This window comes from Pseudophryne corroboree, chromosome 9, assembly GCF_028390025.1.
Source record: "Pseudophryne corroboree isolate aPseCor3 chromosome 9, aPseCor3.hap2, whole genome shotgun sequence".
NCBI classification, from domain to species: Eukaryota; Metazoa; Chordata; class Amphibia; order Anura; family Myobatrachidae; genus Pseudophryne; species Pseudophryne corroboree.
The window spans coordinates 178,299,531-178,371,619 of NC_086452.1; the positions used below are offsets into that span (position 1 = coordinate 178,299,531).

At 44.8% G+C, this 72,089-nt stretch overlaps 1 protein-coding gene across 1 annotated transcript; it reads right to left on the reverse strand.

Moving 5' to 3' along the window:
- Positions 1 to 5,236: 5,236 nt before the first annotated feature.
- LOC134956859 (peroxiredoxin-6-like) lies at positions 5,237 to 34,666 on the reverse strand. The gene is made up of 5 exons (XM_063938753.1): positions 34,493 to 34,666; positions 14,802 to 14,958; positions 6,503 to 6,649; positions 6,256 to 6,402; positions 5,237 to 5,758 (listed from the first exon to the last, which is right to left on the reverse strand). Exons 1-5 carry the CDS (start codon positions 34,582 to 34,584, stop codon positions 5,627 to 5,629), a joined length of 675 nt encoding a protein of 224 aa, XP_063794823.1. The 5' UTR covers positions 34,585 to 34,666; the 3' UTR covers positions 5,237 to 5,626.
- Positions 34,667 to 72,089: the final 37,423 nt, after the last annotated feature.

Below are 72,089 nucleotides of genomic sequence, written 5' to 3' on the forward strand. Positions count from 1 at the left end.
GTGCCCGACCCTGAGGCCGCTGTGGCCTGAGGTGTTCTCTCTCATACGAGAGGTGCTGGGTGTGGAGGTGCCTGTGAATCCCATGTTTGCTTTGTTTCATTACTCCACATATGATCTACTACAATCAGACAGATATGTCCTTATATCCACTAAGGCAGCAATCGGACAGATGTGAAAATCGCAGTCAATTCCCTCTATTCACACTATTGTCAATAATACCCACAAGCATTTCTTATTCGCCTACCTCAGTGCAAAGAAAATGGCTGAAATGGAAGGAATTTCGGGAGCGGTGGGGACTTCCCTTGGTTGTTAATGATTCTACTGCTTTGTCGCAATTATACTCCCCACATTCTGATACTACCTGTTATAACTGACGTTTCACACTTACTTTCCTATACCACTACTTGATTTTGCCATTTCTGGGAACTTAGTTATAGTAGAGCTCTACCTTTGTTTTTCTGTCCCCCTGTGTGTCACGGTCTTGTCTCTCTCCTTCTTTCACTTTCCTGTCTGCACTCTTTGTTCTGTTTCTGTTGTGTATTTTATTTGTATGTTACCAAGGTTCGTAATGCACGTTTGGTGAATTGAGCACTTCGTGCAAATTTCTGCTGTATGCTCATTTTCGCTATCTTTTATTGACATTTCATGTAATGTATACTATTGCTATTGATTTTCTGTTTCTGAAAAATGTACTAAAAAACTATTATATAAATAAAAACGAAAGGCGCTGCACACTAGGAGTGGAAAGAATCTCCTATGGTGGCTAGGCAGGTTGTTCTGTGCTTACCAGCGTTATGGAAAGAGAGCCTTCTCCGCAAAAGCCTGTCAGTGCCCAAAAGAGGTAAGTCCTCATAGAGGGCATGTTATTTTTTAAAGGAGCTTGGTCAGGGTAGGTTTTAAATATTATTTTTATTATTATTATTATTATTATTATTATAATAATAGTGTGTCTCCATCTAAGAAGAGGTTATGTAAGAAGAGGCATAAAGACATGCAGTGTGCAGCCTGTGGTAAGATTTTTTTCTTCTGCTGAAAATGTGAAGTTCTGTGAGGACTGTACACAAAGTGATTCTCAGCATGCAATCTAAGCAGATACAGAATTTGATGGATTTGATGAAAAGGTCTTTCGTTACCAAAGAACAGCTGGCTGAGTTGCAGGGAAATAAAGAGAACTAGATCGCTGGCTAGTATTGACTCTTTGGATGAATCAGTCTCATATGATTGCAGTTATGATAATTAATTATCAGGCCCTCTCTAGTGCGGAGTCATAGGAGATACAAGAAGATGATAGAAAGTTTAATCTGGCACTTATGGACAGGTCTTCTGAAAAATATGTTTAAGACCATGAATTATAAAGAGGCTAAAGTTTTAGATTTTGCTGCAAAGTCTATGGCAGCAGGTGTGATGGCAAAAAGGGCATTGTGGCTTCGGTCATGCACTCCAAAAATAGACTGGTGTCCTTGCCATATGAGGGTTCTCTGTTATTTGGCAATAAATTGGAGGCCATTATACAAAAATGTCAGGAGGTAAGTCAGCAAAGTTACCTCAAGACAAAAGTAATAGATTTCCAATTCTTTCTTCCAAGCAGCAGTTTAAGGAGTCAAGAGGATATCGACCAGACCGGGCTCATACAGGAAGATACTCCTCAGGGATAAATAGACAGTCCTTTCGTCAGTCCAACAGAAGAGGTGGACTAAGACAATGACTATTACAGGGTTCCGGTATCCTTTCCAGTAGGTAGCAGACTTCGGAGGTTCATCAGTCATAGGCAAATTTCAACTCAAGATACATGGGACTAGACGTGATATCTCAGGGATACCAAAGTTTTCAGAAGTCCCAGAATGGGACAAAATTTCTAATTTCAGAGACACCAACTATGTGTCTAGAGTTAAAAGCTCTGGAAGACAATTTAAAGAAACTCGTCAAAGCAAGAGCAGTAGAGGCTGTCCCATTCTCAGAAATGAGGAGCGGATTCTATTCCAGAATATTCCTGGTAAAGAAAGCTTCTGGAGACGTCAGAACTATCTTAGATCTCAGACAGCTCAACAAATATACAAAAACAAGAACATTTTGTATGGAGACTCCGAAATCCATTCTGTCGGGTGTAAGGAAAGAAGATTTTATGGCATCCATAGCCCTAAAGGATGCTTATTCCCATGTACCTGTAGACAGGCGGCACAGAAAGTACCTAAGATTCCGCGTCCTCGGCAAGCATTTTCAGTTTACGTGCCTTCCGTTCAGTCTGAAGACGTCTCCAAGGGTATTTACCAAGGTCCTGACGGCACTTGTAACTCTGATAATAGGACGACAAGTAGCAAATTGGTCATATCTAGACGACCTGCTAGTATGGAAGTGATGCTGCAGATCCTACAGAGTCATGGCTGGTTGATGAACTGGGGGAAGAAAAGAAAAAAAGCCAGTTGGTACCAAGGCAAAACATCCAGTTTCTGGGGGTACAGGTGGGTACCCTCAGTTATGTGATAAGTCTCTCGGAAGGAAGGTGCACAAGAATTCGACACCTAGCTACTCTTGTAAGGGGGTGCAGCAGTGTTAAACTGCGTCAGGGAATGCGTCTTTTAGATGGAGTCCTTTGGGTGAGATAGAGGATGAAAGATCTTCAGTTAGATATCCTGACTTTACTTCTGATGCATCTGATGATCTGTTGCATCAGGGTCCGTTGTTGCACCCGAATCTGCTGCAGCTTCATTTGACGGTGTGTTACTGAGTAGAAAGAGTCTATCTGAACAAGTCATTAATTTGCTGATTTAGGCGAAGAAAAAACAAAAACAAAATATGTATCCTCTAATATTTATTATAGGATCTGGAAAAACTTTAATTTCTTGGTCCGATTCAATATTTGACCCACAGAAAGCAGAGACGTCTCAAGTTTTACAATTTCAGTTTGATGGCTTTGAAAAGGGACTGGCAGTATCCACTATCAAGGTGCAGATAGTAGCTTTGAGTGTCCTGTTGGAGTGAAGATTGTCTGATGAAGACCTAGTGAAGAAGTTCTGTCAGGCAATTAAAAAGGATAAGACCTCAAGTTAGGTCAGTTCTCGCTCCGTGGGACTTGAATTTAGTTTTGAATTCTTTGATGTTGTATCCATTTGAACAGTTACAAGATATTTTGGTGAAATTATTAACTTGGAAAGTAGTGTTTTTAATAGCAATCACCTCAGCCAGAAGAGTTGGTAAATTACAGGCTCTGTGGTCGGAGGAGCCTTATCTTAATTTCTTTCCGGATAGAGTGGTTCTGCGAACCAATCCAGATTTTCTTCCTAAAGTGGTGTCAGAGTTTCAATTGAATCAAGACGTGTTACCTTCTTTCTATCCACAGAATGAGGAGGAGAAGGAAAGGATGCATAATCTAATAAGAGCTATCTCAATCTACTTGGAAAGCGTTAAAGAGTTTCGGAAGACAAAGCATCTTTTATGTGTTACATTCAGGAGCAAAGAAGGGTGAGAAACCTACAAAAAACATTTACAGATGGATTAGGTAACTCTTAACGTTTCTTTACGAAGAAAGTGGTCGTAGAGTTCCAGAAGAACTAAAGGCACACTCTACCAGGGCTGTGGCAGCTTCTTGGGCTGAGAAGGCTCGAGTGTCGGCGAAAGACATATGTGCAGCAGCTACATGGTCATCCATACATACTTTCTCTAGTCATTATGCAGTGGATGGTGTAGACGCCCCCTTTGGGAAGCATGTCCTTGATGTGGCATTAGCATAAATAATTATTACTATTCTGTATTGAAACATTGGGGCAGATGTATCAACCTGTAGACGGCATAAGGAAGTGATAAACCAGTGATATGTTCAAGGTGATAAAGGCACCAGCCAATCAGATCCTTACTGTTAATTTACATATTGGAGCTGATTGGCTGTTGTGTTTGTCACCTTGCACATATCATTGGTTTATCACTTCCTTATGCCTTCTCCAGGTTAACACATCTGCCCCAAGGTCTCTTGTGCGTTTATATTGCCCTCCCTATATTGAGCGTTGGTATATCCCAGAAGTAATGGCTGCCATGAAGTAGCGTAGGAGAAAAGAAAAAAAAGCAAATTATACTTACTGATAATTTTGTTTCTTCAAGTTACTTCATGGAAGCCTACAATATACCCTCCATTAGTAAGTTTTTTCATAGGGACCGGTCGTAGGAGACACTCCAATGACTAATAGGGGGTGGGGGGGGGGGGGGTGAAGCGGAGGAGCGGTGCTATATACCCAGAGTGGGCGGTCCCTATTCATTGGAAAAAAAAACTCCCCATCTAAATTTAGGAATGGGATACAATCCCAGAAGTAATGGCTGCCATGAAGTATCTTGAAGAAACAAAAATTGTCGGGAAGCAGAATTTGCTTTTTTTGTGGCTATTAAAGCCCATTTTTAAATAGGAAGAGCAAAAATAAATAAGTTTATTATTTAAAGTGATAATAGATAATTGTTTGATCTAGAACAGTGACTATTGGGAAGCGGTTCTGGTTTTACTGTTTGTTCCCGTTTAAGTATAATTGCACTAATTATTGTAGAATTGCTGATAAAAATGACTTTGTGTCATGAAGGCCAGCCCTCTGACAAAATGTTAGGTCACAAGGCTCTGCCCTAACTATTCCCTAGTGTCTCCTGTACTACATCGGTGGCTGGCGTGATCCGACCACACTGCAGCTTCTGATAGCAGCTAGTGGCGGGTGTGTTACTATTCTGATAAAGCCACGTGGCACTCAATCCACTCTTACAGATATAGGGTAACAGTTTCTCTACAGACCATTTTTAGTATGAGCTGTAGGTTATGCACTATGGTGTTCCCCCTTGTTATTAATTATATACACACACGGACACACACACACACACACACACACACACACACACACACACACACACACACAAAATATGGTTTTAAGCAACCACTAGGTCATGCAGTATGGTTGTAACTGAGATTGAGGACCTTTATGACCCGCTCTGATGACTCTGTGACCATAAGGAGCTGTGTCCATGAAGTCTTTCTCCTACTCCGCAGTGAAAGAGCTCTGTCAGTCACTCAGTACAGTTCTGCGTGTGGTATTAGGCAACATAGTGCAAGGAGGATTATCCCAAGGAGTACTTCGTTCTTACTAGTTATTTTATACATACCATATATTGGTTTCTTTTTTAGCACAGACTAATGAACACACCTATACAATTTGAATCCACTTGTAAAATTTATTCAGAAATAATCCCACATTATGTCCAATAGTTTCAAAAATTAAAGGTTCATGGAACAAAGCAAAAATAGTAAAGGATGTTTGAGTATCAATGCATTGATTTGTCAGAAAGGCAGTATTGCTACTGTATATTATGGCTACCAGTATCCAGACATCAGGTAATCTTCCAGTCCCAATGCCAGCACAATAACTCAAGATAAACTACAGATCTGATGAGAGAGTTAAAGTCATATTTAAAGCATCAGTAAGGAAGTTAGCTGTAATCTTGAGAAGACCAAAGGTTTCAAGGATCCACTGTTCATATTACATTCTTCTACTTACTCAGTAACAGAACTAGATATGTGACTAATCAGATTTAGCATGCAAAAACCAGGTACTGTAGGATCATTTCTTCCTCGCCATCAAGCAGAAAGAGCTCTGATGTAGCATTATTTTGGCTGTGCGGTATATCGCAGGTATTTTTTACCAGAAGGCAGCTCTATGGTGAAGACGCCGGAAGGAAACATTTTGCTAGCCTCTGCCTCAGGAACAGTCGGTGGGACCATAACTCTGTCACCAAGCTAGATAAAATAAATAAATATAGGAGTATTCAGTACACAGCGGATTACCTTGCACAATATTGAAGCTGTAAACAAGGGAACCCTGTGCCAGAGTTTGGCAAGTGCAATGGTAATGCTTTCAACAAGTCTAGTGAATACTTTGGTACACCAGACCAGTTTAAAATGATGTATATCCAAGTGTCTTCCTCACCTCAAACACACATAGGACTTTATAGATGTAACCAGCAAGTCTATAGATTGGATTCAAACTCCAATAGTGTACACCTGTAATTTCTTGCAGTGAACGTTCCGTAAAACAGCACTCGGCACTTTGTTCCCTTACAGCCTCCCCTCCTTCTCCCAAGTACTCCGCTCAGGAAGCAGAGTTTCGCAGAATGACGCAGTTGTGTTATGAGTTCTGCAAAACTCTGCCACTCGAACGGGGTACTTGGGAACTGAGTAATTACTCCCAACCAGTAATGCCCTCTTCAGTTTAGCCATAATCCCTGGCATCTCACCTTCCAGTCCACAGGAGTTGCAACATTGTGGTTTGAGGTTAATTGAAGCGAGTCCACTACTCTCAAGATCTCATCAAAATTTCTACCAGTGGTTGCTGGATACAGTATTGACAGCTTCATTTTCTTATCTGGGCCAATAATGAACACCTGAGACAATACAGAAGAGAAATCTGTTGGTCATTTAATTCCTTACATTTTTTTTTTTTTTTAAATCAGCTCCTTTAAAATACTCATCTGAGATACCCACACATCGTGCAGTCACTGGCATCCCTTCATTGTCCTTCTCATCAGGATCCAGCATACCTAGTAGCACAGCAAGATCCCGTTTGGGATCTGCAATAATTGGAAAGGGTAGAGTCTCTGTGGGCTCATCGGAGTTGTATGCATTTATGTCCTGCAGGAGAGAAAGCATAAACTTATCTTTAATGGATTACCCCAAATCATACATGCTCTACACCATGAATGGGTGGAAGAAGAGTCATAGAATGTTCCTATACCCAGCACTTACATCATCACTAGCTCTAGTTAATGAGGTCTGCTAATGTCTGGCATTGGAATCATAGGGGGATACTTAGCAAAGTGTATAGCTATGATAAGTTTTATGTAATAACATGCCCTATGAAGTCCAATTTAATAGGATATAGTCAATATCCACAGGGTCATAAGGTTGATAGTCAAAATTTCAACATGAACAAAATAAAATCCAGCCACTGCTGCTAAGAGCAGGCGGCATTTTGAACCTGTTGACATTTTGTGTTGACCTTAGTTTGTTTATAAAGGTTGATATGACAGTCATAAGTGGGTACTCCATTACAAGTGCTACTATTCTGGACAAGAACTAAAAATACCCAACCAAAAAATGGGCTATTATCACAATTTTAACCTGATAGTCATTATCGAGATATGCAATTACAGCCTGTTTATCGGCCAAAAAATTACCAGTTTTTGGGCAGTTACACATGGGATCCTGGACCCATGTGTTATCATGGTTCTGAGGGCTAGTTATTGTGGATTATGCATAATCCCCTATAAATGTCAGGTATCTGGGTTGATTGTATAGTCCCCAGCTAATCCACTAGCTGTGGTAAAAGTACCAAAGCTAATTGGATACTGCCTGAGGCCTGGCTTTCCACTGGCAAAATGTGATGCAAGTGATGCAAGTGAAATCACCCTTAAAATAAACAGGTCTACTGTCTCAAGAAGTAGAGGACAGATAGAACACTTGACAGAATTAAAGATAAACATAACATATATAATATACGTCTCTATTATACAAATCCCAGTATAACAATAATTTTTGCTGGTGTAAGTATGTTATTTGTTTCTTGTATGAATAAAAAAAAAAAATTCTGTACTGTTAATACAGCCAAGTTAAAGGTAACAAAACGCAGAGGTTATTAATGTGTGTGTGATGGACTATTTTAGCTACAATTAAGGCCAGACAATATGAGTGAGTGAGTGAGTGAGTGAGTGCAGCAGTTTTCCAACCAGAAAAGCACTACATCCTGTGACTTAACGATTACGTCACCAAGGCTTAATCATCTTCCTCCATTCGTTACTATGTTGTGCCGTCTGACAGACACTGTTTTTGTGCTGATGAAATTGGAACATTCTGAAATACCCATGTGTCTAAAATAATTACTCCTGAACATTTAAAAATACAGAACCCACAATCAGCATTATTTTGGAATCCTAAAGGGCCCTACACACTGGCCGATCCGCCTCCGAGCTGCCCGATGGCGGATTCGGCCGAGGAGCGACTTGGCGGCGGGGGGGCAGTGATGTGGGGAGTGAAGTTTCTTCACTCCCCCCTACCTGTCACGCGGCTCCATTGAAGTGCAGGCAAATATGGACGATCTCGTCTATATTGGCCTGCATGCACAGCCGACGGGGGACCAGCGATGAACGAGCGCGGGGCCGTGCATCGTTCATCGCTGGAGCCTCCACACTGAAAGATATGAACGAGTTCTCTTCATTTATAAACGAGATCGTTCATATCTTTCAAACAAATCGGCCAGTGTGTAGGGCCTTGTCAAAGTCGAAAAATATCATGATTCACTATTGCCTTGTACTAACCCCAATGCACGTGCCCGCTGCTCGTGCACCGACTCCCCCGTGCGTACGCATCCCCTCAGGTTGCGTAAGGGACGCTCCGACGTCGCCTGCGCACGGAGATGTGTATTTACTAGAGATGAGCGGTTTCAGTTCCTCTGAATCCGAACCCGCCCGAACTTCAGCTTTTTTTCCACGGGTCCGAGCAGGCTCGGATCCTCCCGCCTTGCTCGGTTAACCCGAGCGCGCCCGAACGTCATCATCCCGCTGTCGGATTCTCGCGAGACTCGGATTCTCTATAAGGAGCCGCGCGTCGCCGCCATTTTCACACGTGCATTGAGATTGATAGGGAGAGGACGTGGCTGGCGTCCTCTCCGTTTAGATTAGAGACACTTGAGTTGATTGATTTACTAATTTTGGGGAGCATTAGGAGGAGTACTCAGTACAGTGCAGCAGAGTTTTGCTGATAGTGTGACCACCAGTTTAATTTTAATCCGTTCTCTGCCTGAAAATAAACGATACACAGTCACATACCATATCTGTGCTCAGCCTCAGTGTGCTGCATGATAATATGATATATCATCTATGTATGTATATTTGACTGTGCTGAGTGCTCACTGCCAGTGCTCACACAGCTTAATTGTGGGGGAGACTGGGGAGCAGTTATAGCAGGAGTACAGTGCACACTTTTGCTGCCAGTGTGACCACTGACCACCAGTATATTGTCTGCCTGAAAAAGTTAAACAAACACTCCTGTGGTGTTTTTTTTTTATTCTATAAACGCATTCTGCTGACAGTGTCCAGCAGGTCCGTCATTCATTATATTATATAAATATTTACCTGCAGTAGTGTTATATTTTTTTTGTTCATCTCTATCATCTTTATGATCTCTATATTAGCAGACGCAGTACGGTAGTCCACAGCTGTGGCTATCTCTGTGTCGTCAGTGCTCGTCCATAATTGTATACCTACCTGTGGTGGGGTTTTTTTTCTATCTTCTTCATACTAGTAGTTTAGGAGTTTGCTGACAGTGTCCAGCAGGTCCGTCATTATATTATATATACCTGCAGTAGTGATATATATATATTTTTTATATCATTATCATCTCTATACTAGCAGACACAGTACGGTAGTCCACGGCTGTAGCTACCTCTGTGTCGTCAGTGCTCGTCCATAATTGTATACCTACCTGTGGTGGGTTTTTTTTTTCAATCTTCTTCATAATAGTAGTTCAGCAGTCTGCTGACAGTGTCCAGCAGGTCCGTCATTATATTATATATACCTGCAGTAGTGATATATATATATTTTTTATATCATTATCATCTCTATACTAGCAGACACAGTACGGTAGTCCACGGCTGTAGCTACCTCTGTGTCGTCAGTGCTCGTCCATAATTGTATACCTACCTGTGGTGGGGTTTTTTTTTCTATCTTCTTCATACTAGTAGTTTAGGAGTCTGCTGACAGTGTCCAGCAGGTCCGTCATTATATTATATATACCTGCAGTAGTGATATATATATATTTTTTATATCATTATCATCTCTATACTAGCAGACACAGTACGGTAGTCCACGGCTGTAGCTACCTCTGTGTCGTCAGTGCTCGTCCATAATTGTATACCTACCTGTGGTGGGGTTTTTTTTTCTATCTTCTTCATACTAGTAGTTCAGCTATTGTGCGTGCATTATATCTGGGCAAATTCCAGCACGTCCCATGTTTTGCACATACCTTGAATTTGGTGGTGCAGAATTATTTAAACAACGACAGGGGCGTGCAAGAGATGCTGTCGGTGGCCAGAAGAATTGCGGGACACTTTCGGCGTACAGGCACCACGTACAGAAGACTGGAGCAACACCAAAAACGCCTGAACCTGCCCTGCCATCATCTGAAGCAAGAAGTGTTAACGAGGTGGAATTCAACCCTCTATATGCTTCAGAGGTTGGAGGAGCAGCAAAAGGCCATTCAAGCCTATACATCTGACCACGATATAGGAGGTGGAATGCACCTGTCTCAAGCGCAGTGGAGAATGATTTCAACGTTGTGCAAGGTTCTGCAACCTTTTGAACTTGCCACACGTGAAGTCAGTTCAGACACTGCCAGCCTGAGTCAGGTCATTCCCCTCATCAGGCTTTTGCAGAAGAAGCTGGAGACATTGAAGGAGGAGCTAAGACAGAGCGATTCCGCTAGGCATGTGGGACTTGTGGATGGAGCCCTTCATTCGCTTAACCAGGATTCACGGGTGGTCAATCTGTTGAAATCAGAGCACTACATTTTGGCCACCGTGCTCGATCCTAGATTTAAAACCTACGTTGTATCTCTCTTTCCGGCAGACACAAGTCTGCAGGGGTTGAAAGACCTGCTGGTGAGAAAATTATCAAGTCAAGTGGAACTTGATCGGTCAACAGCTCCTCCTTCACATTTTCCCGCAATTGGGGGTGCGAGGAAAAGGCTCAGAATTCCGAGCCCACCCGCTGGCGTTGATGCAGGGCAGTCTGGAGCGACTGCTGAAGCTGACATCTGGTCCGGACTGAAGGACCTGCCAACGATTACGGACATGTCGTCTACTGTCACTGCATATGATTCTCTCACCATTGAAAGAATGGTGGAGGATTATATGAGTGACCGCATCCAAGTAGGCACGTCAGACAGTCCGTACGTATACTGGCAGGAAAAAGAGGCAATTTGGAGGCCCTTGCACAAACTGGCTTTATTCTACCTAAGTTGCCCTCCCACAAGTGTGTACTCCGAAAGAGTGTTTAGTGCCGCCGCTCACCTTGTCAGCAATCGGTGTACGAGGTTACTTCCAGAAAATGTGGAGAAGATGATGTTCATTAAAATGAATTATAATCAATTCCTCCGTGGAGACATTCACCAGCAGCAATTGCCTCCACAAAGTACACAGGGAGCTAAGATGGTGGATTCCAGTGGGGACGAATTGATAATCTGTGAGGAGGGGGATGTACACGGTGATGAATCGGAGGATGATGATGATGAGGTGGACATCTTGCCTCTGTAGAGCCAGTTTGTGCTTCTTTTTTGGTGGGGGTCCATACCAACCCGTCATTTCAGTCACAGTCGTGTGGCAGACCCTGTCACTGAAATAATGGGTTGGTTAAAGTGTGCATGTCCTGTTTATACAACATAAGGGTGGGTGGGAGGGCCCAAGGACAATTCCATCTTGCACCTCTTTTTTCTTTAATTTTTCTTTGCGTCATGTGCTGTTTGGGGAGTGTTTTTTGGAAGGACCATCCTGCGTGACACTGCAGTGCCACTCCTAGATGGGCCAGGTGTTTGTGTCGGCCACTAGGGTCGCTTAGCTTACTCACACAGCTACCTCATTGCCCCTCTTTTTTTTCTTCTTTGCGTCATGTGCTGTTTGGGGAGTGTTTTTTGGAAGGGCCATCCTGCGTGACACTGCAGTGACACTCCTAGATGGGCCAGGTGTTTGTGTCGGCCACTAGGGTCGCTTAGCTTACTCACACAGCTACCTCATTGCGCCTCTTTTTTTCTTTGCGTCATGTGCTGTTTGGGGAGTAGTTTTTTGAAGGGCCAGCCTGCGTGACACTGCAGTGCCACTCCTAGATGGGCCAGGTGTTTGTGTCGGCCACTTGGGTCGCTTAGCTTAGCCATCCAGCGACCTCGGTGCAAATTTTAGGACTAAAAATAATATTGTGAGGTGTTCAGAATAGACTGAAAATGAGTGGAAATTATGGTTATTGAGGTTAATAATACTTTGGGATCAAAATGACCCCCAAATTCTATGATTGAAGCTGTTTTTTAGGGTTTTTTGAAAAAAAACACCCGAATCCAAAACACACCAGAATCCGACAAAAAAAATTCGGTGAGGTTTTGGCAAAACGCGTTCGAACCCAAAACACGGCCGCGGAACCAAACCCAAACCCAAAACCCGAAAAATTTCCGGTGCACATCTCTAGTATTTACGGCAGTGTTTGTGTGCGACAAGCGAGCGACTCGATTGCTACATATTTAACCAATATAATGTGTTTTATAGGTAATAGTCCCCTTAATAATATCTGTAAGTATGTTTCGTGTAACTGGTTCGTGGACAAAGGAATTCCTCTTTGCATGATACGAAGGGTCAGACAAAGGTTGACCGATGATGTCTAGTATCCAACGGAAGAGTATTTTATTAGAAATATTCCGGTGTTGGTTAGAAAGAGATCGTTCGCTGCTGCGTATAGTTATGCACAAAAGTATATTTGGAACATTAAATGTATTTGCAGTTCATTATCCATGCGGCGGGATTCTTGTGGATACCTCCCACCTGAGCAGTTTGAAATAGTCACAGCCCACCTGTTCAAATCCACCTATGACCTTTTGTTATAATGCAAAGACAGGTTCCTGTGTCCAATGAACAATGAGATTGTAGGGACCATTGTATTGTTACTGTATGTTGTGTGTATATAAGGCAGCCAGCCTGGGCCAGCTCACTCACTTCTCTCTACAAGGTTTTCTCTGTGATGACTGAGAGCTGGTTTCCAGGACTGTGCTTGCGATCATTCCCACATGTGTAAGTTTCTCTGTGACCATTTTGTTCTCCTTCTGTATTAGCCATTTACTCTTTCTCTCTGTTATTATTTGCGATTGTGCCGCTATTGTATATTTATGTCTAGTTACTCTGTTTAGGTATTAATGTTAGTTTTGTAGTGTATAAGCTGTACTGTTTTCTTTTTGCATTGAACGTATCTCTCATAAAGGTGTTGGAACCTCACTAGGTATTGTGTGTTTACCATTATATTACAAAGGGTATTCTGAGCGTCTCAATCGCTCAAACAGCTTTTATATTATCAAGGTCTATAAGCATTATATCATTACAGTACTAAGGTTTACAGTTTAAGCGTATCCTTTCAGTGTGTTGCTAACAAGGTTTACTGTGTGTCATTCTGAGAGCGTCTGCGCCGCTCGTGTTCTTCTCGTGGGCACAGCGTCCGCTACGCTAACAGCGTAGCATTACGGTAGTCGGCCGCCTATAGCGTGCTCGATACCAAGCGTAAACCCGCGAGCGTACGTGTCGCTTGTGCGTCGCGCTCACGGTCTAACGTCTGCTACGCTAAGAGCGTACCATTACAGCACTGCGTACGCCAATTGCGTACTGAGTCTCTTACAAATATATAGTGAATGTTTAAAGGTAAAGAATAGGCTTTATCAGGCTATAAGAAAACTCCTCATAACTGAAGCACCAGGACTACAATTAGCAGATTTTTGCATTCACTCAACAAGAGGCAAAGAATATGGAGGGTGCGAGAATCAGAAAGTGAGAACTTTTGTTAGAGCTCTGTGTTTTTTTTAGAGTGCAAATCATTTAAATGTTAAAATTAATCAGCTTATGCCATGTAAATAACTGCAAGGAAAAAAAAAAAAGAGATTTATTTTTAAAATTTATATTACACACACGTATACATACATACATATCCAACAGGAGCACTCTCACATTCTGATTCTCACATCCTATTAGATTCCCTTTGGGTATTTCACTTTTAAAGCTCACTGTGACCCAAGGAATGCTTCTTGCATATCCCCTACAATGTGAAGTTAAACAGTTTTTTTTTTTATCCCTATGGTCACTACAGGTGTAGATTTATGTTTTTGCTGGTGGGTGCAGGGTGCTCAAGCCTGTTGAATGCCCCACCCCCACGATAAGCATTCTGCAGTAGCTTTCATGACTTGCTGCTAAGTGTGGTTCCCGTCACCCCCATTCCATGGCCCTCACACTACCCTGCACTCCCCTCCTTCCCACATTGCTCCTTATCACCCCCTCCCCCAGCTGCCTTGTCACTACTCCTCCTGAGCCTTTGGCCTCGATCCAGGCAGGGCTGTCTCATAATCCCTGTCCTCACTGATGGGAAGACAGCCATCACATGCGCCGGAGACACTCCGCCTGCTCACCTGCCGGCCCCAGGACACTCACCATCCAGCAGGCTGTGTGTTCCGCTCTCCGCACCTGCCTCCTTGCTGCTGCCCAAGCGTCCTCGCACAGCCCATCCCCAGTTGTTGAGTAGATGTGACTGGCCTGGCCCCTCCCAGTCAGCTTGGGTTCTCCTGCACTGCATCCCTGCCACCCTACCAACAGTATAACTGCTCCTGTTATCTGTGCCGCGGGCGCAGAGAGGAGGCAGCACTACAGTCCACTGTGCTAGCTCTGACAGGCGCTGGCAGACCCTTGACACCTGGTGGACGCTAAGCAGCAGGCGTGGCATGTGTGAGAGGGTGCTGTGCTCACGCCTATGGGTGCTCAGGCCCAGGAGCACCCACGGAATCGGCATCTATGGATCACTTTATATTGCAAGCAGCAAGTTGTAGGCAAATTAGTCCAGAACACTGCTCCACTCTAGAATATTCAGATGTAAAGCCTATTGTCATACATCATGCCAACATTCTAGTGCAAAGACCAGTGAAACCGGTAAGATCTCATAATTCATTGCCTACCATTTTCTGCCAGCTCGTCTTTTCCAATAGCCAATGTAATATTTACCTTGCTCCAGGAAAGATGGTTAGGCACAGAGTCTATGGACAGAGCGATCATGCGAACGTTTCGTTTCTTAAATTCTGGTGCTAGTTTTACTGCCCGTCCCAGCTCTGTGGTGCACACTGGCGTATAATCCCTCGGGTGTGAGAAAAGGATACCCCATCTGAAACAAAAAGGATAAGCAACATGTTAGGGATAATCTGCATCCGAGACAGGTCCTACATGTCAACAAGTGATCAGTGTTTGGTCTTATGGGGAAGAGTGTTCACAATTGCAGGGTTTTTCCCTTCCTCACCAGGCCACAACTTATAAAATGCCGACATGCCCGAGCACTGCAGCTGCTATACACTGTAACCGAGCACTGCATTGAAAGCCAGGAATTTCTATGTTGAGAGTTCAAAGTGTGGCAATACTGAGTCCGCCCCGCATGTCAGGCCCTGTCCTGCTGCACAAGTACAAACGCATCACACAGCGGCGATGCTTTTGTACTGGTAGAGTAGCTTCCCACCAGCGCTGGCAGGGAGCTACTCGTCGCTGCTTGGCCTGCGTTGCACAGACGGTGCTCCATAACCGGCAGCCGGGGACAGGCGATCGCAGGGCTAAGACAGCCGACACATGCGCAGTTCAGATCTGATCGCTGCTGTGGGAACACACACAGCAGCGATCAGGTCTGAATTAGCCCCTATATTTACCCCCATTACAATTTATAGTGTGCACAGCTTGGCAAGGCATGCGTGTGCCATTCTGCAAGGGTCGCTTATTTTTGTACATTAGTTTTGTTGTTGAAAGTTCTCATATCTGCAGGGGCACAAGGTACACTTTTGTATGCAGTACCCACACAAATACAAATATTGGCCCTCATTCCGAGTCGTTCGCTCGGTAAATTTCTTCGCATCGCAGCGTTTTTCTGCTTAGTACGCATGCGCAATGTTCGCACTGCGACTGCGCCAAGTAATTTTGCTATGAAAAAAGTATTTTTACTCACGGCTTTTTCATCGCTCCGGCGATCGTAGTGTGATTGACAGGAAATGGGTGTTACTGGGCGGAAACACAGCGTTTTATGGGCGTGTGGTTAGAAACGCTACCGTTTCCGGAAAAAACGCAGGAGTGGCTGGAGAAACGGGGGAGTGTCTGGGCGAACGCTGGGTGTGTTTGTGACGTCAAACATGGAACGACAAGCACTGAACTGATCGCAGATGCCGAGTAAGTGTGAAGCTACTCTGAAACTGCTAAGAAGTTTGTAATCGCAATATTGCGAATACATCGTTCGCAATTTTAAGATGCTAAGATACACTCCCAGTAGGCGTAGGCTTAGCGTGAGCAACTCTGCTAAAATCGCCTTGCGAGCGATCAACTCGGAATGAGGGCCATTGTTCTGGAAAAAAAAAAAAAAAACTTTTTGGTTCTTGTTTTGCCAATAATCTTTCTTGTAATGCATGGTTATATTCCATCCGCTGGTATGTCACCAGGTGTCAGAATTCCGGAGCCTTTATCCTGACAGCCGGGATCATTACTGCATACCTTTAATCCCAATCAGTCAACATCAATGGGCTCCATAGACATCATAAATAAACATGATATTTGTGGCAAGGTGTTCGGAACAGGCGGCACCCAGATATCAATGAGAGGGAGAAGACCCATTTAGCAGATTCTAGGAATAATAAAATAAAGTCCCGCCTCTGCCTTTATGAGGGGGGGGGGGGGGGGGGTGTTGCTGAGAAAACACCAAATAGCACAAATGTGCCTCTTGAAAAAAGGAGATTTTTTTTTTTTATTGTTTTCTTTTATCAGACACTCAACCCTGGTGCAAGATGCCAGCTGACGGTGATGTCAGCAAGTGGCCATGTGTAATTTGCCTTCTGTCCCTGAAGCTGCGTACACACGGTGTGATATTTCTTTTGATTTTTACTATATAGTCAAAATCGTAAGGATAGTGCATATAGTCCTTGCAATACTAATGCGCAGTCCCGCAGGATCGTCATCGCAAGGAGAAAAAAATAATAATAGGATTTTAATTACCTACTGGTATATCTTTTTCTCGTAGTCCGTAGAGGATGATGGGGTCCACATTAGTAGTGTTCCCTCTAGGCAGGGGCAGGGCGCCAGAGTTTAGGGGCACACTGGCGTGCGCGGTGAAATGGGGGCATGGCCATGCCCCTGTCATTTTAGAAGTGGGCGGCTGTTTTACATTAGTACCATGGGGTATAAACGGGTCCACCAGAGCCATTGGCACTTTAAGAGTTGAGAGTGTGGGCTGGCTCCTCCCTTATGCTCCTCCTACCAGACTCAGTCTAGAAACTGTGCCCGAGGAGACTGACATCTTCGAGAGAAGGATTATACACAGATAGTGGCGCGATTAATACCAGCTCACACATCAAGCTAACAAGCTTGAAAAACTTCAGCAACAGCTGAAACATTACTTGCCTAGTAATAATGCAGTACATAACAACAAAGTTGTAGTGAACCACATAACAACGGCAGGAAAACGAAGCGCTGGGCGGGCACCCAGCATCCTCTACGGACTACGAGAAAAGGATTTACTGGTAGGTAATTAAAATCCTATTTTCTCTTACGTCCTAGAGGATGCTGGGGTCCACATTAGTACCATGGGGATGTACCAAAGCTCCCAGAATGGGAGGGAGAGCGCGGAGGCTCCTGTAAAACAGTTTGGCCTCTAATGATCTGAAGTTCAGTCAAAGTATCGAACTTGTAGAACTTTGGAAGATCAAGTAGGGGCTCTTACAAGACAAAGCCCCCAACTCTGACACACGTCTAGCAGAAGCTAAGGCCAACAAAGTGACAGCCTTCCACGTAAGACACTTGACCTCTACCTCTTGCAGAGGCTCAAACCAGTCAGACTGGAGAAACTTCAACACCACATTAAGATCCCATGGCGCCATGGGCGTACAAAGGGAGGCTGGGTGTGCAGAACTCCCTTCAAAAAGGTCTGAACCTCAGGGAGGGCAGCAAATTGTTTCTGGAAGAAAATGGATAGGGCCGAAATCTGAACCTTCACAGATCTCAACCTCAGGCCCATAACCACTCCTGCCTGCAGGAAGAGGAGAAACCGTCCCAGTTGAAACTCCACCGTAGGAAACCTCTTGGACTCGCACCAAGATACATTTTTTCCAAATACGATGGTAATGTTTAGACGTTACTCCTTTCCTAGCCTGTATCAGGGTAGAAATAACTTTGTTCAGAATGCCCTTCCGAGCTAGCATCAGGCGTTCAACCTCCATGCCATCAAACATAGCCATGGTAAGTCCTGATAGGCGAACGGCCCCTGCTGCAGCAGGTCCTCTCGAAGAGTAAGGGGCCTCGGCTCTTCTTGTAGTAGATCCAGAAGGTCCACGTTCCAAGCCCTTCTCGGCCAGTCTGGAGCAATGAGGATCGCTTGAACCCTTGTTCTCCTTATGAGCTTTACAATTTTGAAACTCCAGCCTGTACCCCTGGGACACAATATCTTGCACCCAGGGATCCTGGCCGGATGACCCAGACGTGACTGAACTGCCCGAGTCTCGCTCCCACCAGCCCCATCTCTGGGACCAGCAGTCCACCGTCATGCGGTGGACTTTGGTGTACCTGAAATAGGTTTCTGTTCTTGGGAACCTGCCGTAGCGGGTCTCTTGGACTTGGGCCTACCTCCCCGAAATAAGGTGTTGGACAGCCTGGACTTTCTGGACTTCGTAGTCCAAAAGGGCTGTGATGTAGGTGAAGAAGACTGTTTCTTTGGAGCAGGAGCAGCTGAGTGAAGAAAGGGAGAGACTTTCCCGATGTAGCCGTGGAAATCCACGCATCTAGCGCTTCCCCAAAGAGAGCCTGACCTGTATACAGTAGGGACTCCATACTTTTCCTGGATTCCGTGTCAGCAGACCACTGACGTAGCCACAGTCCTCGCTGAGACTGACATGGAAGAAATTCCTGCAGCCAGGGAACCCAGATCTTTCATGGATTCCACCAAAAATCCCACTGAATCCTGAATGTTGCGCAAAAAGAAGCCAACATCATCCTTACCCATATTATCCAAGTCTTCAAGGAAGGTGCCAGACCACTTTACTATAGCTATGGCAATCCAAGCACTGGCAATAGTGGGACGCAGTATAACCCCTGAAGCCGTGTACGTGGATTTGAGCGTATTATCAATCTTACGATCATCCGGCTCTTTCAAGGTGGTAGATCCCCGGAACAGGCAACACCACCTTTTTTGAAAGTCTGGATACTGACGCGTCAACAATAGGCGAGTTTTCCCATTTTTTCTATCCTCAACAGGGAAAGGAAATGCCAGCAGAACCCTCTTAGGGATCTGGAATTTTTTCTCAGGTTTTTCCCAAGCCTTTTCAAAAACAGCATTTAATTATTTTGACACAGGGAAGGTTAGCAAGGCTTTCTTATTCTCAGTGAAGTAAGCCTCCTCAACCTGCTCAGGTGGTGTATCATTAATATTCAACACATCCCTAATAGCCTCTATCATCAACTGCACCCCTTTAGCAAGAGATGCTGTCCCCTGTACCCCATCATCACCGTCACAATCTGTATCAGTGTCATCCTGCATAATTTGTGCTAAAGGACGCTTATGGGAGTACACAGCGGGTATCAGAAGTGGGCCAGACTGCCATATTCTGCAGCACCTGGGTAGCAGATTCATTTTGTGCAACCCTCTGTGAAATCATATTTTTGATAGAGGATAACCATTCTGGCTCCCTTGCTGGAATCTGTGCTAAGTCAGTGCAATCCTGATTACATGGAATGGGATCATCTTGAGAGAACAAATCCTCTGCAGCATATGACACAGAGTCCCTGGACATTGCTATTGGTGACTACAAACACTCCACGCACACACGGGATACAGACAGAGTTTCTCCCCAAGAATGGCAAGAGAGACACAGAGATTGGAGCCAACCCACACACAGCGCTTTTTTACATATAAGGGAGACCCCTTATGAGCACTCACTGTGCTGGGTCCACTCTGAGGAGACGCTCCGCCCCCAAAATGGTGCTGTCTTCCCGCTCTTCATAGGATTATACTGGCCTGAGGATTGATGCTGGCTGAGATCCGGGGACCCCGACAGGCTGAGTGACCAGTGTAGGGTGCAGGCGCTGGCTCAGTGCGCCCCACAATGTACTGCTGAGCCTCCCAGAGTGCAGTTAATACTGCGCTCCTACCCTGATGCCACCATATTCACACCGGCCCCCCGCTCTGCAAGGGGGTGGACCCGTCTATACCCCATGGTACTAATGGGGACCCCAGCATCCTCTAGGACGTAAGAGAAATAGACACTGCAGGCAGCCCAACATAAACTATATCGGCGGGGCCAGCAACACTGAATAGTCAATGGCGGGCTGTACGGCGCATCGTGCCGTGTGTACACAGCCTAAGACTCTCCCAGTTATGCAAAAATCTAAGCAACATCAGGCTAAAAGAAAGCAACATATTTGTGGATGGCTTCATGATTAGAACGGAAAGGGAAAGGAGACCTATTGTTTCAGATTTATCAAGAAGGAAAAAGGAAGGTTTTAGCCTGCATCTGTTGACTGGGAATAAACTACAAACAAAGTTTAATCACCACTAAGGGGAACATTTCCCTTATTGGAATACAATATACATCAGTGGACTTTGGATGTTATTATTTAGACCTGATCGCTGCTGTGCGTTTTCGCACAGCGGGCGATCAGGTCTGAACTGCACAGCGCCGGGATGGTGTGAAATAGGCGATCGCACCGGCAAACGCACTGAGTGACAGGAAGAGGGCGTTCATGGGTGGCAACTGACCGTTTCTAGGGAATGTCTGGAAAAACGCAGGAGGGCCCCAGCCTTTTGAGGGAGCATTCCAGACATCAGTTCTAGTCCCGATCATTGCAGTGGGCTGTGCAGAGACTGCATAAACTGTGCAGCTCACCAGCACAAGCGGTCGCACACCTACACACATCTAATAAGCTCCCCTGTAGGCGGCAACTACCTGTTCGCAGGGATGCAAAGAAAAAAAAATCAAAAGATGCACCCTAGCGATCAGGTCTGAATTACCCCCTTTGATAAGGGGGTAATTATTCCCATTTTACCTGTTGTTGGTGTGAAGTGCATTATCCGTGTTTTATTTCACTTCTGTGCATATCAAGTTCACGCAAGACGTGTCATCAAGGAAGGCACTTGCATACATGTGTTTTGGATGAACACTTCTTTAAGCAATTTTAGCTACATTCCTTGATTTTATTGCGCATCTTTCAAAGTACTATTTGCTATACAATAAACATAGGGGGTCATTCCGAGTTGTTCGCTCGTTGCCGATTTTCGTTATTTTGCGATTTACCGCTTACTGCGCATGCGAAATGTCCGCAGTGCGACAGCACCAAGTAAATTTGCTATGCAGTTAGGTAATTTATTCACGGCATTACGAGGTTTTTCCTTCGTTCTGGTGATCGTAATGTGATTGACAGGAAGTGGGTGTTTCTGGGTGGAAACTGGTCGTTTTATGGGTGTGTGCGAAAAAACGCTACCGTTTCTGGGAAAAACGCAGGAGTGGCCGGAGAAACGGGGGAGTGTCTGGGCGAACGCTGGGTGTGTTTGTGACGTCAAACCAGGAACGACAAGCACTGAACTGATCGCAATGGCAGAGTAAGTCTGGAGCTACTCAGAAACTGCTAAGATTGCGAATCCGTCGGTCGCAATTTTAAGAAGCTAAGATTCACTCCCAGTAGGCGGCGGCTTAGCGTGTGCAATGCTGCTAAAAACAGCTTGCGGGCGAACAACTCGGAATGAGGGCCATAGCTCCGTCCAGAAGCAGTTATTAAATGCGAATAAAGAACACTACAAGACAGCAAATTTATTATATGTATAATAATTATTACACTATATAGGCACACAATCTTAACAACTCAGTGTGAGCAAGGCTACATTCGCACAATGCATGTCTACAGAAGCGGGTGCATACACACATGCTCTCGCACATCCACAGGCAAACTATTTGCAGCAAACAAATCTTTTGCTTTGAATAGCCTCACAGATGAGCCAGAACTCATCTCTATGTCACCATCATCAATACTAAACTTGCCTCTTCTGGCATTTTGACATGTGCATTTAAAACAGAATTAAAAGCATTTTGCCTTTAGTAAATAAAAAAAAAGATTTCCAAACCACACCGAAATTGCAAAATAACATTCTGTTTCACAAAAACATAGGTAAGTAAATTTGCCTAGATATTTGACTGGGTCGGATAACAAGGGCTGTGGCACATACAAAGGGCTGCGGGCCAAATCAAGTACCTCTCCCTCATTAGACAGACTGGATTACATTTTTACATTCCATACCCATGCTAGTCTCATGGGCTCCAGATAAATTAGACCAAACCTTTAACAATAAGGGAGTTAAGAGTTTAATTTTTATTTTAACCTTCTCATCTTGCACAACTTAATACCAATGGAACATTTCCACTTATCACACAAGAAGCCATATTCAGGTCCAGTACTGGTGATAGGGCGAAGTACCAATGTTTGAGTCCAGCATCATACTGCACCCTGGATGGGTCCTGTATCGTTGGGATGCATTATGGCTGCAGACGCATATGCTATAGTGCATAGATGAACATTTCTCAGTAGTAAAGCCGTCAATATAACAAGCCGGTCAGTTACTTGTCCAAGTCACAAACAGATTTCAGAACAATGGTGGAGATGTATCGAAGCCTATAAAGACCAGCGAAGCAACCAATCAACCTCTTAAGGTGCATATACAGTGAGATTTTGACTATGTGCCAATTCTGACTTTGCTATTTTCCTTGAACTTCCCGAAGCCCAGACCCACCGATACGGACTATCTTTACTTGAGATTTTGACTATACTATGTACTAGATTGTGCAGGCAAGGCAATTTTGACTATATAGTGTACAGTTTATCTTTTCTTGCAATACCAGCCCCACGGGAGCGCGCACTTCAGTATCGCAAGCTGTGTACATGCAGTGCGATTTGCACTAACTTTCCTTACGATTTTGGTGATATAGTCAAAATCGTACGGTTACATCGCACAGTGTGTATGCATATTGGCCCTCATTCAGAGTTGATCGCTCGCTAGCTGCTTTTAGCAGCAGTGCAAACGCTAAGCCGCTGCCCTCTGGGAGTGTATCTTAGCAGAAGTGCTAATGAAAGGATCGCAGAACTGCTCCAAAAAAAAAAGATTGTGCAGTTTCTGAGTAGCTCCAGACTTACTCCTAGCTAGCGATCACTTCAGACTGTTTGGTTCCTGTTTTGACGTCACAAACACGCCCTCCGTTCGGCCAGCCACGCCTCGGTTTTCCCAGCATGCCAGTTTTAATCTGGCACGCCTGTGTTTTTACACACACTCCCCGAAAACGGTAAGTTACCACCCAGAAACACCCACTTCCTGTCAATCACTCTGCGGCCAGCAGTGCGACTGAAAAGCATCGCTAGACCTTGTGTGAAACTGCATCGGCCATTGTGAAAGTACGTCACGCGTGCGCACTGCACCCCATACGCATGTGCAGAAGTGTTGCTTTTTTTACCTAATCTCCGGGCTGCGACCGAAAGCAGCTAGCGATCAACTCGGAATGAGGGCCATTAACATTTATCAAGTACATTCTATAAAATGATTTATTTCTCCACTTTTTAGACTCTCCACTAGAGATGAGCGGGTTCGCTTCCTCGGAATCCGAACCCCCCCGAACTTCAGCCTTTTTTGCACGGGTCCGAGCAGACTCGGATCCTCCCGCGCCTTGCTCGGTTAACCCGAGCGTGCCCGAACGTCATCATCCCGCTGTCGGATTCTCGCGAGACTCGGATTCTATATAAGGAGCCGCGCGTTGCCGCCATTTTCACACGTGCATTGAGATTGATAGGGAGAGGACGTGGCTGGCGTCCTCTCCGTTTAGTTAGTTAGTTGATTTGATTGCTATTTGCTACTGCTTAGCTTATTGTGGGGAGGATTGGGGAGCAGCTGTTAGGAGGAGTACAGTCAGTGCAGAGTTTTGCTAGTTTTTTTTAATCCGTTCTCTGCCTGAAAAAAACGCTCCATACCATATCTGACTGTGCTCAGCCTCAGTGTGCTGCATGATATATCTATCTATGTATATCTGACTGTGCTGAGTGCTCACTGCTCACACAGCTTAATTGTGGGGGAGACTGGGGAGCAGTTATAGCAGGAGTACAGTGCACACTTTTGCTGCCAGTGTGACCACCAGTATATTGTCTGCCTGAAAAAGTTAAACACTCCTGTGGATTTTTTTTTTTTATATTCTATAAACGCATTCTGCTGACAGTGTCCAGCAGGTCCGTCATTCATTATATTATATAAATATTTACCTACAGTAGTGTTATATATATTTTTTTCATCTCTATCATCTTTATCATCTCTATATTAGCAAACGCAGTACGGTAGTCCACGTCTGTAGCTAGTGCTACCTCTGTGTCGTGACTACTAGTGCTCGGCCAATATTGTAAATAATATACCTCTACCTGTGTGGTGTTTTCTTTTTTCTATCTTCATTCATACTAGTCCAGTACTAGTTAGTTTAGCAGTCTGCTGACAGTGTCCAGCAGGTCCGTCATTATATATATACCTACAGTAGTGATATATATATATTTTTTATATCATTATCATCTCTATACTAGCAGACACAGTACGGTAGTCCACGGCTGTAGCTACTTCTGTGTCATTAGTGCTCGTCCATAATTGTATACCTACCTGTGGTGTTTTTTTTTTTCTATCTTCTTCATACTAGTAGTTTAGCAGTCTGCTGACAGTGTCCACCAGGTCTGTCATTATATTATATACCTACAGTAGTAATATATTTATTATATTATCTATACTAACAGACGCAGTACGGTAGGCCACGGCTGTACCTACCTCTGTGTCGTCACTCGTCCATAATTGTATACCTACCTGTGGTGGGGTTTTTTTTTCTATCTTCTTCATACTAGTAGTTTAGCAGTCTGCTGACAGTGTCCACCAGGTCCGTCATTATATTATATACCTACAGTAGTAATATATTTATTATATTATCTATACTAACAGATGCAGTACGGTAGGCCACGGCTGTACCTACCTCTGTGTCGTCACTCGTCCATAATTGTATACCTACCTGTGGTGGTTTTTTTTTTCTATCTTCTTCATACTAGTAGTTTAGCAGTCTGCTGACAGTGTCCACCAGGTCCGTCATTATATTATATACCTACAGTAGTAATATATTTATTATATTATCTATACTAGCAGACGCAGTACGGTAGTCCACGGCTGTAGCTACCTCTGTGTCGTCACTCGTCCATAATTGTATACCTACCTGTGGTGGTTTTTTTTTTCTATCTTCTTCATACTAGTAGTTTAGCAGTCTGCTGACAGTGTCCACCAGGTCCGTCATTATAGTATATACCAACAGTAGTAATATATTTATTATATTATCTATACTAGCAGACGCAGTACGGTAGTCCACGGCTGTAGCTACCTCTGTGTCATCACTCGTCACTCGTCCATAATTGTATACCTACCTGTGGTGGGGTTTTTTTTTCTATCTTCTTCATACTAGTAGTTTAGCAGTCTGCTGACAGTGTCCACCAGGTCCGTCATTATATTATATACCTACAGTAGTAATATATTTATTATATTATCTATACTAGCAGACGCAGTACGGTAGGCCACGGCTGTACTTACCTCTGTGTCGTCACTCGTCCATAATTGTATACCTACCTGTGGTGGGGTTTTTTTTTCTATCTTCTTCATACTAGTAGTTTAGCAGTCTGCTGACAGTAATACAATATTTGTATACAAATCGCGCTTCAACACTGGATAAAAAGAAATAATGTAGTCCGGTTTTTTCAAAAAGCTGAAAGTCTCTGATCGTTGCCTCCAGGAAATTTTTCTTCAACCAGGTAATACATAGAGGAAGGAAGACAGAAAAAAATTTCCAATGTGTAGTAATTTCTAAAATGTCACAGAAATCATATGAGGGGACTATGGGATGTAGAAATTCCCCTCCTTTGTGTCTTTGTAAGATATTCTGGGACCACCCGAAAAGTGTGTTGGTCGTAAACACAGAATGCTCACTTTCTTGCTTACTTCAACAAACATATGAAAACTCCTATAAAGGTGTCTTTGGGATTTTCAAGCAGGGCTTCACTCCAGAGGGTTCCTAATCTACCAGATTGTTCTCTCCGGTCAGCAGCAGAATGATCTTGTTGATGAGTTTCAGGATCTTCTGGTTACTGTCTCTCATGTATCCGTAAGTGAGGTAGAGTCAGTTTACAAATATGTAATCCGTGAGATATCAGGGAATGAGATGATCATCTCATTCCCTGATATCTCACGGATTACATATTTGTAAACTGACTTTTCATATGTTTGTTGGAGGCAACGATCAGAGACTTTCAGCTTTTTGAAAAAACCGGACTACATTATTTATTTTTATCCAGTGTTGAAGCGCGATTTGTATACAAATATTGTATTATAGTATTATCTGTTTTTTCCGGTTGATAACTCCGGAACGTATATCTAATTGCAGCATCAACACTTCCAGCGCAGGGAAGTATTTGCTTTTTTCTTTTTCTAGTCTGCTGACAGTGTCCACCAGGTCCGTCGTTATATTATATACCTACAGTAGTAATATATTTATTATATTATCTATACTAGCAGACGCAGTACGGTAGTCCACGGCTGTAGCTACCTCTGTGTCGTCAGTGCTCGTCCATAATTGTATACCTACCTGTGGTGGGTTTTTTTTTTCTATCTTCTTCATACTAGTAGTTTAGCAGTCTGCTGACAGTGTCCACCAGGTCCGTCATTATATTATATAAACCTACAGTAGTTATATATATATATTTTTTTTATATCATTAATTATCATCTCTATACTAGCAGACGCAGTACGGTAGTCCACGGCTGTAGCTACCTCTGTGTCGTCAGTCACTCGTCATCCATAAGTATACTAGTATCCATCCATCTCCATTGTTTACCTGAGGTGCCTTTTAGTTGTGCCTATTAAAATATGGAGAACAAAAATGTTGAGGTCCCAAAAATAGGGAAAGATCAAGATCCACTTCCACCTCGTGCTGAAGCTGCTGCCACTAGTCATGGCCGAGACGATGAAATTCCATCAACGTCGTCTGCCAAGGCCGATGCCCAATGTCATAGTACAGAGCATGTAAATCCAAAACACAAAAGATCAGTAAAAAAAGGACTCAAAAATATAAATTAAAATCGTCGGAGGAGAAGCGTAAACTTGCCAATATGCCATTTACCACACGGAGTGGCAAGGAACGGTTGAGGCCCTGGCCTATGTTCATGGCTAGTGGTTCAGCTTCACATGAGGATGGAAGCACTCAGCCTCTCGCTAGAAAAATGAAAAGACTTAAGCTGGCAAAAGCACAGCAAAGAACTGTGCGTTCTTCGAAATCACAAATCCACAAGGAGAGTCCAATTGTGTCGTTTGCGATGCCTGACCTTCCCAACACTGGACGTGAAGAGCATGCACCTTCCACCATTTGCACGCCCCCTGCAAGTGCTGGAAGGAGCACCCGCAGTCCAGTTCCTGATAGTCAGATTGAAGATGTCAGTGTTGAAGTACACCAGGATGAGGAGGATATGGGTGTTGCTGGCGCTGGGGAGGAAATTGACAAGGAGGATTCTGATGGTGAGGTGGTTTGTTTAAGTCAGGCACCCGGGGAGACACCTGTTGTCCGTGGGAGGAATATGGCCATTGACATGCCTGGTGAAAATACCAAAAAAATCAGCTCTTCGGTGTGGAAGTATTTCAACAGAAATGCGGACAACTGGTGTCAAGCCGTGTGTTGCCTTTGTCAAGCTGTAATAAGTAGGGGTAAGGACGTTAACCACCTCGGAACATCCTCCCTTATACGTCACCTGCAGCGCATTCATCATAAGTCAGTGACAAGTTCAAAAACTTTGGGTGACAGCGGAAGCAGTCCACTGACCAGTAAATCCCTTCCTCTTGTAACCAAGCTCACGCAAACCACCCCACCAACTCCCTCAGTGTCAATTTCCTCCTTCCCCAGGAATGCCAATAGTCCTGAAGGCCATGTCACTGGCACTTCTGACGAGTCCTCTCCTGCCTGGGATTCCTCCGATGCATCCTTGAGTGTAACGCCTACTGCTGCTGGCGCTGCTGTTGTTGCTGCTGGGAGTCGATGGTCATCCCAGAGGGGAAGTCATAAGACCACTTTTACTACTTCCACCAAGCAATTGACTGTCCAACAGTCCTTTGCGAGGAAGATGAAATATCACAGCAGTCATCCAGCTGCAAAGCGGATAACTGAGGCCTTGGCATCCTGGGCGGTGAGAAACGTGGTTCTGGTATCCATCATTACTTCAGAGCCAACTGTAGACTTGATTGAGGTACTGTGTCCCCGGTACCCAATACCATCTAGGTTCCATTTCTCTAGGCAGGCGATACCGAAAATGTACACAGACCTCAGAAAAAGACTCACCAGTGTCCTAAAAAATGCAGTTGTACCCAATGTCCACTTAACCACGGACATGTGGACAAGTGGAGCAGGGCAGACTCAGGACTATATGACTGTGACAGCCCACTGGGTAGATGTATTGACTCCCGCCACAAGAACAGCAGCGGCGGCACCAGTAGCAGCATCTCGCAAACGCCAACTCTTTCCTAGGCAGGCTACACTTTGTATCACCGCTTTCCAGAATACGCACACAGCTGAAAACCTCTTACGGCAACTGAGGAAGATCATCGCAAAATGGCTTACCCCAATTGGACTCTCCTGTGGATTTACTTCTTCTACAAGAGTGCGCCCACACAAGAGCCTTCTTTTTTCTTCCCATTTTTCAAAGTTTGCATACTTTCTGGCTCTGGGTGCACCACCAACTAGGACAGCATAACATTTATACGTATATATTTAATACTAAAAGGGCTAATTTTGCCGCCTCTCTCCCTTATCTATTAAGGGTAACACACTGTCCAAATTTGGTTTCTTTTTCCTAATTCTATTATCATTCCTACTTAGTAAATCCGGTGCCGGATCGCCCTGGGCTTTCAGATTTGTGGCATCGGACAATGCCAGCAATATTGTGCGTGCATTACATCTGGGCAAATTCCAGCACGTCCCATGTCTTGCACATACCTTGAATTTGGTGGTGCAGAATTATTTAAAAAACGACAGGGGCGTGCAAGAGATGCTGTCGGTGGGCAGAAGAATTGCGGGACACTTTCGGCGTACAGGCACCACGTACAGAAGACTGGAGCAACACCAAAAACGCCTGAACCTGCCCTGCCATCATCTGAAGCAAGAAGTGGTAACGAGGTGGAATTCAACCCTCTATATGCTTCAGAGGATGGAGGAGCAGCAAAAGGCCATTCAAGCCTATACATCTGACCACGATATAGGCAAAGGAGGTGGAATGCACCTGTCTCAAGCGCAGTGGAGAATGATTTCAACGTTGTTCTGCAACCTTTTGAACTTGCCACACGTGAAGTCAGTTCAGACACTGCCAGCCTGAGTCAGGTCATTCACTAAACAAATCCCCTCTTGCGCTATAAATAATATGGTAAGGCTATTCTTTGAGGAAGCCCCTGTGAGAGGAGCGAAACGTGTCAGAAGCAGAGCATTGGACCCTTGTACCAGCCTTCATTTGCACCCCCAAATTACCACATCAGCTAGCGGTAACATCTGTGGACAAACCGGAGATCGGGAGATCACAACCGCGACTGTGGTGTCTGCATACGGCACATAGAGGTGTGGACTCATAGAGCTTAGAAGACGGGTAAAACACTCAACACAGCAGGCGCCAGTGCAGCGCCATTCCCGCAGCCCGAGACCGCCTCGTCTGTCATTGGATTCTCCCGTGGTACAACAACCGGTGTGAGCTACACGTAAGGCTCCAGTGTGGAGCGATCATTTCTGCACAATAACATTTCCTTATAACGAGTGGCAGCTTATAGAGGAAATTCAATACACAACAAGGGTGCAAATCACAGCTGGCAATTTGTTTTTTATTTCAATATATGGACTGAGTTTTATAAATTTTTTGATAAAATTTTTTATTCTCTGTGCACAGAGTTTACCTAGATCCACCTCCTTTAGATATGCAAAGATATTGTTAGTGATTTTATTGACCGGTCTAATAGTTTATTTGAGAGTATATATATATATACATATGTCTATTTTTCACTAAATAAAAAATATAGATTATATGAAATTATCAATTTGTTTTTATTTTGAACTTTTGAGCCATACCATATTATTTATAGCGCAAGAGGGGATTTGTTTAGTGGTTTAGTGTTACCGGAGATTTCTAAGTGCCGGTTCTTTTTGACTTGATTTACCCCAAGTCGAGCTCTCTCCTGCAGCTTAGGTATTTATTAATCATAGTATTATTTGTATATTTTTTAAATATACAAATTTTAATATTATTAACTTGATCACCAGGATGTGGTGATGATCTATTAGCGCCTGGTTATATTTTCTTATAGCGTTGTAGTGTGAGTCAGGTCATTCCCCTCATCAGGCTTTTGCAGAAGAAGCTGGAGACATTGAAGGAGGAGCTAAGACAGAGCGATTCCGCTAGGCATGTGGGACTTGTGGATGGAGCCCTTCATTCGCTTAACCAGGATTCACGGGTGGTCAATCTGTTGAAATCAGAGCACTACATTTTGGCCACCGTGCTCGATCCTAGATTCAAAACCTACATTGTATCTCTCTTTCCGGCAGACACAAGTCTGCAGGGGTTCAAAGACCTGCTGGTGAGAAAATTATCAAGTCAAGTGGAACTTGATCGGTCAACAGCTCCTCCTTCACATTCTCCCGCAATTGGGGGTGCGAGGAAAAGGCTCAGAATTCCGAGCCCACCCGCTGGCGGTGATGCAGGGCAGTATGGGGCGAGTGCTGACATCTGGCCCGGACTGAAGGACCTGCCAACGATTACGGACATGTCGTCTACTGTCACTGCATATGATTCTCTCACCATTGAAAGAATGGTGGAGGATTATATGAGTGACCGCATCCAAGTAGGCACGTCAGACAGTCCGTACGTATACTGGCAGGAAAAAGAGGCAATTTGGAGGCCCTTGCAGAAACTGGCTTTATTCTACCTAAGTTGCCCTCTCACAAGTGTGTACTCTGAAAGAGTGTTTAGTGCCGCCGCTCACTTTGTCAGCAATCGGCGTACGAGGTTACATCCAGAAAATGTGGAGAAGATGATGTTCATTAAAATGAATTATAATCAATTCCTCCGTGGAGACATTCACCAGCAGCAATTGCCTCCACAAAGTACACAGGGAGCTGAGATGGTGGATTCCAGTGGGGACGAATTGATTATCTGTGAGGGGGATGTACACGGTGATGAATCGGAGGATGATGATGAGGTGGACATCTTGCCTCTGTAGAGCCAGTTTGTGCAAGGAGAGATTAATTGCTTCTTTTTTGGTGGGGGTCCAAACCAACCCGTCATTTCAGTCAAAGTCGTGTGGCAGACCCTGTCACTGAAATTATGGGTTTGTTAAAGTGTGCATGTCCTGTTTATACAACATAAGGGTGGGTGGGAGGGCCCAAGGACAATTCCATCTTGCACCTCTTTTTTCTTTAATTTTTCTTTGCGTCATGTGCTGTTTGGGGAGTATTTTTTGGAAGGGCCATCCTGCGTGACACTGCAGTGCCACTCCTAGATGGGCCAGGTGTTTGTGTCGGCCACTTGGGTCGCTGAGCTTAGTCACACAGCTACCTCATTGCACCTCTTTTTTTCTTTGCGTCATGTGCTGTTTGGGGGGTGTTTTTTGGAAGGGCCATCCTGCGTGACACTGCAGTGCCACTCCTAGATGGGCCAGGTGTTTGTGTCGGCCACTTGGGTCACTGAGCTTAGTCATCCAGCGACCTACGTGCAAATTTTAGGACTAAAAATAATATTGTGAGGTGTTCAGAATAGACTGAAAATGAGTGGAAATTATGGTTATTGAGGTTAATAATACTTTGGGATCAAAATGACCCCCAAATTCTATGATTTAAGCTGTTTTTTTAGGGTTTTTTGAAAAAAAGACCCGAATCCAAAACACACTCGAATCCGACAAAAAAAATTCGGTGAGGTTTTGCCAAAACGCGTTCGAACCCAAAACATGGCCGCGGAACCGAACCCAAAACCAAAACACAAAACCCGAAATATTTCCGGTGCACATCTCTACTCTCCACCAATGTATTCAGCGGTACCCGGACTCCAGGTCGACAACAAAATGGTCGACACACCTTAGGTCGACACGCCTTATGTCGACATTGACAAAAGGTCGACATGGACAAAAGGTTGACAGGAACAAGGTCGGCATGGAAAAAGGTCGACAAGAGTTTTTCACAATTTTTTTCTTTTTTGGAACCTTTTCATACTTAACGATCCACATGGACTACGATTGGAACGGTAATCTGTGCCGAGCGAAGGCACCATGCCCGAAGCATGGTGAGCGAGCGAGCCATGCGAGGGGACGCGGTGCACTAATTGGGGTTCTCGGTCACTCTACGAAGAAAACTACACAAAAAACCCCTCATGTCGACTTTTTCCCATGTCGACCTTGTTCCTGTCGACCTTTTGTCCATGTTGACCTTTTGTCCATGTCGACCTAAGGTGTGTCGACCAATTGGCATCTACCTAAGGTGTGTCGACCTTTTTGTTGTCGACCTGGAGTCCCAGACCCATATCTAGCATTCCTGGCTCTTTAGCTTATGCCATTTTGAGTCCTATTGGAGAAAGCGCTATATAAAATGATCACCTTAGTTAGTATTTCTTAAGTTAAACATAAATGCAGAATAGTTACCAATGTTCTGGCGACCTACCTTTCCCCTTTCTGTATGCAGCAGGCTGTGACTGTATAGTGTGATAAATAATCCAGATCAGCAGGAGATAAGAACCAGAACTCAGTGGATACACCTTAACCTAAGCAAGCCTTGTTTCATGCAGGTACAGATTACATACTGCCAGCAGGAGCTACTGTAGGTGAAACAGTCTCGCTACAGTCAGGCATGGCTAACTTGGATAGATCACCAGGCCACAGGTAATGCTCTCCATTTATAGTTCGTTAGAAGAGGTAACTGAATATATATGGGAGACCGGCAGACGGGATGCCGGCTGTCACTATACCGAATCCCGGCTGAGAGTCACCTCGCGGGCTCGCTTCACTCACCACAGGTTATAGTCCCACTCAGGTGGTGGTGTATACCCACCATCCGAGTGGGAATTCGGGGCTGCGGTCGGTATTCCGACTGACAGCATTTCACTGGCTGTCGGGATTACGGATTCTGTGAATTGAATGCCGGATCCCAACAGCCGGTTTATTAGCTGCATCCCATGGGATCACACGGGACTTTTTTTGGACTGTAGTATGGTACCACTAGAGCTGCAGTCATGACTGTCAGGAAAACGTGCATTGCTTAGTACTGTGCACACTGAGTTTCCCAAAAGCCTGACAGACCATGGACACAAACAGCAGCATTCATGTCCCACCAAGTGGAAATTGGCAGTGTACTTTACACATCAATTAGCTATTGTGCCAGCCATTTACACAACATGACAGGCATATTCTGTAAAGCACTGCTGAATGTGTGCGCTATATAAATAACAGACAATATAGTAAGCACACCAGCCACATGGTGCTCTCCCTAAACTGGACTCACTTTCTGGTGGTCCTCAACTGCTCAGCTGCTAAAGCACAGATATTTTGTTGTAGCACACCTGTAATCTCTGCTCACATGGAGCAAGATGCACCGAGCCTTGGAAGGTGGATAAAGTGGAGAGAGATAAAGTACCAACCAATCAGCTCCTGGCTGTCCTTTTTCAAACACAGCCTGTAACATGGCAGTAAAGAGCTGGTACTTTGTAACTCTCCAAGGCTTAGTACATCTTGCCCATAAACTCATAATATTAACTTTTGAAATTACCATAACACACGGCACACCTACAGTATGTGGCAATACTGGCAAGTCACAGAAGGCACTATACAAATGTAATACTTCGGTCACCAGTTATCAGAGAACAATTGTGTTATGTAAAAGTAAAAAAATGTAAACAATACTATTCATCCAACTGAAATGAATTGTAAACACTTGCCTGCATACAGAGCATTCAGCAAAGGAGTGTTGCAGTAAGCTCGAATCAGTATTTTCTGACACATTCTCAAAAATCATTACGTTTAAAATGAATAATTCTGCCTTGGCTCCAATTATCCCTTAGTAAGCAGAGCACAGTACACAGAGAAGGAAAGGGCTAGTACTGGGCAAGACAAATCAGGAAGTAGTTAGCTAGTTAGTAACACCGGGACTTGGCCGGGAGGTGGCAGGTCAGCTACAAGCGAGTGATTTACAGAAATAATATATATATATATATATATATATATATATTTTTTTTTTTTTTTAATTATTATTTATTTATTTTATTAGTAGATGCTTAATGCTAGATTTAATGTTAGTAGATCGGTAACTACCTTGCGTATCGCCTACTGCTGTATACATATACAAATACCACCAGCATGCTTTGATAGACAAGGGCTGACATTACATGCTGTGCTGAAGACTGCAGAGCAGCTAGGCAATTGCCTATGTGCGCTTAAATATATATGGAACGCGGAAAGTACAGCACATTACATCTCGCAGCACAGACGCACAGGGAGCCGCAATAGGTCTCGTCCTTGGTGCGACTGTTGTGAATGACGTGCCGCATAGTGATTATATGGATAATAGTAATTTATAAGGACTCACTTGTTTCCCAGGAACTCATGGAATTTGATCCTACCGATCGTGGTGTCTGCCTCGAAGTCCGGGAAGCAGTCCCCCAGCAATAGCCCAGGCATGCCTGCTGTCAGATGGAACACACCACGGATAAGCAGAGTAGACTAGTCTGCTCTGCTACAAAGCTGACATGTCCCGCTGCTTAATAAATTACTCCAGTAGGCGTGGCTGACAGGAAAGGGGAGGAGTCTCAGTGGTGCCTCTGAGAAGGGCGAAGTTATGCAGATTAGTATGAGTGAGGAGGATATAGCTGGAAACGGAGAGATCATGGCTCCCCCTACAGGTAGCTGCTGCTGCTGCTCTCATTCAATGATGTCAGTGATTTCCTTTTACTATTTGTTGAAGTTTTACTGTTTGTTGAAGTAACAGATCTTGAGCGTCACTAATGTGACTGAGAACACAAGCTGCTGGATGCCAAATATTCCTGATGATGGGGAAGTCATGTGCTGAAGGGAAATACGCTGTCAGAGTAACCATGCACTTACCTAATCATCCTATCATGGCTAGAACAAAATTTGCATTGTTAGTTTTGACCGAAATAACCTTAATTTCTCTTATGTCCTATAGGATGCTGGGGTCAATATTAGTACCATGGGGTATAGACGGGTCCACCAGGAGCCATTGGCACTTTAAGAGATTGAGAGTGTGGGCTGGCGCCTCCCGCTATGCCCCTCCTACCAGACTCAGTTTTGAAAATGTGCTTGGAGGAGCCCGTAACAGTGGAGCCCGTAACAGTGATTAGTTAGCATATTAAGTAAACTAGTTTTCTTACAATAACTATTCCATTACTCAAGCCACAAAAATAATTTTTATTTCACAGCAACCGACGATCTCTGCTGGTCTCACTTCCTTGGAAGGAAAATGGTTAACATTGCCATCCACAGTATTATTACTATATATAACTTAACATTTCCATCCACAGTATTATTACTTTGTTTATCTAGCAATAAATTCTTCTGCAAATTTTATGCATTCGCTATAATGACAACAATATCAGATGTAAAACTTATACTTCCCACAATTCTAATGTAAGCACTTTTTCCCCTCAGTGACTATCTATTCTACACAATGTCCTATGGCCATGTCGTTGGTGCACATGAAGTCTTTAATAGTCACGATTCTACAGCTGTTTTATTGCACAATAATAAGGGATTAGTGATCCTGGATAAAGATGACGGGAGTAGAATCTGTATCATCTGATATTAACAAAAAAAAAAAACTCATTATGGTTTCAGATATAATTGACTGAAAATAGGGAGGTATGCTGCTTAGTCTGTATATAGTTATCTTCAAGTAATTATCACTCCTTTCTTATACTGTATTATGCTGGTAAAGTTTGTATAAATTATCTTACTAATGTAGATTAATTTCTTTCCTTAGTTGTCTACAGCTTATGGAGGAAATCTCTGGCCATCACAACTCTGAGGAACATAGAGAAGAGTAAGTGGGCTACTGTGTCTTAACTGCTGCTGCGGTAAGTATATTCTTATGTCTTAACAGTATATTTTATTTGTTGGCTAACTGCTGCTTTCTTCTCATAAGCTCAATATAGTCTTTCTGAATCTTGACAAACTACTCTTCCAACGTTATATTAAGTGACTTCCAATATATTACTATAATGTTAGAAGCTCTTTGTGTGAGGCGGAGTTATTTTCCCTTCAGAATACAGCCGTAGTGGCATAGTCTCTCATGCTGCCTGGACTAATATTCCCTTCCGTGAGAAGCCTTGTTTCTATGTCAGTCTCTAGGCTGTCCGCCCCTCACCTTATATGGAATGTCTGTAGCCACCCTCTGCCCTGCCTTATTCGGACACTCACGGCTTACTCAGTTAAGTGGGCCGGCTCGGGGGCGTTGTCAAGGGGCGATCTCACCAGTTAGCTCCCGCAGACCTCCTCCTCCGTCTAAGCCGTCGCGTAAATGTGCCGCCTCCTCTCTTTCCCGGACGAAGCCGCAGGCAGTTGAAGTTGCGCTGTCTGAGGCGGAGATCATGACAGGTAATCCCCGGTAACAGTCCCGGTGCCTCTCCGATATCAAAGGCGGTGTCGCTCTTCACACCACCCGGCGCACTGCTCCGGCCTCACGATGCACTCCTCTCTCCTCAATCTCCTTTTCCTCAGAGCCCCCAACGGTCCTCGCACGCTCCCTTTTAAATCCTCCGGCTCAGGTTCCCAGATCAGTCCCGCTCTCTTACTGCACGCGCCGGCCTCTCCTCTTCCAGGCACGCTCCAAGCACCCCCATTACCTTGCCAGTGGTCAAGTCCTGGGGCCACGAGCCCATACAACTCCTGGGCTACCAATTGTCCTGCCCAGCGCATTTACCCTCCATGAGGGTGTGATACATCTTATATAAGTTTCTGCCCTCTATGAGGGTAACATGCATTAGACATTTTCAATACCAGTTACCACTAAGTGACATTACATTCTGCAGTAAAACCCATGAACTTAAAGTGTTTTTATTTTTATTTATAATTTTATTTTAACATAACACACTAAATCTATATGATTACATGTTGGCTTATTTTGCGAATCGCCAGGGTACTACATACATCCCGGCTTTAACTATGCGTATCCTTACGCATAACTTCCAACTCTTACTAACCATATTTCTTTAAAAGCTATAACTAATTGGATAGGAGATAATACTATAACATTAACATGAATCCTTTAACACCTATAACTCAAAGGTAGAATGCCTTGTGTACTTCTCTCCGACCTTCTCAGCAAAGACGTGAACTCTACACCATTTGCATCAGATTTGTTATATTCCGTTACGTGAGGCAATATTAACCTAGAATCATGTAGGTGACAACTTTCTTTTTCACTATCATGGGATAAGATTTCTTCATTTGCCAGGGTTAATGCGAGAGAAGCAGGGACTAGTACTGGCCAGAACAGCCCCATTACCTCTTTGACAGAGTCATTGACCAAGGATTCAGGGCATGAGCTCACTCCCTCTGTTTCTCCATTTTTGGTGTTTTCATTTTGAACCACTGAAGTCTTGTATTTTTTTAATTGGTTGCGATGTACTACTAAGGAGTAATGTCCATCATCTTTGGTGACACGATAGACGGCCACCTCAGGCCGTGGAATCTCTGTTATTTGGTAAGGTGTTGCTTCCCAATAGCTATCCAGTTTGCTATGTCGATGATTATTTTTCTTCAATACCCAATCGCCTATCTTCAGAGACTCAGCCAAAGCATTTTCATTGTAGCGTTCGGCCTGTTGCTTTCGTACCTGATCCATTCTTTGATTTACGATAGTTTGTGCAGTTTTTAGACGTCGTTGATGTTCCTTCACCCAATCTGTACGGGGAATTGTTTCTTGGGCGATTTCTGTAGGCACATCCAATCTGATGTCTGCAGGCAATTTGCCCTCCCGACCGAATAGTAAATAGAATGGGGTATATCCAGTAGAGCTATGTTCTGTGTTATTGTATAAGAAGGTGATCTCTGGTAATAATATCGTCCAATCTTGACGCTCCGAAGCGGGAATTGCCCTTAACATACCGATCAGCGATTGATTCATCCTTTTACATAATCCGTTGCATTGGGGGTGATATGCAGTAGTTCTTAATTTCTTACACCCGTATAGAACGCATAGTTCCCAAAACAAGTGCGATTCAAACGCCGGTCCTTGGTCAGTTAATATATTTTCCGGATACCCGTAAGGACGAACGAAAGCTCTCCATAGCAATTCCGCAGTGGTTCTTGCGGACAGATCTCGCACTGGAAGGGCTACAGCAAATTTGGAATAGTGATCTATCATGGTAAGAGCATATTGATACCCAGTTCGGGTAGACTTTAATTTGATATGATCTAGAGACACCAGTTCTAATGGATAAGTAGTTGTTATAGGATGAAGAGGGGCTTTCTGATTTGCAGAAGCTGGTTTGCGAAGGATACAATTTGGACAGTTGGCACACCAATTTGTTATATCTTCTCGCATTCCAATCCAAAAAAAATCTTTTCCGTAGTTGAGCTTCCAACTTCTGGGCCCCGAAATGTCCCGATTGGTTATGATACGCTTGGAGCAGGGAGTCTTTATCCTGATGTGGTTACACAATTTGCGTGATGGGGCGATGCGTTCTCGGGCTGATTCCGCAACGAACTAAAAGTCCCTTTTGTATCCTTAACCGATCTCTTTGACGCCAAAGTTTTAACAGCTGTGGTTCGGTTACTTGTCATTCTAGTTTATTCAACACTTTTCCGGATAGTAACAGAGTTTTCAACTTGTTTAAGATACTACTCTCTTGCTGGATTTGACGCCATTTCTCCTCCGGTTCTAGTTCGTCCGCACTCGAGTTATCTTGCGCCTGTATTGACTGTATCTTGGTAATCACAAACCGTTGTTGAATGAGCAGATCATGAAATTGTGGCATTTCTATGTCTTACCACTTATCCTCTTTATTGGTACTTTCATTTGTGTCAGATAGTCGGGACAGGGCGTCAGCATTACCATTACTTTTCCCACTCCTATACTTGACAGTGAACTGGTAATTGGCTAATCGGGAGCACCATCGCTGTTTCAAAGCTCCCAGGTGAGCTGTGGCAAAATGAGAAAGCGGCTTATTGTCAGTAAATGCTATGAATGGAGTGGCGGCCAGGTAGTTTTTTAATTTTTCCGTAACGGCCCACACTAATGCCAATAACTCTAATTTGAAGGCGCTATAATTTGTGTCATTTCTTTCAGTTTTTCTCAAGCTTCGACTTGCATAGGCAATTACTCGTTCTATCCCTTGTTGGTTTTGTGACAGGACAGCTCCCAACCCTTGATAACTAGCGTCAGTATAGAGTTGGAATGGTTGGCTGTAATCAGGATATGCTAGTATAGGCGTTTGAGTGAGGAATGCCTTCAGCTTTTCAAATGCATCTTGTTGTGTGTCTGTCCATACTATTGGTGTATTCCGATGTTGCTGAATCCTGGGAGTCCCTCGAAGTAGCTCATGGAGCGGAGCCGCAACATGAGCAAAGTTAATCACGAATCGACGATAGTATCCAGCAAAGCCTAAGAACTTTCTCACTTCCCTAAAGGTGGTGGGTGTAGGCCAGTCCAATACGACAGCTATTTTCTCTGGATCAGGAGTTACTCCTTCTGCACTTACAAAATGTCCCAAATACTGTACTCGGGTCTTCAAGAGATGGCATTTAGAAGGTTTGACCTTCAGACCATACTCCGCTAACCATTGAAAGACCTCGTGGAGATGCGTGAGGTGTTCTTGGTAATCATGGGAGAAGACTATTATGTGATCTAAATATAGCAACACCATGTCGAAATTCCTAGACCCTAGACAATGCTCCATGACTCGTTGGAATGTCCCTGGAACATTACAAAGTCCGAACGGCATTCTCTCAATCTAATCCCATAGGAGTGGTAAAAGCTGTTTTTTCTTGATCCGTCGGTGCTATCCGGATCTGCCAGTAACCACTAGTTAAATCAAGTGTAGAAAAGTAGGTGGCCGATCTCAGAGCTGTGAAAGATTCTTCAATCCTCTGCAAGGGATATGTGTCTTTGTGTGTTACTTGATTACGTTTTCTGTAATCAATACAAAAGCGCAAATTTCCGTCTTTTTTTCGAACCAATACTATGGGTGCCGCCCATGGACTATGACTTTCTTTTATTACCCCGGATGTCTTCATTTCTTCTAACATTTGCTTTACGGGTTGATATAAGGCTGGGGCCAGGGGTCGATATCGCTCTTTAATAGGTGGCGCATTTCCCGTGGGAATATAATGTTGAACCTGTGCAACTAATCCGAAATCCGCTGAATGTTTACTAAAAGTAACAGAATGTTCTTTGACTTCCTTGAGTACTCCTTGTTTGAGCTCTTCTGCAGTATCTTTTTCCCCTATTTGTATTTCTTCCCACCATGACGACACTTGTTCATCTTTGTCACTGGTGTCTGTGCTGATGTCTATCTGATTAAGGGAAGAGATTACATCAACACTGTCCTGGAAATCAGTCCATACCAGTTTAGCCATGGTTTGATTCCGACATAATCTCACGGGGTAGTCATGAGGGTTAAGAATTCGTAAAGGCACTCGTCCTCCGATCGGCTACTTTCACTTTTCCGACCTCTCCCGAGGCATTTATAAATCTTTGTTGTCCTTGAAGAGTCCTGATAGTTCTCTGTAACGCTTGTTGAAAAATTGGCGGTATATTAGACAATTCCTTTTGTTAAGGCAGCAGTTAGTTCTTCTGGACAGTTTTGTAATACATTCATCCCTACAATAATAGAGGGAACTGTTGGGTCGTCTACATTGGTGATAAGACATCCTTGTCTCGGGAGAACAGTTTGTCCTATCTTAAAGTCAAATTCGTAATATCCCTGGCAAGATATATTTAGTCCATTGCTAGCCAGAAGCCTGAGCCAAGGTGGTGGGGGTGGCATTATTCCCGTCAATTGCCAATGTTGCTGGAAGACTCCCATCTGGATAGTAGTTACTTGAGAGCCGGTGTCTAATATAGTCGATACCTGTACTCCATTAATCTGGATGTTCACTATAGGACATTGTCCCACATATTGCGGGCACCATTCTTCTGGCGTAGGACCTATTGTGTTGCTTCCCCCCGAGGGTTGGTCTCTGGCCTCGGGGTGTTGTCGTTTAAAGACTCCTCTTGACGGCAGACTCGCTCAATGTGCCCACTGATATTACATCGCCTACAGATAGGACGTCCCTGTGAATCAAATCGGTCAGTGGGCCTTCTACCTCTTCCTGACGGTGACTCCCACTACTCATTCCTTGGTCTTCTCCGATCCGTACGCCAATTTGATTCTATTTTTTCAAATGGGGATTGTTTACTGAGTTTTTGTAACTCTCGGTTCATTGCCGCCATTCCTACCATCAATTCTTCCATTTGCCCCTTTAATAATCGTACAGGATCCGTAATGGGGGCCTGTGCACCCTGCTGAGCGAATTTTTCCGGTTTGACCTTTTCACCTGATATACTATACAGATCAGCCCTATTCTCTGATGATTCTTGATATCCTGGCATTTCAGGAAAGGAAACCTCTTTTGGTTGACTTGAACCAACCACTTTTATCGCTGCCTCCTTAAAGTCTAAAAAGGAGTCATTTTTTTTTCAATCTCAAAAGTTTCAATTGGGATTTACTATTCTCACAGCTGGTTCCATCTATGAATGGATTTATCAGGACCTCGTCCACTTCTCTTACTTCTGTCTCATCTATCTCCTTAATGTCTCTCAATGCTTCCTGTAAACTTAATTCAAAGTCTCTTAACGACTCTCCTGCTTGTTGTTTCCTAGAATAAAACCGTGACTTAAGCTCTGACAGTGTACTAATGTTAAAGGTGGTTGCTAACCTTTGGAACACCTGTTCTGCCATCTGTCGCTCTTCTAAGGGCCAAGATAGCACTTCCCGCAATGCTGACTCTTTTAGCTGCCCTATTAAGATTTCTACTTGCTGCGGATTGCCTAAGGGATATAGTCTAAACATTGATTGCATCTTAGTTTTAAACTGAATAAATGTGTTAGCATTCTTGTGTCTTGCCTCTCCCGAATATGTGGGCAACCACGGGGCCCAAAAATAATATGGCATAGTGATCGGATTTACACTTGCCATGACTGATTGTAATGATTGTGGACCATCCGTCCTTGTTTGAGAACTTTGTGAACTTGTTGTTGGTTGTTCTTCTGTTGACATGTTCGTATCCTGTTCTGTAGACGCCAAAGTTTGTACACTTCCACTTCTTACACCAATGAATCTTCTTAATATTCACTGAGAGGGTATTGGTTACACTAACACAAACACTTCTGTTCGAAGTTTGTTTAATATCAGCGTTGAAATGAAATCATGCACATGCATTCACTTAACAGTGATTAGTTAGCATATTAAGTAAACTAGTTTTCTAACAATAACTATTCCATTACTCAAGCCACAAAAATATTTTTTATTTCACAGCAACCGACGATCTCTGCTGGTCTCACTTCCTTGGAAGGAAAATGGTTAACATTGCCATCCAAAATAATATGGCATAGTGATCGGATTTACACATTTCCATCCACAGTATTATTACTTTGTTTATCTAGCAATACATTCTTCTACAAATTTTATGCATTCGCTATAATGACAACAATATCAGATGTAAAACTTATACTTCCCACAATTCTAATGTAAGTGCTTTTTCCCCTCAGTAACTATCTATTCTACGCAATGTCCTATGGCCATGTCGTTGGTGCTAGGGTGGCCAATCCCGGGATCGGTGGGATCCCGGGATTTGAGGCCAAAAATGCCGGGATTTGAATCCCGGGATTGGAGCCTTCAATCCCGGGATTCACTTGCACATGCGCACTACTAATTTTTGACCGGGAAGCGCCGCTGAGCACTAGCGCTCGGCTCAGCCTCAGACGCTGCCCGGCCCCGGCTGCCCTGCTGTGTGCGGCGTGACGTCAGCGAGGTCACGCTGCACAGCCCCTTCATCCATGGCCGCTCCTTCCGCCCTCCATTGCGCCTGCCAGCCAGCCAGCCCTCCTGCCCGCCACAATTTTTAAAGTAAAGAGGACTCTTAAGCAGGTGCACTGTGTCTGTGAGATACTCACGCTGTGCTGCCCTGCTGCCTGCCTCTGGAGTCTGGACCTCAGTGACCCCCTATAATAGTGAGTATCATATATATATATTATATATATATATATATTATAATATATAGAATTAATTAATGCTGCAGCACTCTGAGTCTTTTAAACATCAAAGGTGTATTGGAAAAATTACATCATGATTTTTTCAGTACACCTGTGATGTTTAAACGACTCTGAGTGCTGCAGCATTAATTTATCCCATTGCTTCCATCACTTTTTTCTCTGAAGCAGAGTGCCAGGCTGTATGTACCATAATATCTATATATATATATATATATATATATATATTTATTATACATACACAGTACAATCCCGGGATCCCGGGATTGAGCATTTTTCAATCCCGATCCCCGGGATTGGAAAAACGGCCCGGGATTGGCCTCCCTAGTTGGTGCACATGAAGTCTTTAATAGTCACGATTCTACAGCTGTTTTATTGCACAATAATAAGGGATTAGTGATCCTGGATAAAGATGACGGGAGTAGAATCTGTATCATCTGATATTAACAAAAAAAAACTCATTATGGTTTCAGATATAATTGACTGAAAATAGGGAGGTATGCTGCTTAGTCTGTATATAGTTATCTTAAAGTAATTATCACTCCTTTCTTATACTGTATTATGCTGGTAAAGTTTGTATAAATTATCTTACTAATGTAGATTAATTTCTTTCCTTAGTTGTCTACAGCTTATGGAGGAAATCTCTGGCCATCACAACTCTGAGGAACATAGAGAAGAGTAAGTGGGCTACTGTGTCTTAACTGCTGCTGCGGTAAGTATATTCTTATGTCTTAACAGTATATTTTATTTGTTGGCTAACTGCTGCTTTCTTCTCATAAGCTCAATATAGTCTTTCTGAATCTTGACAAACTACTCTTCCAACGTTATATTAAGTGACTTCCAATATATTACTATAATGTTAGAAGCTCTTTGTGTGAGGCGGAGTTATTTTCCCTTCAGAATACAGCCGTAGTGGCATAGTCTCTCATGCTGCCTTGACTAATATTCCCTTCCGTGAGAAGCCTTGTTTCTATGTCAGTCTCTAGGCTGTCCGCCCCTCACCTTATATGGAATGTCTGTAGCCACCCTCTGCCCTGCCTTATTCGGACACTCACGGCTTACTCAGTTAAGTGGGCCGGCTCGGGGGCGTTGTCAAGGGGCGATCTCACCAGTTAGCTCCCGCAGACCTCCTCCTCCGTCTAAGCCGTCGCGTAAATGTGCCGCCTCCTCTCTTTCCCGGACGAAGCCGCAGGCAGTTGAAGTTGCGCTGTCTGAGGTGGAGATCATGACAGGTAATCCCCGGTAACAGTCCCGGTGCCTCTCCGATATCAAAGGCGGTGTCGCTCTTCACACCACCCGGCGCACTGCTCCGGCCTCACGATGCACTCCTCTCTCCTCAATCTCCTTTTCCTCAGAGCCCCCAACGGTCCTCACACGCTCCCTTTTAAATCCTCCGGCTCAGGTTCCCAGATCAGTCCCGCTCTCTTACTGCACGCGCCGGCCTCTCCTCTTCCAGGCACGCTCCAAGCACCCCCATTACCTTGCCAGTGGTCAAGTCCTGGGGCCACGAGCCCATACAACTCCTGGGCTACCAATTGTCCTGCCCAGCGCATTTACCCTCCATGAGGGTGTGATACATCTTATATAAGTTTCTGCCCTCTATGAGGGTAACATGCATTAGAAATTTTCAATACCAGTTACCACTAAGTGACATTACAGTCTACAGTAAAACCCATGAACTTAAAGTGTTTTTATTTATTTTTCATAATTTTATTTTAACATAACACACTAAATCTATATGATTACATGTTGGCTTATTTTGCGAATTGCAAGGGTACTACATACATCCCGGCTTTAACTATGTGTATCCTTACGCATAATTTCCAACTCTTACTAACCATATTTCTTTAAAAGCTATAACTAATTGGATAGGAGATAATACTATAACATTAACATGAATCCTTTAACACCTATACCTCGAAGGTAGAATGCCTTGTGTACTTCTCTCCGACCTTCTCAGCAAAGACGTGAACTCTACACCATTTGCATCAGATTTGTTACATTCCGTTACGTGAGGCAATATTAACCTAGAATCATGTAGGTGACAACTTTCTTTTTCACTATCATGGGATAAGATTTCTTCATTTGCCAGGGTTAATGCGGGAGAAGCAGGGACTAGTACTGGCCAGAACAGCCCCATTACCTCTTTGACAGAGTCATTGACCAAGGATTCAGGGCATGAGCTCACTCCCTCTGTTTCTCCATTTTTGGTGTTTTCATTTTGAACCACTGAAGTCTTGTATTTTTTTAATTGGTTGCGATGTACTACTAAGGAGTAATGTCCATCATCTTTGGTGACACGATAGACGGCCACCTCAGGCCGTGGAATCTCTGTTATTTGGTAAGGTGTTGCTTCCCAATAGCTATCCAGTTTGCTATGTCGATGATTATTTTTCTTCAATACCCAATCGCCTATCTTCAGAGACTCAGCCAAAGCATTTTCATTGTAGCGTTCGGCCTGTTGCTTTCGTACCTGATCCATTCTTTGATTTACGATAGTTTGTGCAGTTTTTAGATGTCGTTGATGTTCCTTCACCCAATCTGTACGGGGAATTGTTTCTTGGGCGATTTCTGTAGGCACATCCAATCTGATGTCTGCAGGCAATTTGCCCTCCCGACCGAATAGTAAATAGAATGGGGTATATCCAGTAGAGCTATGTTCTGTGTTATTGTATAAGAAGGTGATCTCTGGTAATAATATCGTCCAATCTTGACGCTCCGAAGCGGGAATTGCCCTTAACATACCGATCAGCGATTGATTCATCCTTTTACATAATCCATTGCATTGGGGGTGATATGCAGTAGTTCTTAATTTCTTACACCCGTATAGAACGCATAGTTCCCAAAACAAGTGCGATTCAAACGCCGGTCCTTGGTCAGTTAATATATTTTCCGGATACCCGTAAGGACGAACGAAAGCTCTCCATAGCAATTCCGCAGTGGTTCTTGCGGACAGATCTCGCACTGGAAGGGCTACAGCAAATTTGGAATAGTGATCTATCATGGTAAGAGCATATTGATACCCAGTTCGGGTAGACTTTAATTTGATATGATCTAGAGACACCAGTTCTAATGGATGAGTAGTTGTTATAGGATGAAGAGGGGCTTTCTGATTTGCAGAAGCTGGTTTGCGAAGGATACAATTTGGACAGTTGGCACACCAATTTGTTATATCTTCTCGCATTCCAATCCCAAAAAAATCTTTTCCGTAGTTGAGCTTCCAACTTCTGGGCCCCGAAATGTCCCGATTGGTTATGATACGCTTGGAGCAGGGAGTCTTTATCCTGATGTGGTAACACAATTTGCATGATGGGGCGATGCGTTCTCGGGCTGATTCCGCAACGAACTAAAAGTCCCTTTTGTATCCTTAACCGATCTCTTTGACGCCAAAGTTTTAACAGCTGTGGTTCAGTTACTTGTCGTTCTAGTTTATTCAACACTTTTCCGGATAGTAACAGAGTTTTCAACTTGTTTAAGATACTACTCTCTTGCTGGATTTGACGCCATTTCTCCTCCGGTTCTAGTTCGTCCACACTCGAGTTATCTTGCGCCTGTATTGACTGTATCTTGGTAATCACAAACCGTTGTTGAATGAGCAGATCATGAAATTGTGGCATTTCTACGTCTTCCCACTTATCCTCTTTATTGGTACTTTCATTTGTGTCAGATAGACGGGACAGGGCGTCAGCATTACCATTACTTTTCCCACTCCTATACTTGACAGTGAACTGGTAATTGGCTAATCGGGAGCACCATCGCTGTTCCAAAGCTCCCAGGTGAGCTGTTGCCAAATGAGAAAGCGGCTTATTGTCAGTAAATGCTATGAATGGAGTGGCGGCCAGGTAGTTTTTTAATTTTTCCGTAACGGCCCACACTAATGCCAATAACTCTAAATTGAAGGCGCTATAATTTGTGTCATTTCTTTCAGTTTTTCTCAAGCTTCGACTTGCATAGGCAATTACTCGTTCTTTCCCTTGTTGGTTTTGTGACAGGACAGCTCCCAACCCTTGATAACTAGCGTCAGTATAGAGTTGGAATGGTTGGCTGTAATCAGGATATGCTAGTATAGGCGTTTGAGTGAGGAATGCCTTCAGCTTGTCAAATGCATCTTGTTGTGTGTCTGTCCATACTAACGGTGTATTCCGATGTTGCTGAATCCTGGGAGTCCCTCGAAGTAGCTCATGGAGCGGAGCCGCAACGTGAGCAAAGTTAATCACAAATCGACGATAGTATCCAACAAAGCCTAAGAACTTTCTCACTTCCCTTAAGGTGGTCGGTGTAGGCCAGTCCAATACGGCAGCTATTTTCTCTGGATCAGGAGTTACTCCTTCTGCACTTACAATATGACCCAAATACTGTACTCGGGTCTTCAAGAGATGGCATTTAGAAGGTTTGACCTTCAGACCATACTCCGCTAACCATTGAAAGACCTCATGGAGATGCGTGAGGTGTTCTTGGTAATCATGGGAGAAGACTATTATGTCATCTAAATACAGCAACACCATGTCGAAATTCCTAGACCCTAGACAATGCTCCATGACTCGTTGGAATGTCCCTGGAGCATTACAAAGTCCGAACGGCATTCTCTCAATCTAATCCCATAGGAGTGGTAAAAGCTGTTTTTTCTTGATCCGTCGGTGCTATCCGGATCTGCCAGTAACCACTAGTTAAATCAAGTGTAGAAAAGTAGGTGGCCGATCTCAGAGCTGTGAAAGATTCTTCAATCCTCGGCAAGGGATACGCGTCTTTGTGTGTTACTTGATTACGTTTTCTGTAATCAATACAAAAGCGCAAATTTACGTCTTTTTTTCGAACCAATACTATGGGTGCCGCCCATGGACTATGACTTTCTTTTATTACCCCGGATGTCTTCATTTCTTCTAACATTTGCTTTACGGGTTGATATAAGGCTGGGACCAGGGGTCGATATCGCTCTTTAATAGGTGGCGCATTTCCCGTGGGAATATAATGTTGAACCTGTGCAACTAATCCGAAATCCGCTGAATGTTTACTAAAAGTAACAGAATGTTCTTTGACTTCCTTGAGTACTCCTTGTTTGAGCTCTTCTGCAGTATCTTTTTCCCCTATTTGTATTTCTTCCCACCATGACGACACTTGTTCATCTTTGTCACTGGTGTCCGTGCTGATGTCTATCTGATTAAGGGAAGAGATTACATCAACACTGTCCTGGAAATCAGTCCATACCAGTTTAGCCATGGTTTGATTCCGACATAATCTCACGGGGTAGTCATGAGGGTTAAGAATTCGTAAAGGCACTCGTCCTCAGATCGGCTACTTTCACTTTTCCGACCTCTCCCGAGGCATTTATAAATCTTTGTTGTCCTTGAAGAGCCCTGATAGTTCTCTGTAACGCTTGTTGAAAAATTGGCGGTATATTAGACAATTCCTTCCTTAAGGCAGCAATTAGTTCTTCTGGACAGTTTTGTAATACATTCATCCCTACAATAATAGAGGGAACTGTTGGGTCATCTACATTGGTGATAAGACATCCTTGTCTCGGGAGAACAGCCTGTCCTATCTTAAAGTCAAATTCGTAATATCCCTGGCAAGATATATTTAGTCCATTGCTAGCCAGAAGCCTGAGCCAAGGTGGTGGGGGTGGCATTATTCCCGTCAATTGCCAATGTTGCTGGAAGACTCCCATCTGGATAGTAGTTACTTGAGAGCCGGTGTCTAATATAGTCGATACCTGTACTCCATTAATCTGGATGTTCACTATAGGACATTGTCCCACATATTACGGGCACCATTCTTCTGGCGTAGGACCTATTGTGTTACTTGCCCCCGAGGGTTGGTCTCTGGCCTCGGGGTGTTGTCGTTTAAAGACTCCTCTTGACGGCAGACTCGCTCAATGTGCCCACTGATATTACATCGCCTACAGATAGGACGTACCTGTGAATCAAATCGGTCAGTGGGCCTTCTACCTCTTCCTGACGGTGACTCCCACCACACATTCCTTGGTCTTCTCCGATCCGTACGCCAATTTGATTCTATTTTTTCAAATGGGGCTTGTTTACTGAGTTTTTGTAACTCTCGGTTCATTGCCGCCATTCCTACCATCAATTCTTCCATTTGCCCCTTTAATAATCATACAGGATCCGTAATGGGGGCCTGTGCACCCTGCTGAGCGAATTTTTCCGGTTTGACCTTTTCACCTGATATACTATACAGATCAGCCCTATTCTCTGATGATTCTTGATATCCTGGCATTTCAGGAAAGGAAACCTCTTTTGGTTGACTTGAACCAACTACTTTTATCGCTGCCTCCTTAAAGTCTAAAAAGGAGTCTTTTTTTTTTTAATCTCAAAAGTTTCAATTGGGATTTACTATTCTCACAGCTGGTTCCATCTATGAATTGATTTATCAGGACCTCGTCCACTTCTCTTACTTCTGTCTCATCTATCTCCTTAATGTCTCTCAATGCTTCCTGTAAACTTAATGCAAAGTCTCTTAACGCCTCTCCTGCTTGTTGTTTCCTAGAATAAAACCGTGACTTAAGCTCTGACAGTGTACTAATGTCAAAGGTGGTTGCTAACCTTTGGAACACCTGTTCTGCCATCTGTCGCTCTTCTAAGGGCCAAGATAGCACTTCCCGCAATGCCGACTCTTTTAGCTGCCCTATTAAGATTTCTACTTGCTGCAGATTGCCTAAGGGATATAGTCTAAACATTGATTGCATCTTAGTTTTAAACTGAATAAATGTGTTAGCATTCTTGTGTCTTGCCTCTCCCGAATATGTGGGCAACCACGGGGCCCCAAAATAATATGGCATAGTGATCGGATTTACACTTGCCATGACTGATTGTAATGACTGTGGACCACCCGTCCTTGTTTGAGAACTTTGTGAACTTGTTGTTGGTTGTTCTTCTGTTGACATGTTCGTATCCGTATCCTGTTCTGTAGACGCCAAAGTTTGTACACTTCCACTTCTTACACCAATAATTCTTCTTAATATTCACTGAGAGGGTATTGGTTACACTAACACAAACACTTCTGTTCGAAGTTTGTTTAATATCAGCGTTCAAATGAAATCATGCACATGCATTCACTTAACAGTGATTAGTTAGCATATTAAGTAAACTAGTTTTCTAGCAATAACTATTCCATTACTCAAGCCACAAAAATAATTTTTATTTCACAGCAACCGACGATCTCTGCTGGTCTCACTTCCTTGGAAGGAAAATGGTTAACATTGCCATCCACAGTATTATTACTATATATAACTTAACATTTCCATCCACAGTATTATTACTTTGTTTATCTAGCAATACATTCTTCTACAAATTTTATGCATTCGCTATAATGACAACAATATCAGATGTAAAACTTATACTTCCCACAATTCTAATGTAAGTGCTTTTTCCCCTCAGTGACTATCTATTCTACGCAATGTCCTATGGCCATGTCGTTGGTGCACATGAAGTCTTTAATAGTCACGATTCTACAGCTGTTTTATTGCACAATAATAAGGGATTAGTGATCCTGGATAAAGATGACGGGAGTAGAATCTGTATCATCTGATATTAACAAAAAAAAACCTCATTATGGTATCAGATATAATTGACTGAAAATAGGGAGGTATGCTGCTTAGTCTGTATATAGTTATCTTAAAGTAATTATCACTCCTTTCTTATACTGTATTATGCTGGTAAAGTTTGTATAAATTATCTTACTAATGTAGATTAATTTCTTTCCTTAGTTGTCTACAGCTTATGGAGGAAATCTCTGGCCATCACAACTCTGAGGAACATAGAGAAGAGTAAGCGACTGGGCTACTGTGTCTTAACTGCTGCTGCGGTAAGTATATTCTTATGTCTTAACAGTATATTTTATTTGTTGGCTAACTGCTGCTTTCTTCTCATAAGCTCAATATAGTCTTTCTGAATCTTGACAAACTACTCTTCCAACGTTATATTAAGTGACTTCCAATATATTACTATAATGTTAGAAGCTCTTTGTGTGAGGCGGAGTTATTTTCCCTTCAGAATACAGCCGTAGTGGCATAGTCTCTCATGCTGCCTGGACTAATATTCCCTTCCGTGAGAAGCCTTGTTTCTATGTCAGTCTCTAGGCTGTCCGCCCCTCACCTTATAAGAAATGTCTGTAGCCACCCTCTGCCCTGCCTTATTCGGACACTCACGGCTTACTCAGTTAAGTGGGCCAGCTCGGGGGCGTTGTCAAGGGGCGATCTCACTAGTTAGCTCCCGCAGACCTCCTCCTCCGTCTAAGCTGTCGCGTCAATGTGCCGCCTCCTCTCTTTCCCGGACGAAGCCGCAGGCAGTTGAAGTTGCGCTGTCTGAGGCGGAGATCATGACAGGTAATCCCCGGTAACAGTCCCGGTGCCTCTCCGATATCAAAGGCGGTGTCGCTCTTCACACCACCCGGCGCACTGCTCCGGCCTCACGACGCACTCCTCTCTCCTCAATCTCCTTTTCCTCAGAGCCCCCAACGGTCCTCGCACGCTCCCTTTTAAATCCTCCGGCTCAGGTTCCCGGATCAGTCCCGCTCTCTTACTGCACGCGCCGGCCTCTCCTCTTCCAGGCACGCTCCAAGCACCCCCATTACCTTGCCAGTGGACAAGTCCTGGGGCCACGAGCCCATACAACTCCTGGGCTACCAATTGTCCTGCCCAGCGCATTTACCCTCCGTGAGGGTGTGATACATCTTATATAAGTTTCTGCCCTCTATGATGGTAACATGCATTAGAAATTTTCAATACCAGTTACCACTAAGTGACATTACATTCTACAGTAAAACCCATGAACTTAAAGTGTTTTTTTTTTTAATAATTTTATTTTAACATAACACACCTAGATCTATATGATTACATGTTGGCTTAATTTGCGAATCGCCAGGGTACTACACTTCTTTAGTAAAGTTTTTTTATTAGAGTTTATTATTTTATAGGGAGGCTGCTGGCAACAGCGTTCCTGCATCGTGGGACTAAGGGGGGGGGGGGGGGTAGTGTCCGCCCTGCGGGGACTGAGCCACTCTCTCCTCTGACAGGACACTGAGCTCCTGAGGGGATAGATCGTTCCCCGCCTCAGGAGATCGCTCACCCCAGCAACATGCCGCCACCCCCTTACAGAGCTGAAGATCAGTGGCGAGTGAGTCACCGACCCCCCTAGCAAGCGGGGGCCTGTGTAAAGATGGTGGGAACAGGATAGGAACGCAGTACTAACTGCGCTCCGGAGGCTCAGCGGTAGTTAGTGCGGCGCTGTGAGGGGTGCACTGAGCCAGTGCCTGATCCCTGCACTGGTCAGCAAGCCTATCGGGGTCCGTGGATCTCAGCCAGCATTTTACCTCAGGCCAGTATAATCCTTGAGAAGAGCGGGAAGACAGCGCCATTTTGGGGGCAGAGCTTCTCGGAGTGGACCCAGCAGCATTCAGCGCCATTTTCCTGCCTGCACAGCGCTGTCCAGGAAGAGCAAGTCCCTCCACAGCAACTCCAGCTATCTGTCACAGTACCAGGGGGTTGTAGAAGTGGGGGGAGGGCTGCATTAAGACTGTGTAAGCTATTAAGGTGCACAGTTAGCACTAGTAGGGGTTTCCCTTTACATTAAAAGCACTGTGTGTGTGTTGGCTCCAATCTCTGTGTCTCTCTTGCCATTCTTGGGGGTGAAACTCTGTCTGTCCTCCCCGGTGTGTGTGTGTGTGTGTGTGTGTGTGTGTGTGTGTGTGTGTGTAGTGTCTGTGGTTTCCATTAAGCAATGTCCAGGGACTCTGTGTCATATGCTGCAGAGGATATGTCCTCTCACGATGATCCCATTCCATGTAATCAGGATTGCACTGGTTTAGCACAGATACCAGCAAGGGAGTGGTTATCATCTATCAAATCTATGATTTCTCAGATTTCAAACAGGTTGCACAAAATGAATCTGCAACTCAGGCTTTACAGAACTCTTTGGCAGTCTGGCCCAGTTCTGGTACCTCAGGGTTCCCCGTCAGAGCCGACCATAGGCATAGGCAAACTAGGCAATTGCCTAGGGCATTTGGGGCATCATCAGCTTCTGCTGATTAAAATGATATGCGGCATGCCTATATTCTGTATGTAGCATTTCATATGCAGATACAGCCACAGTCTCACATGGTATATAGGCATGCTGCATATCATTTTAATCAGCAGAAGCTGCTTGTGCATCCTAGCCACATAGCCTGCAAATAAGATGCATTGTCATAAAAAAAGGTGCCCGATGTTAGCATTGATGCAAGATTTGTGAGGACACATCTGTATCCAAGCAGAGGCCACAGTGTTAGTGGAAGTGTGAGTGCTGTGTGCATGTGAGTGGGTTGGTTGTGCAGTAGTGTTCAGAATATGTGTAAGGAGCATTATGTGTGTCATGTAAAAATTCATTAATAATGTGCGACATGTGTAAAGGGCCACTATGTGTGTCATTATGTGTATAAGGGCATTAATAATGTGTGGCATATGTGTAACAGGGTACTACTGTATGTGTGTTATTATGTGTATAGGGGCACTAATAATGTGCAGCAAATGTGTAGGGGGCACAATGTGTGTCATAATGTGTATAAGGGCATTAATAATGTGTGGCATATGTGTAAGGGACATTATGTGTAAAAGGGCATTAATAAAGGTTGTCATAATGTGTAAGGTGCATTATGTTTATAAGGACATTAATGTGTCTCATATGTGTAAGGGGCATTACTGTGTGGAATTGTGTATAAATGCATTACTAATGTGTGGCATTATGTGTATAAGGTGCTCTACTATGTGGCGTTGCATATAGAAAGGGCACTACTGTGTCATCTAATGTGAATAAAGAGCAATAAGGTGTGGTGTAATGTGAATAAGGAGCAATTCAGTGTGATGTAATGTGAAGAGTAACGTTTATAAGGTAAAGTGATACTACTGTGGGATGTAATATGAATTATGGACACTATCGCAAGATAAAATGTGAATAAAGTTGCAGTACTGTGTGGCGTAATTGGAATTGGGGTTACTATTGTGTGGCCATGCCCCTTCCCAGCAAGAAGATGCCCCTTTTTGGGCTGTGCGTCAAATGTGCGAACTGTTCCTATTTAAAATATAGGGGGTACAAGGACTGCTATGGGTGAGGGGTGATGGTGCTGGGAAAGAGGTGCAAGGTCAGAAGCAGAACCAGCGGTGGTGCTAGGGGGCACCAGACAAAATCTTGCCTAGGGCATCATATTGGTTAGGGCCGGTTCTGCTCCCCACTGTATATTCACATAAACGTGCTCTTGCGCAGATCATGCAGGATTCTACGGATACCGATTCTGACACTGCAGACGGTGACGGGGATGTGTTGCAGGGGGCAGCATCTCTTGCTAAAGGGGTGCAGTTGATGATAGAGGCTATTAGAGATGTGTTGAATATTGCTGATACAACACCTGAGCAGGATGAGGAGGTTTACTTCACTGAAAATAAGAAAGCCTTGCTAACCTTCCCTGCGTCAAAGGAATTAGATGCTATTTTTGAAAAGGCTTGGTAAAACCCAGATAAAAAATTCCAGATACCTAAAAGGGTTCTGGTGGCATTTACTTTCCCGGTAGAGGATAGGAAAAAATGGGAAAACCCGCCTATTGTTGACGCGTCAGTATCCAGACTCTTAAAAAAGGTGGTTTTACCTGTTCCAGGATCTACCGTCTTGAAAGAGCCGGCTGATCATAAGATTGATAATGCACTCAAATCCATGTACACTGATTCTGGGGCAATACTAGGTCCCACTATTGTCAGTGCTTGGATTGCCAAAGCTATAGTAAAGTGGCACGTTACTTGAAGACTTGGATACTATGGAGAAATGTGATGTTGAATTGTTTTTACGTAACATTCAGGATTCGGCAGGATTTCTGGTAGAATCCATGAAAGACCTGGGTTCCATGGCTGTGGGAATTTCTTCCATGTCTGTATCAGCTCATCAAGGACTGTGGTTGCGCCAGTGGTCTGCCAACGCGGAATCCAGGTGAAGTGTGGAGACCCTACCCCAGTGGCGTAACTAGAAATTTTTCTCCCCCAAGCCAAACAATTCTTCGGCGCCCCCCCCCCCCCTCCTTCATGCTACATAATTGGGAGCAAGAAAGGGATAAATATGCGCGCGCCGAAGGCGCGCGCGGCAAAATAAGGGGTGTGGTTTCGTTGGAATGGGCGTGGTTTCGCATAAAGGGGCGTGGCATTGCAGGAAAAGACTACCTTATACCCCAGTTCTGCAACCTGCACGCCCATACGTTGGCCACCACAGGAAAGAAAAATAATCCTGATTCATGCCCCTTACATTATTTGTCATTTTTCCTCATTATAGTAATGCCCAGTATACATTATGCCACATACTGCAATGCCCTTAGACATTATTTCACACACAATAATGCACGACACAATATGCACACACTGTAATGCCCCCGACACATTATGCCACACACCGTAATGCCCGTGACACATTATGCCACACACCGTATTGCCTGTGACACATTATGACAGGAATCGCAATGCCGTTATACATTATGCTACACACTGCAATGCCCCTGATACATTATAGCACATACAATGTCTGTGACACATTATGACACACACCGCAATGTCCGTGATACATTATACCACAATGCCCGTGATATAGTATACCATACACCGTAATGCCTGTGACACATACCACAATGCCCTGCCCGTTACACCCTATGCCACACACCGCAATGCCCGTTATGTATTATGCCACACTGCAATGACCCTGAGACATTATACCACATACCACAATGCCCGTGATATAGTATACCACACACCGTAATGCCTGACACATTATGACACACACCGCAATGTCCTTGATACATTATGCCACACACTGCAATGACCCTGAGACATTATACCACCTATCACAATGCCCGCGATATAGTATACCATACACCGTAATGCCTGTGACACATTATGACACACACCGCAATGTCCGTGATACATTATGCCACACACCGTAATGCCCATTACACATTAAGTCCTACAGTAAGGCTTCTAATTACTTTTCAATTACCTGCTCGTTGTCAGGGGTTTCATGCACTGGGTGTTATGCTCGTTGCCAGGGGTTTCATGCTCTTGGTTCCATGCACGGTGCCAGGGGTTTTCATGCTCAGGGTGTCATGCTCGTTGCCAGGGGTTTCATGCACTGGGTGTCATGCTCGTTGCCAGGTGTTTCATGCACTGTGTGTCATGCTCGTTGCCAGGTGTTTCATGCACTGTGTGTCATGCTCGTTGCTAGGGCTGTGCTCCCAGTGCCACATATGTCCCCAGTGCCAGATATTCCCCCACGGTGCCAGGTACTCACATGCCCCAGTGCCAAATATAGCCCCCCCCCATGTGCCAGGTACACATATACCCCCCCAGTGCCACATATGCCCCCAGTGCCAGATATTCCCCCCCAGTGCCACATATGCCCCCAGTGCCAGATATGCCCCCAGTGCCATATATTCCCTCCCAGTGCCAAATATGCCCCCAGTGACAGATATGCCCCCCCCCCAGTGCCATATATGCCCCCAGTGCCAGATATCCCCCCCCCCAGTGCCATATATGCCCCCGGTGCCAGATATTCCCCCCCTCCAGTGCCATATATGCCCCTAGTGCCAGATATTCCCCCCCAGTGCCATATATGCCCCCAGTGCCAGATAATGCCCCAGTGCCAGATATCCCCCCCTGCCAGATATTCCCCCCCAGTGCCATATATGCCCCCAGTCCCAGATAATGCCCCAGTGCCAGATATCCCCCCTGCCAGTTATTCCCCCCCAGTGTCATATATGCCCCCAGTGCCAGATAATGCCCCAGTGCCAGGTATCCCCCCCCTGCCAGTTATTCCCCCCCAGTGTCATATATGCCCCCAGTGCCAGATAATGCCCCAGTGCCAGATATCCCCCCCTGCCAGATATTCCCCCTCAGTGCCATATATGCCCCCAGTGCTAGATAATGCCCCAGTGCCAGATATCCCCCCCCTGCCAGTTATTCCCCCCCAGTGCCAGATAATGCCCCAGTGCTAGATATCCCCCCCTGCCAGTTATTCCCCCCAGTGCCAGACATCCACCCCCCCCCGCCAGATATTCCCCCCCAGTTCCAGATAATGCCCCAGTGCCAGATATCCCCCCCAGTGCCATATATGCCCCCAGTGCCAGACAATGCCCCAGTGCCAGATATCCCTCCCCTGCCAGTTATTCCCCCCAGTGCCAGATATCATCCCCCCCCGCCGCCGCCACCGCCGCTTTTTGGAGGGACACGGAGGGTACAGCCTCTCCTGTGTCCCTCCTGCTGCATCATCTCTGGCGGCCGCGGGTCTAATAGGGGGAAGTGCCGTCCGTGAGCCAATTAGAGCTCACGGACGGCACTTCTCCCTATCAGACCCGCGGCCGCCAGAGATGATGCAGCAGGAGGGACACAGGAGAGACTGTGCCCTCCGTGTCCCTCCAACAAGCGGCGGAGGGAAGGAGAAAGCAGACTGACATGCGGACGCTCGTCCGCATGTCAGTCTGCTGTAAATCAGTGGCACCCCCGCAGCCCTCGCCCCCAAGCCACCGCGAGGACTGCGGGGGCAGTAGTTACGCCACTGCCCTACCCTACACAGGTCAGGCTCTCTTTGGGGAAGAGATAGATGCGTGGATCTCCACGGCTACGGCTGGAAAAGTCACCTTTTCTTCCCTAAGCTTCACCTGCTCCGAAGAAACCCTTTTCTTCAGCTACATCACAGCCCTTTCGGTCTACCAAGCCCAGAAAGGCCAAGCCGTCCAAAACCTTCTTTCGGGGAGGTCGGCCGAAGTCCAAGAAAACTGCAGCAGCAGGTTCCCAGGAAGAGTAACCTGCTTCAGGTACACCAAAGTTCTCCACATGACGGTGGAATGCACATCGCGGAGGTGGGGCCAGTGGGAGCGAAACTCTGGGTGTCATCCAGCCTGGACCCCTGTGTGCAAGATATTGTGTCTCAGGGGTACAAGCTGAAATTTCAAAATCTCCCTCCTCAACGATTTTTCAAATCAGGCTTGCCAGCTCTGCTGGCAGACAGGACTGTCCAGCAAGAAGCCATCCAGAAATTGGTAGAGTCACAGGTCATTGTGCCAGTACCACCTCATATGGAAAACAAAGGTTACTATTCAAACCTTTTCGTGGTACTGAAACCGGACAGTTCGGTCAGGCCCGTTCTGAACCTAAAGTCACTAAACCACTTTCTGAGGGAGTTCAAGTACAAAATGGAGTCTCTAAGGGCAGTAATATCAGGTCTGGAGGAGGGGGAATTCCTGGTATCCCTGGATATCAAGGATGCGTACCACCACATTCCAATTTGGCTGCCACATCAAGCTTATCTTCGATTCGCACTGATGGACTGTCATTTTCAGTTCAAGGCCCTACCATTTGGCCACTCCACAGCACCGAGAGAATTCAACAAGGTGATGGCGGAAATGATGATTCTTCTCCACAGACAGGGAGTGAACATAATTCTGTATCTGAACTATCTGTTGATAAAGGCATCGTCCAAGGAGAAGCTGTTACGGTCCATAGCTCTAATGACCCAGCTTTTCAGGGAATTGGTTGGATCCTGTATCTTCCAAAATCTCATTTGGAACCAACCAGGAGGTTGTCCTTTCTGGGAATGATCCTCGACATGGAAGTGCAGAGGGTGTTCCTTCCAGAGGAAATAGTGCTGGTGATACAAACAATGGTCCGGGATGTCCTGAAGCCAACCCGGGTGTCGGTTCATCAGTAGATTCGCCTTCTGGGGAAGATAGTGGCCTCTTACAAGTCTCTGCATTACGGGAGGTTTCACGTTCGGTCCTTCTAACTGGATCTCCTGGACAAGTGGTCGGGTCCCATCTACACATGCACCAGAGAATACGTCTGTCGCCAAAGGCCAGGATTTCACTCCTCTGGTGCCTGTAATTACCTTACTTTCTGAAGGTTCGGGATTCAGGACTGGATCCTTCTAACTATGGATGCAAGTCTCCGGGTTGGGGCGCAGTCACTCAAGGGGAAACCTTCCAAGGAAGGTGGTCAAGTCTGGAAGCCAGGCTGCTGATAAATATTCTGGAGCTAAGAGCCATCTACAATGGTCTTCTCCAAGTGGCCCATCTTCTGAGAAATCGGGCGGTTCAAGTTCAGTCGGACAATGTGACAACAGTGGCTTACATAAACCGACAGGGCGGAACGAAGAGCAGAGCTGCAATGTCAGAGATAACAAGAATCATCCTTTGGGCAGAAAAACCCGTGTTGGCGCTGTCAGCAATCTTCATTCCGGGAGTAGACAACTGGGAAGCATACTTCCTCAGCAGACACAATCTCCAATCCAGAAGAGTGGGGGTCTCCATCCGGAGGTGTTCAAGGAGGTAATAGATATTTGGGGCGTACCCCAGATCGATATGATGGCCTCTCATCTCAACAAAAAGCTTTGTAGGTATTGTTCCAGGTCGAGGGACCCGCAAGCAGTGGCGGTGGACGCCCTAGTGACTCCATGGGTGTTCCAGTCGGTGTACATGTTTTCTCCACTTCCACTCATCCCAAGGGCTCTAAAGAAATTTCCTGCGGTGGAGATTCAATTGGGACGGTTTTCTCCTCTTCCTACAAGCCGATGTGGATATGGGCCTGATGTTGGGATCTGTGAAGTTCCAGATTTCGGCCCTATCCATTTTCTTCCAGAAACAGTTGGCTGCCCTCCCCTAGGTTCAGACCTTTTTGAAGGGAGTTCTGCACATCCAACCTCCCTTTGTACTGCCTACGGCACCTTGTGACCTTAACGTGGTGTTGCAGTTCCTCCAATCGGACTGGTTCCAGCCTCTACAGGAGGTTGAGGTCAAATTTTTTACATGGAAGGCTGTCACGTTGTTTGCCTTAGCTTCTGCTAGACGTGTGTCGGAGTTGGGGGCTTTGTCCTGTAAAAGCCCATACTTGATCTTCCACAAAGATAGAGCTGAGCTCCGGACATGTCAGCAGTTTCTTCCGAAGGTTGTGTTGGCATTTCATATCAACCAACCTATTGTGGTGCCAGTGGCTACTGACGCCTCAATTTCATCAAAGTCCTTGGATGTTGTAAGGGATCTGAAAATCTATGTGAAGAGGACTGCTCGTCACAGAAAATTGGACTCTCTGTTTGTCCTGTATCATCCCAAGAAAATTGGGTGTCCTGCTTCTAAGCAGACGATCTCTCGCTGGATCAGGTTCACTATCCATCATGCGTATTCTACGGCAGGATTGCCGTGTCCTACGACTGTCAAGGCCCACTCTACTCGTAAGGTGGGGTCTTCCTTTGCGGCTGCCTGGGTTGTCTTGGCGTTACAACTTTGCCGAGCTGCAACTTGGTCTGTGTCGGACACGTTTGCAAAGTTCTACACTTTCGATACTTTGGCCTCTGATGATCTGAAGTTCAGTCAATCAGTTCTGCAGGAGCCTCCATGCTCTCCCTCCAATTCTGGGAGCTTTGGTACATCCCCATGGTACTAATGTGGACCCCAGCATCCTCTAGGACTCAAGAGAAAATAGGATTTTGGTTACCTACCGGTAAATCCTTTTCTCGTAGTTCGTAGAGGATGCTGGGCACCCGCCCAGCGCTTCGTTTTTCTGCTATCGTTATTTGGTTCAGTACAACTTTGTTTTAGTTGAGTACTGCATTGTTACATGGTAAGTAATGTTTCAGCGGTTGCTGAGTTTTCAAGCTAAGTTAGCTTGATGTGCTGTGTATGTGTGAGCTGGTATGAATCTCGCCACTATCTGTGTTAAACCCTTCTCTCGAAAATGTCCGTCTTCTCGGGAATAGTTTCTAGACTGAGTCTGGTAGGAGGGGCATAGAGGGTGGAGCCAGCCCACACTCTCAAACTCTTAAAGTGCCAATGGCTCCTGGTGGACCCGTCTATACTCCATGGTACTAATCTGGACCCCAGCATCCTCTATGGACTACGAGAAAGGGATGTACTGGTATGTAACCAAAATCCTATTTTCTGATTTAAACAATTTTTTTTTATTGCAAGTAGGATTTTACCCTGAGTGCATATTGGAATAGTGATGACCATTGATGGCTCTGGTCTAGACCATCGATAGTTGCTATCAATGGATGGTCGATGGCCACCCCTATACTGGATTAAATACATTTTATTTATAAGAAACAGGACAGTCATAAACAAATACAGTCAATGTTTTCAATGTCACATCAGCTTGATCAATTAGGGTAAAAATCTGTGAACTTGGGCAGCTGTAACTGCTGTACAGCCGTGGCCAAAAGTTTTGAGAATGGAACAAATATTGATTTTCACAGTTTGCTACTTCAGTGTTTTTAGACCTTTTTGTCAGATGTTACTATGGTACACTGAAGTAAAAATAGGATTTTAATTACCTACCGGTAAATCCTTTTCTCGTAGTCCGTAGAGGATACTGGGCTTCCATTTAGTACCATGGGGTATAGACGGGTCCTTTGGGAGCCACTGGCATGTTAAGACTTTAACAGTGTGGGCTGGCTCCTCCCTCTATGCCCCTCCTACTAGACTCAGTCTAGAAACTGTGCCGGAGGAGACGGACATACTTCGAGAGAAGGAAATACAGATAGTGGTGAGATTCACACCAGCTCACACCGAATGGAAAAAACCATGCAGACCAGCATGCAACATGGAGAAACCAGGACAAGAAAGTATACTGGTGCCGGCTGAATTTCAAATAATGAATGGATATGAGTTTTTCAATAAAAAGTTATTCATACATTTATTAAGAATTATGCTATAAATTATTACATCGAATCTGATAGTCAAAAGGGTAAGATTCGTGTTAAAACAATTGCGAGTCTCTCAAATTAACATGTGACCACTTCTATCTCCACTTAAACAATATGCACTTGTTTTCTGGCTAGGACTCATTCCTCCAAAGTGTCCTCAATACGCTTTGGATAGAGGTATTTCCATGGTCTCAGGAAAAAAGTCCCCTTGGTTCTCAATTGCAGATCGAGGTCCAATGGCAACAGGGGAATGTCCAGAGATTCCAAATGGACAGCGCTGATGAGGATCCTGTGGGAGTTTGTAAGTCCAATAGTTGCCTGATGGTTAAGAATAATAAGTGCAGTGCCTGTGGTCAGGAGGTGAAGGGCTCAACGCGTTTCGCTGGTCTTAGTCACCGTCAGCTTCCTCAGGAGCATATGGAGAAACCATGCTAACCAGCATGCACTATTAAGAAATCATGCAAAACCGCATGAAACATGAAGAAACCATGTCAACCAGCACGTAACATGAAGAAACCATACTAACCAGCAGGTAACATGAAGAAATCATGTCAACCATCATGCAACACAAAGAAAACGTGTTATCTAGCATGAAACAGGAAGCAACCATGCCAATCAGCATGTAACCTGAAGAAACTATGCTAACCATGCATGAAGGAGGAACAGCAACAGCTGAACCAATACTTAACCAAGTAGCAACGCAGGAAAACGAAGCACTGGGCGGGCACCCAGCATCCTCTATGGACTACGAGAAAAGCATTTATCGGTAGGTAATTAAAATCCTATTTTCTCTTACGTCCTAGAGGATGCTGGAGTTCCATTTAGTAATATGGGGATGTACCAAAGTTCCCAGTACGGGAGGGAGAGTGCTGAGGATCCTGCAGAATGGAGTGACCAAACTTTAGGTCCTCAGATGCCAAAGTATCGAACTGGTAGAACTTCAGCAAACGTGTTCGACCCCGACCAAGCAGTTGGTCGGCAAAGCTGTAAAGCCAAGACACCCCGTGCAGCTGCCCAGGAACAACCCACTGTACGAGTAGAGTGGGCCTTAACAGATCTTGGACACAGCAGGCCTGCCATAGAATAAGCATGCTGGATTGTAAATCCGATCCAATGAGCAAATGTCTGCTTAGAAACAGGACACCCAACCATGTTGGGACCATAAAGGACAAACAGAGCGTCCGACTACCTGTGACTAGAAGTCCTCTTCACAAGTTAGAAATTTGACGTCCACCTCCTGTAAAGGCTCAAACCAATCCGACTGCAGGAACTGCAGCACCACATTAAGATCCCAAGGTGCCGTAGGAGGCACAAAGGCTGGCTGGATGTGCAGAATCCCTATCAAGAAAGTCTGAATCTCAGGGAGTGCAGCCAATTGTTTCTGGAAGAAAATGGACAAGGCCAAAATCTGGACCTTATATGGAGCGGAAGCATAGGCCCAGAACCACACCTGCTTGCAGAAAGAGGAGAAACCGTCCTAGTTGAAACTCCACCATAGGAAACTTCTTGGATTCACACCAAGACATGTACGTTTTCTAAATGCGATAATAATGTTTAGTCGTTACCCCATTCCTAGTCTGTAGGAATGACTTTGTTCGGAATGCCCTTTCGATCTAAGATCTGGCATTCAACCTCCATGCCATCAACATAGCCATGTAAGTCTTGATAAGTGCACGGCCCCTGTTGCAGAAGGTCCTCGTGAAGAGGAAGAGGCCTCGGATCTTCCAGCAGTAACTCCTCTGGATATGTCCGCATTCAAAGGATTAGCTACCAGCGGCCGGGAGGACTTTTTATATTTATAAGACTGTGCTCGGGTTGTAAGGATCCCATTTAGGTGATACTAATCATCTGCATTTGGACACTTTAAGCTCTTAAAAAGAACACCTCTATTGTAGTTCTACTGTGAACTCCCTAAATGTGCTTTTTTAAAGTAGGGTAAAAAAATTTTACCGGCAGGTAATTTACTTAATTCACTTAATTGCATTATAAAAATATTGATTGTTTTTATACCCATGTATGATGCATTATAATTATTAAAACTAATAGTATTTAAATACCAGCGCTTCTTTTTTCTTCACTTTGTGGGGAATTTCTGTTTCTAGTAACTCCAGAAGATCCCCGTACCAAGCACTTATTGGCAAGTCCGGAGCAATGAGGATCACCTGAACTCTTGTTCTTTTTAGTAGCTTGAGATTCATGGGATGAGTGGAAGTGGAGGGAACACATACACTGACTGGGACACCCACGGAATTACCAGGGCGTCCACCGCCACTGCTTGTGGGTCTCGTGACCTGGAACAGTATCTCCGAAGCTTCTCATTGAGGCGAGAGGCCATTATGTCTATCTGAAGTACACCCCATCGGCTTGTTACCTCTGCGAATACCTCCGGGTGGAGGCCCCATTCTCCTGGATGGAGACCGTGTCTGCTGAGAAAGTCTGCTTCCCAGTTGTCCACTCCCAGAATGAAGACTGCTGACAGTGCCCATGCATGCTTCTCTGCCCAGAGGAGGATTATTGCCCTGCTCTTCGTTCCACCCTGCCTGTTTATGTAGGACACCGCTGTGACGTTGTCCGACGGAACCTGAATGGCTTGATCTCGCAGAAGATGTGCCGCTTGTAGAAGGTCATTGTACACGGCCTTCAGATCCAGAATGTTTATTGGAAGGAGAGATACCTGAACTGTCCGCTTTCCTTTGAAGTTTTTCCCCTGAGACTTGCATCTGTGGTTAGATGAATCCAATTCTGAATCCCGAACCTGCAGCCCTCGAGTAGGTGAGAAGTTTGCAGCCACCAGAGGAGTGAAATTTTGGCTTTCGGCTACACGCGTATCTGCTGGTGCATGTGACCAGGAGATCCAGTGGGAAAGACCTTGCAAGGAATCTTCCGTACTGTCGAGCCTCTTAGTAGGCAACCATCTTTCCCAGAAGGCGAATGCACTGATGAACCGATACCCAGGCTGGCATCAGGACATCCTGGACCATTGATTGGATCACCAACGCTTTCTTCACTGTTAGAAACACCCTCTGCATTTCCATCCTCAGGAAGAAACGCCTCCTTATCGGCTTCCAATGCAAAATTGGAAGCTTCAGGATCCATCCGAGATCCCGGGACAGTTGATTTGAGAGCGCAACACTCCATAACAACATCTCCCTGGAGGATGTTAAGGTTGCCCAGATATGGAATTATGTCCACTCCTGGTTTGTGGAGCGGGAGTATAAAGGCTGCCATGGCCCTGATGAACACCCCCGGTGTTGCGTAGAAGCCAAGCTCAGTGTTTGGAACTGGAAGTGACATAGTTGTAGTGCAACCTTAGATAGGCGTAGAGAGGTGGCTAGATTGGAATGTGAAGTACGCACCCCTGATATCCCGGCATACCAGGAATTCCTCTACATCTTGAGCAGAGATCACGACTCCCAGACTCCATCCTGTTTTGAACACCCGCCAGTAGGGAATCAATGACCCTAGGTTTGAATAGTAACCCCTGTAACGTAAATGAGGTGGAACTGGAATAATAGGATTTTAATACCTACCGGTAAATCCTTTACTCTTAGTTCGTAGAGGATGCTTCAAAAACCATGGGGTATAGACGGGATCCGCAGGAGACATGGGCACTTTAAGACTTTGAATGGGTGTGAACTGGCTCCTCCCTCTATGCCCCTCCTCCAGACTCCAGTTTAAGTAACTGTGCTCAGGGAGACGGACATTTCGAGGAAAGAATTTATTGATAAACCACGGTGAGCATTTTACCAGCTCACACCTCCAGTATGCCGCAGAACGTGGCATTCAATAGAAAACCAGTCGACGGCATGAAGAATACACAGCAATATGCTGACATAAAGCGTAACAAAACCTGTGTGTGTAAACACAACCACTAACAGCATAACGCATGCCATGGCATGAATATCGTCAGCAACAGGCTGACTTAAATGCAACACACCATGTGTGTAAACATACCCAATAACTGCAGATACAGTACGCACTGGGACGGATGGACTAAGAGATAAGGATTTACAGGTAGGTATTAAAATCCTATTTTATCATACGTCCTAGAGGATGCTGGGGATGTTTCAAGAACCATGGGGTTTATACCAAAGCTCTAGAACGGGCGGGAGAGTGCGGATGACTCTGCAGCACCAATTGACCCAACAAGAGGTCCTCCTCAGCCAGGTTATCAAACTTGTAAAACTTCGCAAAGGTGTTTGATCCCGACCAAGTAGTAGCTCTGCAAAGCTGTAATGCCGAGACCCCTCGGGCAGCTGCCGAGGACGAGCCCACCTTTCTGGTAGAACGGGCTTTCACCAATTTTGGTAACTTAATTCTGCCATAGAATGAGCCTGCTGAATCGTATTACAGATCCAGCGTGCAATAGTCTGCTTGGAAGCAGGAGCCCTAATCTTGTTGGGAGCCCACCGGACAAACAGAGCCTCTGTTTTCCTAATCTGAGCCGTTCTGGCGACATAGATTTTCAAAGCTCTGACCACCTCGAGAGACTTCAATTCCGCCAAGGCGTCAGTAGCCACTGGCACCACAATAGGCTGGTTTACGTGAAACGATGAAACCACTTTTGGCAGAAATTGCTGACGAGGTCTCAACTCCACTCTATCTGCATGGAAGATTAAATAGGGGCTTTTGTGAGACAAAGTCGCCAATTCACACACCCGCCTTGCGGATGCCAAGGCCAACAGCATGACCACTTTCCAAGTAAGGAATTTCGACTCAACCTTACGCAAAGGTTCAAACCAATGAGATTGCAGGAACTGCAACACCACATTAAGATCCCATGGTGCCACTGGGGGCACAAAGGGAGGTTAGATGTGCAGCACGCTCTTTACGAAGGTCTGAACTTCTGGAAGGGAGGCCAATTCTTTCTGAAAGAAAATAGATAAGGCCGAAATTTGTACTTTAATGGAGCCTAACTTTAGGCCCGCGTCCACACCTGCTTGCAAAAAATGGAGCAAACGCCCCAGCTGAAATTCTTCCGTAGGAGCCTTCTTGGATTCACACCAAGACACATGTTTTCTCCAAAAATGGTGGTAAAGCTTCGCCGTTACTTCTTTTCTAGCCTGAAGCAGTTTGGGAATGACTTCACTGGGAATACCCTTTCGGGCTAGGATTTGGCGTTCAACCGCCATGCCGTCAAACACAGCTGCGATAAGTCTTGATACACGCACGGTCCTTGCTGTAACAGGTCCTCTCATAGAGGAAGAGGCCAGGGATCTTCTATGAGTAATTCTTGAAGATCTGGATACCAAGCCCTCCTTGTCCAGTCTGGAACAATGAGAATCACCTGAACTTTTGTTCTTCTTATGATCTTTATCACCTTCGGAATGAGTGGAAGTGGAGGGAACACATAGGCCGACTGAAACACCCATGGTGTCACCAGGGCGTCCACCGCTATTGCTTGATGGTCCCTCGACCTGGAACAATATCGCTGAAGTTTCTTGTTGAGACGAGACGCCAACATGTCTATTTGAGGAATTCCCCAACGACTTGTCACTTCTGCAAAAACCTCTTGATGAAGACCCCACTCTCCTGTATGGAGATCATGTCTGCTGAGGAAGTCTGCTTCCCAGTTGTCTACACCCAGAATGAAGACCGCTGACAGAGTGCTTACATGTCTTTCCGCCCAGCGGAAAACTTTTGTGGCTTCTACCATTGCCGCTCTGCTTTTCGTTCCACCCTGGCGGTTTACGTACGCCACTGCTGTTAAGTTGTCCGACTGAATTAAGACGGGCAAATCGCGAAGAATATGTTCCGCTTGCAGAAGGCTGTTGTAAATAGCCCTTCATTCTAGAATGTTTATTGCAGACAAGCTTCCTGGCTTGTCCATTTTCATTGGAAATTCTTCCGCCTGAAAGACTGCTCCCCAGCCTCGGAGACTTGCATCCATGGACACCAGGATCAAATTCTGGATCCCGAACCTTTATCCCTCTAGGAGGTGAGAACTGTGCAGCCACCACAGGAGAGAAATTCTGGTCCTGGAAGATAGGATTATTTTCCGGTGCATGTGCAGGTGAGACCCGGACCACATGTCCAACTGGTCCCGCTAAAACCACTCTGGCATTTAACCTGCTCACTGAATGGCCTCGTAGGCCGCAACCATCTTCTTCATCAATGGAACATATTGATGGATTGACACTGTTGCAGATCTGATCCGACTCTGGATCCTCAGAGCTCTTTCCACTGGAAGAAACAAACTCTGAACAGTTCTGCATCTAACATTATTCCCAACTCCGACAACTGCATCGTTGGTATCAACAGTGATTCTGGCAAGTTCAGGAGCCAACCACTTTGTTGAAGAACTGTCAGGGAGAAAACAACGTTTTGCACCACTTGTTTCTTGACCTCGCCGTACTCAGGAGACCATCCCAGTACAGAATAATAATGACTCTTACTATTGAAGGAAAATCATCATACCATCATCACTCTGGTGTATTGGCAATGACAATCCTGAATAGCAAACCCAGGTAAGCCTAATGCGGAAGAAACCGTATTTAGACCTTCTTTCTCCATTTACAGATTGGAGATCCCTGCCCTGAGAGATTCTGTCTTGTAGTTCAACTTCTTAAGTAGAAATTTTTGGGATTGTTCTGACCGAGCCATCCGGCCTCAGAAGCACGAACAACTACTCCCCCATGCGCATGTAATGCTAGTATAATCAACTTACATGCGGACACATAATTAGAGTATCACATATCTTCCTGCATACGATCCTTTGTGACAGGGCCCTGTGCAGAACAGGGGTGACTCTCACTTTATTCTATCCATGAGAAGGAATAACTTTACGTCAGCATTCATTATAAATATTTATATATATATATTTTCAAATGCACCTATACACACATATACCTATATATATATATATCTAATACATATACATATACACTTTTGTCAGGAACAGCCTGGTCCCTAGTGACGTTAATACGTTCCAATGTGTATGAACAGGTACTGAATGCCGATTTTGTGGATCTGATCAGGAAACATTATTGTCGACATAAGAAAGATTATTTGAGTCGATCTCAGGGAGTAGTAATTGGGCAAAATAATTTTTTTGCGATCCTGAGGGGTCTGAGAGAAATCTATTCTATGAATATGACTCCCTCCATAATTATTATTGCGTCTGTGATCGTGCCACAGACCTATGTAACCTTACAATACATACATATACATATAGGTATAGCTCTTTCTGATATGCATCACATTATCATGTCAGTATCCACCCACTCAGATATTGTTGGTGCCGACAGGGTCACCCCCCACGTCTGTGTCTCCCATATAAATATCTCTTGGGAAAAATATACCTCTTCTGACATGTTGACATTTATTTACATGTACCAAGTACTATTAGGAGTCGACAGCGCCAACATAGTCCTTCCCTTGGTGACAGAGCACTCAGCCTCAGATATGCCGACACACATGTACCAAACACCCACTGACATTACACTGGCTATAAGGGATAGACCCCAGTACATTCTGTCATGGAAACACAGAAGGAGTTTACCAGCTCATTTCCACAGCACTCATGATATAGTGTGCTTTTATTTTTTACTTATATTGCACCAAACAACTGTGCCCCCCCCCCTCGTTTTCTACTCTGATCTGTACAGCAGTGCTTTGGAAGGACCAGTGTCTCTGTGAGGAGTAAATGGCGCTGAAATGAGCTTTGAGGGGGAAGCCCCGCCCCCTTAATGGCGCGCTTCAGCCCGCTATTACGTACAAATATTTATACTGGTGGGGGTTACATATAGTGCCCAGGCACTTATATATTCAATTGCTAGTCTATGTTGAGGATTTATATGCTGCCCAGGGCGCTCCCCCTCGCACCCTGCACCTGACAGTACATATGTGTGTGGGAGCATGGCGCAAAGCGCGACCGCTGTGCGGTACCTCAAAGCCGTCACTGAAGTCTTCTGATCTTCTTCTACTCATCTGACTTATGGCTCTACAAGGGGGGTGACGGCGCGGCTCCGAGAACGAGCATTTAGGCGTACCTAGCGATCAGACCCTCTGGTGTCCAGTAGCCTAAGAAGCAGAGCCTTGAAACTCACAGAAGTAGGTCTGCTTCTCTTCCCTCAGTCCCATGATGCAGGGAGACTGTTGCCAGCAGTGCTCCCTGAAAATAATAAACCTAACATAAAGTCTTTTCAGAGAAACTCAGTAGAGCTCCCCTGGGCACAGAATCTCAACTGGAGTCCTGAGGAGGGGCATAGAGGGAGGGGACAGTTCACACTCATTCAAAGTTTTAAAGTGCCCATGTCTCCTGCGGATCCCGTCTATACCCCATGGTTCTTGAAGCACCCTCAGCATCCTCTAGGACGTATGAGAAAATTACATTAATTTGACAAATTATATGATAGCTTCCATCTGGGAGGCGGGAATACTAGAAATTCTAGTCTGCACTCCTGGACAACGCAACTGTTTCCAGGGGTCTAGGCAGGATATCGCCCAGATGTGTTACTGAATCTCTTTAGTCTCGCTCCCACCTGCCTGAACCCCTGGCAGTGAGGTCCACTGACAAACCGAAGGATTTGAAAATGGTTGAATTTGAAATCCGTCCCTGGGAACCTGGCAGCGCAGGTTTTCTGGATTTCCAAACGTCCTCTAAAGGAAGTGGAGGAATATGTGGAATCATGCTCAAAATAATTGCAGTGTAGGTGTAGGATATAATTTCATAGTCTGTGCAGCTGCGGAAGGAAGACATACCAACTTACCCACAGTTGACATGGATAATCACGTATCCCGTGCATCCCAACAGTGTCTTACCTGTGAAGGGCGGACCTGTCATACCTTACTCGGATTCTGTATCTGCTGTCCATTGGTGTATCCACCGTTCCCTGCATGTCGAAACTGCCAGAGCAGTGGTCCCTGCATTATGCAGGTCAATCTCCTTCATTGCATCTCGCCGTGAAGCCTGTAGAATCCTGTATGTGACAAAGAAACAAGTACAAGTCACTTCTACACATAGAATCTAAATCATCAAGTAAGGAGCCTGACCACCTTACAATAGCCCCAGAGATGTACGCAAAAGTGGGTCTCTGAGTCACACATGCAGCAGTGTACAGTATTAGAGATTAGTCTCAATAGGTGATCAGCCTTTATGGAGGTTGTACCAGGGACAGGTAAGACAACCATATATGACAATTTAGACACTCTATATGGATGTGGATAATAACTCTGGGTGTACTCAGGTTTTCCCAAATAAGGATTACAACGCCCTACACAGTGGGAAGGCATTCATTATATACATATAATAAGATTCCTCATCCCTAATAGCCTCAAACATATGTTGAACCCCTCATATATATGCATTATATGGGCAAGTGTACGCTTTCTAGGGTACGGAGATGGGGTGAGAGGCACAGCAGTGGGATATGAAACCCCACTTTTCTCAAAACCACGGCTTCTACCCAGTATGGGATATATTGGAAGTGATATATTCTTAAAGTACACCTTATGGAGGCCACCCCAGGGGATCTGTCACCGGAGCTTGAGATGTGTACAGTTTTGTGCATGGTATAGACTCCCCAGGAGAAGATATACATTCAGGACAAAGTCCCTTAAACATGATAAAGTGGATTACACATACACAGGAAAATGTCAACACAGTTTCCCCCCCAGAATATCTTCAGAGAGTCACAGAGCACAAAAAGCCAGCCACAGCGCACCCTTATAGGCTTTTATAAAGATGAAAACCCTGCTGACTTTTATGAACCACAAGCAGTGGTTCATTCCTGTTCATGTATTTTTTGTTATAGTTCTCTTGCAGGCCAGGATTTCCTTTGCTCTGGTTTAGAAAGACTCTTGTAGGCCGCCGGTGGTGAGTCTGTGTAATTGCAGCCTGTTTTCATGTGTTTAGCCTCACCTGTCTGTTAATTGCACCTGTCAGTTTGGAGTCATGTAGCAGGGCAGCTGCACAACATAATTAATTGGGGTCCCTGCTGTGATTGGAAGAAATCCTTTTTATATTCTGTCTCAGTGCATTACACAGACGCTGGTGAGCGCTTCTGTCTAGCTGCTTCCAGCCTTGAAGCATTCTTGTCCAGGAGTCCAGTGTCTGATCCAGTGTCTGATCCAGTATCCTGCCTTGAAGCATTCCTGTCCAGGAGTCCTGTGGCTTTGTCTGTGCCTGATCCAGTATCTGGCTTCTTGGTGTCCACCGGTCTGACGTTTGTGATTCTGCCTGTCCTCCGGTCCTGAGAGTCTGTGTCAGC

Excerpts from the sequence above, each read along its gene's own strand:
- LOC134956859 (XM_063938753.1), bottom strand. The coding sequence starts at position 34,584 with ATGCCTGGGCTATTGCTGGGGGACTGCTTCCCGGACTTCGAGGCAGAC. Across the intron at positions 6,650-14,801 it reads ACCATCTTTCCTGGAGCAAG|GACATAAATGCATACAACTC; the intron begins GTAAATATTACA and ends TCTCTCCTGCAG. Across the intron at positions 5,759-6,255 it reads CAACTCCTGTGGACTGGAAG|CTTGGTGACAGAGTTATGGT; the intron begins GTGAGATGCCAG and ends TATTTTATCTAG.